General features: G+C 33.2%; 4 protein-coding genes, 2 long non-coding RNA genes and 1 pseudogene across 8 annotated transcripts; 3 read left to right on the forward strand and 4 right to left on the reverse strand.

The window, feature by feature from the left end:
- Positions 1 to 2,425: 2,425 nt before the first annotated feature.
- Positions 2,426 to 3,181, forward strand: LOC133031767 (uncharacterized). The gene has a single exon (XM_061105432.1). It carries the CDS (start codon positions 2,426 to 2,428, stop codon positions 3,179 to 3,181), a length of 756 nt encoding a protein of 251 aa, XP_060961415.1.
- A 12,922-nt stretch (positions 3,182 to 16,103) lies between these two features.
- On the reverse strand, positions 16,104 to 17,122 carry LOC133032025 (uncharacterized). Its single transcript, XR_009684981.1, has 2 exons — positions 16,904 to 17,122; positions 16,104 to 16,620 (listed from the first exon to the last, which is right to left on the reverse strand). It is a non-coding gene; the product is annotated as an uncharacterized LOC133032025 (long non-coding RNA).
- Positions 17,123 to 19,380: 2,258 nt separating this feature from the next.
- Positions 19,381 to 21,496, reverse strand: LOC133029128 (uncharacterized). The gene is made up of 2 exons (XR_009683333.1): positions 20,543 to 21,496; positions 19,381 to 19,792 (listed from the first exon to the last, which is right to left on the reverse strand). It is a non-coding gene; the product is annotated as an uncharacterized LOC133029128 (long non-coding RNA).
- A 2,136-nt stretch (positions 21,497 to 23,632) lies between these two features.
- LOC115707516 (kinesin-like protein KIN-7B) lies at positions 23,633 to 29,215 on the forward strand. Of its 2 annotated transcripts, none has more exons than XM_061105863.1 (16): positions 23,633 to 23,918; positions 24,058 to 24,136; positions 24,306 to 24,558; positions 24,708 to 24,797; positions 24,876 to 24,976; positions 25,176 to 25,289; positions 25,380 to 25,461; positions 25,804 to 25,871; positions 26,014 to 26,073; positions 26,157 to 26,281; positions 26,479 to 26,677; positions 26,756 to 26,893; positions 27,144 to 27,233; positions 27,318 to 28,217; positions 28,330 to 28,637; positions 28,734 to 29,215. In XM_061105863.1, the coding sequence occupies exons 3-16, from the start codon at positions 24,327 to 24,329 to the stop codon at positions 29,059 to 29,061; spliced, it is 2,835 nt and encodes a 944-aa protein (XP_060961846.1). In that variant the 5' UTR covers positions 23,633 to 23,918; positions 24,058 to 24,136; positions 24,306 to 24,326; the 3' UTR covers positions 29,062 to 29,215. The 2 variants fall into 2 exon arrangements, with proteins under 2 accessions (XP_060961846.1, XP_030491374.2); XM_030635514.2 differs by having other exon boundaries at positions 24,058 to 24,091.
- A 4,285-nt stretch (positions 29,216 to 33,500) lies between these two features.
- On the forward strand, positions 33,501 to 35,757 carry LOC115707065 (eukaryotic translation initiation factor 3 subunit K). Its single transcript, XM_030634894.2, has 8 exons — positions 33,501 to 33,829; positions 33,907 to 33,963; positions 34,046 to 34,096; positions 34,195 to 34,257; positions 34,380 to 34,430; positions 34,504 to 34,570; positions 35,121 to 35,203; positions 35,348 to 35,757. The coding sequence occupies exons 1-8, from the start codon at positions 33,689 to 33,691 to the stop codon at positions 35,549 to 35,551; spliced, it is 717 nt and encodes a 238-aa protein (XP_030490754.2). The 5' UTR covers positions 33,501 to 33,688; the 3' UTR covers positions 35,552 to 35,757.
- A 1,650-nt stretch (positions 35,758 to 37,407) lies between these two features.
- Positions 37,408 to 46,259, reverse strand: LOC115708316 (phosphoinositide phosphatase SAC3). 2 transcript variants are annotated; one of them, XM_030636550.2, is made up of 16 exons: positions 45,163 to 46,259; positions 44,515 to 44,719; positions 44,268 to 44,433; positions 43,576 to 43,798; positions 43,060 to 43,136; positions 42,397 to 42,584; positions 42,226 to 42,323; positions 41,938 to 42,071; positions 41,710 to 41,838; positions 40,561 to 40,927; positions 40,254 to 40,375; positions 39,737 to 39,835; positions 39,370 to 39,561; positions 39,097 to 39,270; positions 38,741 to 38,852; positions 37,408 to 38,202 (listed from the first exon to the last, which is right to left on the reverse strand). In XM_030636550.2, the coding sequence occupies exons 1-16, from the start codon at positions 45,262 to 45,264 to the stop codon at positions 38,083 to 38,085; spliced, it is 2,508 nt and encodes an 835-aa protein (XP_030492410.2). In that variant the 5' UTR covers positions 45,265 to 46,259; the 3' UTR covers positions 37,408 to 38,082. The 2 variants fall into 2 exon arrangements, with proteins under 2 accessions (XP_030492410.2, XP_030492409.2); XM_030636549.2 differs by having other exon boundaries at positions 38,741 to 38,939; positions 45,163 to 46,147.
- Positions 46,260 to 62,880: 16,621 nt separating this feature from the next.
- Positions 62,881 to 66,386, reverse strand: LOC115704280 (GDSL esterase/lipase 5-like; annotated as a pseudogene).
- Positions 66,387 to 72,089: the final 5,703 nt, after the last annotated feature.

Below are 72,089 nucleotides of genomic sequence, written 5' to 3' on the forward strand. Positions count from 1 at the left end.
TAACCCCAAAATGCCCTCTCCTCAAACCCAAAAAAATCAGCCCCTCCTTTCTCTCTCTTTCCCTCTCGTTTGATCTCTCTCTCTTTCTTCTCTCACTCTCTCTCTTCTCGCACTCTCTCTCTTTCACTTTGTCTCTCTTTCTCATTGCTCTCTCCGTTGCCGCCGACTGCCGCCGCCTGCCACCTCCACGTCTTGGCCGACTGCCACCTTGAAGATTTTCACCCTCAAAGTCCACCACACTCAACAAAGCAATGGGTAAGTATTTTTCTTAGTAAATAGTGTTGTTTTTTGTTGTATTGTATGGATCTGAACGTTGTTAGTTGTAATATGTGACTTTTGTGTCCTTGAAATGGAGGTAGAGTTTGTGGCTAACCGTGTTTTTTACGGGTTTTTTTTGGTTTTGGCGATTTTATGCGACATAATGCGATGTGTTGTGCGATGTCATGAGAAATCTGAGGTTAGGGATGACATGATCAATTTTGGCGACTTTGTACGATTATTGTACGATTGTATATGCGATATTAATGTTTGGCGATTTGTGTGCGATTTATATTGCGTCGTTATGCGATTTTGTTGATTTCCAGATATTGTGCGACTTTATGCGATTTCTTTCCTTTGTTGTGCGATTATTGTGCGACATCATAACTGGTTTATTTTATGCTAGCTTAAGGCGATGTTGTGCGATATTGTGCGATAGTGTGTGCGATATAGTATGGTATTTTTAAATGTAAGTTTGTTTGTTTTTCTTTGGGACAGATTCATCTGTATTTGTGCGTACATCTTGTATGATGGCGTTTGGACTTTGGAGGGTTTCAACTGGGTATTTGATTCCTCAAAAAGTAAGACATTGATATTGGACATTGACTGTACACTGAAAAAGTTGCATGAAGTTTTGCATGAGGAGTTGGAGGTGGACCCCTTGGTGTTTGAATTGAAGTTAGAAGTTCTTTACATGTACATGAAAGGCACTAAGTTTCCACCTGAGGTTTTAGTGAAAGATAGTCAACTACGAGTGTTCTTGAGCATGAAGGCAAAAATGAGTGTGGACAACTTGTTGCCACTATTTGTGACTAAGGTGAAGAAGAATGTGAATTTGGAGCAGACTCCGAAATGTAACCCCTAGAAGTGTTGTTGGGACCTTTGTCCCGACCGATCTGGGGGTTGGTTTGGACGAGCAAGTTGGCACTAATGTAGATGATGAGAGAGTGGGTATCGAGTTTCATCATTCAGATGAGTTCGATGCTCCCTTTTACAACAATGATCCTGTGGTTGATTTGGGTGTGGATGATGATGTGGCGGCTGATGTACCTCCCCTGAGGATGGAACTAACTCCAAGCAACCAAGTAGAGCGACAAAGAAGACCCCCCGTAGTGAGAATCGCCAAACACCAAGAACTAGTAGCCGGCGAGTCCTTCTAATAGTGCTCCCGTATACGAATTTGAAGTTTCTACTAAATTCAAACCTCTTGTGTGGACAAGGGAAGACATAGGAAAATAATGTGTATACAACATCTCTTAGTGGTACGCCTTCGGGGAGATATATCTTGGCAAGTTGTACAAAAACAAGGAAGAATTGAAGAATGTAGTTGGTAGGTATGCAACGAAAAATAATTTTGAGTGGATGGTAAGTAAGTACGTACCGATGTGTTTTACGTTACTTGTAAGGATGAAAATTGTAAATGGAGATTAAGGGGGAAGAAGAAGGCACTTTGTGACATGTTTGAGGTTCTTGTGTTTCACAACGAACACACATGTAACTTGGATTCTAGACATTCCGATCATGCACAGCAAGACCGTGGGTCATTGGTCACATTATTAAGAACAAGTACACATCCGATGGATCTAACTACAAGGCAAAAGACATTCGAGAGGATATGTTTGATGAATATGGCATCAAGATGAGTTACGAGAAAGCTTGGAGATGTAGAGAGAATGCGCTTATGTACAAGAGGGGTACTCACTGGCGGAATCTTATACGAAATTATATGGTTACATTCTACATGCTTTGGAACGGAATAATCCAGCACTATTACGACATTGTCGGCGAGGATAACCGGTTCAAGTACACTTTCGGTCACTCGATGCTTGTAGGAAGGGATTTAAGTATTGTCGTCTCGTGATTAGTATCGACGGAACATTCTTGAAGACGAAGTATGGAGGAACACGTTGTTAGTTGCTGTTGCGTACGATGCAAACAACCAATTGTTTCCGTAGCCTTTGCAATTGTTGACGATGAGAATCATGACTCTTGGAAGTATTTCTTGCGAAAGTTGAAGGAAGCCATTGGTCGGTTGAAAATCTTATGTTCATATCGGATAGGCATCAAAGCATTGAACATGCCGTTGATGTTGTTTTCCCGAAGCATGCCACTTTGTGCATGCTTCAAGCATATTACTTATGAATGTCAATCACAAGTTTAAGGCCCGATGTATGCAACAAGCAAATATGGCTTAGCCTACGCATGGAACAAGACGGAATGTGATAGGCATTTTGAGGTCTTGAAACGGATGGACCACGCCATTGCTACATACGTCGAGCAAATAGGGTTTGAAAAGTGGGCTCGTCCTTATTGTCCGTGCGATCGGTACAACATAATGACAAGCAACGCCCGAAAGCTTCAACAAGGTGACGAAGAATTCGAGAAAATATCCGCAACTATTTTGGTTGACTTCATCAGGTTCACACTTCAAAATTGGTTTGCTTCTCGTCTCGAAAAGGCTAGTAAGTGCGCTACTCCTTTGGCTACTACTTTTGAAAATGATTTAAAGGATCAACACAAAGATGGTATGTTCAGGAGTGTCCTTCGTAATGGTGCCCAATTGTTCAACGTTGGTACGAGTCCTCAAGGTGAGAGAGGTGGTGATGTGAACTTAGTGGAGAGAACATGCACTTGCGGACTTTTCCAAATGCTGAAAATCCCTTGTCCACATGCATGTGCCGCAGCAGTTAGTCAGAATGTGAGCGTGTACACACTTTGCTCTCCATATTACACTAAAGAAACGTGGAAGAAAACCTACGATGCCACAATTAATATTGTTGGCGAGGAGGATGAGTGGGTACTACCGGAACATATCAAGAACATAAGAATCGGGGTACCAGTGGAGAAAAAACCGATGGTCGGCCTAGGAAAAGCAATGCGGTGTAGAAGGCCGACGAAGCGTCGACCTTGGGTCGGGTGGTAGTGGAACCTCGTCATTGTTCGCTATGTCACGGTTCGAGGCACAACGAGCTACATGCAAAGCTCAAGTTTGAACCATTTCTCCAATTTTTAAATGAATATGTGTTGTATTGCTGGTTGTTGGATATTGTGCTTTTTTCTCCTAGATTAATAATTTTTTGGTTTGTTTACCCATTTTAGGCGACATTATGCGATTACTGTGCGATTTGTAACTGACAGGAGCTAGTTTGTAGTTTGTTTTGTTTTTTGGCGATATCCTGCGATTATTGTGCGATTTTTGTGCGATGTTAACTGACAGGATCTTGATAGGATCTTGTTTTTTGGTTGCTCGTTTCTGTAGTGTCTAGCGATATTTTTGCGATTATGGTGCGATTTTTGTGCGATGTTAACTGACAGGGATCCCGTTTTTTGAGTTTGCTTTGGTTACGTATTTTTGGCGACATTGTGCGATTATGTGCGATTTTTCTGCGATGTGAACTAATCTAGATTTGTTAGTTTGTGTATTTTGGCGATTATATGCGCGATGAATGTGCGATTTTAATGCGATTCCTAGTGAAATAATTTATCAAGAAGTCATCTTCTCACAGGATTTATGAAAAATTTAAAAAAGAAATAAATTGATATAAGCAACAATTTAAATAGCTTTAAATTTACTTGTTATATATAAATTTGGTGAGATTATAATACAATTACAAAAGGGGAGTTTATGTGTACAAGATTAACATTGCAAAAACCTACAAAAAACTACCACGTTAAGTTTTGGTAAAATAGGTCCACACACCACCTATGTCTAAAGGTGAGCATGTTATCATCATGCACATGCTCCAACGACCGATCCAGCATCAAGTGCTCAATGTGCTCCATGGCATACATTCCACAATTGCCACTAAAAAAAAAAACTAAATATTAGCAACAATTAAGTTAAGTAATTCATAATGGAGTGCAAAATTAAATAAATTACTCAAAATATACAAAAGAAAAAGAGATTCACCGTCGTTCGTTTGTGGTACAACCTCCGAGGTAGCTCGTCTATAATGGAGGGGTAGGAGCCGACCGAGATCGCCCCAACTCCACCGGATGTACATAATTATTGTATTGGAAATAACCGCTATCTCGAATTAGATTTGCAAAGAGCTCGCTGTAAGGCTTCAAATATGACTCCATGGCTGCCTCAACGGTGGCACCGATATCAGAATCATATACAATGATCTCCCAGTTCTCGATATCCACCTCCGCCACCCGGTGGCGCTCTTTGGGAAGGTGCAACACAGTATATGTACTCCGCTTTCTCCCAACATGGCAAGTATCCGTGCGGTATCCCCCGCACGTAACTCATGACGCTCTCATCCCATTTGATCTTGCCCCCGTCACCTCACACATATTCCAAAACATGGAAAAGAACCGTGGAGCAGATGTGTCCAAAACTACACCTTTTCGGGTGTAGACTTCGGCACAGGGTCCGTCTTCTTCTCAATAAGTGCGCCATGGCATCAATTTGCTGTGTTCCAAATGAAAACAGTTAGAAAGAAGTCGCATAAAAGTCGCACAACGAATCGCAGGAAATCGCACAGTAAATTACCAAAATTGTTTCAAATAATCGCACAACAATCGCACAAAAATCGCACAGTAATCGCGAACCAACATAAATCAGTTTATAATCGCAAGCACATCGCACTTAAATCGCATAAAGTCGCATAAACCAGATTACATATACAATAAGTATAAATCGCATATAAATCGCATGTAAGTCGCATATAAGTCGCACAAACAATAAAAAACACAATAAATTAATTACGTTAAGAAATAACTTAAAGATCTTCGAGCCATTCGTTCAAGACCATCAACTTCACGAACCACGATCTAGCTGGCTTCGCCGATGTGAACATCCCTAGGACGGCCATTGTCCCTAGCATAAGTGATCCACTTCGGAAGAATTTTACCAACATAGGCGTCCGCCGGTTTGGTGTCTACTACCACGGGCCCATGTCGTTGTTTCTTCTTCCCGTGAAGTCATTCAGAAAAGCCCACAGTGCTTTCGCCAAGCCTACGTAACTCCACTCCATCCGAGTGGCCCTGCAACTCTTCCACATCCCGAGATTCGGTATCACCCAAATGACAATGGCATTTGCGGGAGTAGAAGGAACGTCACATGCCGTCAGTTGCCAATCTTTCCGAAGGTAGACATCATCATCATCATCATATGTCGGCGGTGATGGATGTACCGTCCGTAATGGCTCGGCCGTGTCCGATGGTGTGGGGTCCGATTCTTGTGCCGGCCACGATGGTTGTGTCCTGCTCCGAAGGTCTTCGTAAACAAACTTATCACGGTCGCAATTTGATCCATGATAAGATTCTTCATCTCTTTCGACTTCTCTTGAAGTCACTCTTCATCTCGGTCTAAGTACTCGAATCGCAACTTGCTGCGCTTACCTTCTCCAACCTCTTAGCCAACAAGAGGTAGTTGGAGTCATTGGCGTGGAGCGAGCTTGGGGGCACGATGGCGGGCGTTGGGGGCACGGTGGCGGATGTGGAGGCGTACGGTGCTTCTTTGGGTGGGGATGGTGGAATAATTTTCGACTTTTTCACATAATCCGCCACCCGGGCTCGGCTGGTCCGGAATGCGGTCGAATCTTGCGCCCCGACTTGCGTTTCTTCGACCTCATCCAACCCCATTTCCACCGTGGGGACCTCACCCTCACAATTGCTCTTCCAATAGTCCACCTCCCAATTCTGTGGATACAGAATTTGAAGAACAACCATCCGGAAAAAATATATATTAATTATCGCACAAAAATCGCACACACGTCGCATAAAATCGCGGAAAAGATCGTGTTTGTTTAAAACACAAAAAGCATATTAAACTCGCCCAAAAATCGCAACAAAGTCGCATAACATCGCAGAAAATAGCAGAATACTAGCAGAATCCTATTCAGCATAGTGAAATCGCACAATAATCGCACGAAAATCGCAGAAACTCGCAAAATAAACACGTTGCAAATGAAATAGGTCTAACTCGCACAAAAATCGCATTGATATCGCATAAACTCGCTAAATGAAACAGGCAAATGAAAAACATGTTTAAATCGCACAAAAATCGCATTAAAATCGCATAAAATCGTTGTAAAGCACAATTTAGCAAAAGAAATACCAAAACAACAAAGAAAGTCAGATTGGCATACCCTTTTCTCGAATAGGGTAGCGACATCAGGTTGCTTGACATCATGTTTCAGAACTCTGTGTTGGGGTGCTCCAATTCAACATTCGAGGGAATCTAGTCTCCGCACCGCCCGTACTTCTTCCCCAGAATCCCGCATCACCTCGAAAGGCCCCGATGTTATGTAGCGCAAGTGCATATCCGTAGACATTGTACTTCGCCTGGTTGAGTAATTTTCTTCTCCTTCTTCCTTTCTTCTTATCCTTAGTAGATTTATCAAGGTAGTTCTTCCTCGAGTCGATCATACTTTTACATGGATGACAACAACTTCGATATGAAAGAAGGCCCCACGGATATTCGAAGAACTTCTCCTCGTTTTCTACCAACTTCAGCATATCCGACCATATGTAAACACCCTCGGCCACAGATAGAAGCACTCCTTCAACAAATGCACACGGCCCCACTTGTACACGTCGTCGGCCACATCGCACGCCTCAAAAGCTAGCCAAAGGGTTTTGAAAGTGACCCGTTTGGCATTATCGAGGTAGTCCCGCAATATCCGATCGACTCACATAGTGTATTCAATTCTTCGCCGAGGGCCACCGCTCATCTTCAGTCCCGTAATCAATCCAAACTCAGATCTTCCAAATCTGGCCTCGGTTTTACCCACGTAAAACCACACTTCATCATTCTTTACCTCACTCACTTTCATTTTCCTCAACAGTAGTTGATGCACAATCACCCCGGAGAATTTCAGTTCATTCGCATTCCAAAAAACTCCAAAAGGAGTTTCCTTCACCCTCTCGGTCAGGTTAAAGGCTTCAAACTTTGCTTTAATAGAAGCAAAGTACCCATTTCCTCGAAGTGATACGCCTGTGAAAATGCTCGTGAGGAGAATGAGTTCTGGAGCTATCCGCAAATACAAACAGGGAAGATTATTAATCGCATAGAAATCGCATAGAAATCGCATAACGACCGATGAATGACATACAACATCGCACAAACTCGCACATAAATCGCACATTAATCGCACACCAGAAATAATCCTGGTTGGCAACATATTTGAATATAAATCGCACACCATCGCACAAGGAATCGCTAAAAATCGCACAAATATAAAAATTGCAAACACAATAGCTATAAAATCGCACAAAGTCGCAGAAGAAATCGACAAAAATCGCACAAATATAAAAATTGCAAACACAATAGCTATAAAATCGCACAAAGTCGCACAAGAAATCGACAATAATCGCATAAAAAGACGTTTCCACATTAAATGGTAATTAATGTGACATTTATTATCCCGCCTAACCAACTACTTGATTATGTCGCTAACATGTCGCACATAAATCGCGACATGTCGCGAAAATTGCCAGATTGCTTTTTGCATGACAAACATGTGTACAATTGTGTAATTCAATTTTTACATTTATTATCCCACCTTCCCAACCACTAGTTTTCTCTATAAAAGCCAATTGTCTATCTCATAAGTTACACATATTTTCTTAATTTTTTTCCTCTTAAGATAATTCTCTTAGCAATGTCTACTAGAAGGAACAAGGGCAAATATCCGATTCTTACTCCCGAAGAGATCAGAGCCCGATTGTGGGGAAATTACGCCTCAAATGCAAAAAGTGCTTGACGACATGAAACGTTTTGAAAATGAACGGCTTATGAACGAGTGGAGGTTTCTAAAACTTGAAAAAAAATTTAACAAAACAGGTGTATGGCCGGCTCCACCACCAGGGTTCCCCGAAGGCTGCCGTCGCTGCAAGTTAGGTTATCTAAATGGTAAACAGGTGAAGCCTGGATCTCTATGCAAATATTGCAAGGCTACACTTCGCTTTGAGTCGCAAATGTAATCGTTAAACGTCGCTAAATATCGACTTTTCACTGAATAAATAAAAGTTACATTAATGTCGCTATATGTCGCTAACTTAATCGTGAAACGTCGCTATTTTTCAATTTTTTCCGAACTGATAAAAGTTCTTCCTACATGTCGCTTTGAAATCGCACATAATCGCACGAAATCGCACAAAATAAAAAAAACCCCAAAATCTATCTCCCTAAACTCAGTTTCTTCCCCAAACTCTAAAATTGATAAATTTAAACAAATACATTTCAGTTATATCACAGATGCACAATGTATATGATAAATTGCAAAAAAAAAAGTTAAGTTTAGCCCATACCTGGTTCGTGGATTGTGCTTGGGACGATTTCTCCTCGGAGTGGGTCTCGTGTGGGTCGTGTGGGTAACACTTGGAAATTTCTGATGTCAGTAAAATCGCACAATAAGTCGCAAATAAATCGCATAATGTCGCTAAAAATTCAAGACCTTGACCACATTCTATAAATCGCTCAAAATCGCACAACATCGCATAATATCGCTTAACATACCCAACACAGAAAGTCTACAACTTAATCGCACAAGATCGCACATAAATCGCACAAAAGTCGCAAAAACACAAAACACATGTACAGACTCCAGATACGTCGCACAAAAGCGCACATAGAATCGCATAAAATCGCACAATAACCTAAAAACCCAGAAAAATCTATTGTTCGAAACCCACATTCATCCCACAGTTTTATTGCACAAATTATCCCCAAAAAACATACAAAATAACAACTTTCAATTCAATACCAGATTCAACCACAAATGTATGCATTTTAAAGAAGAAAATTCAAAGAAAAATTCCACGAAAACTAACCTGGATTGCTATGTTCGTGGGATTCGACTGGGTCTCCTTGTTCGCTCGGGCGTCCGTCGATGGGGTCGATTGGAGTGGGTTCGAGGGTTCGTCTGGGTTCAAGGGTTCGGTTCGTGCCCGTGGGTTCGTCGTCGTCGTCGTGGGTTCGTGGGTTTGTGGGTTTGTGGGTTCTGGTCGTACGAGTGGTTGTTTGGTGGTCGGCTTGCGATTTTGGTTGTTTGGTCGTCCGGTGTGGTTGTTGTTTGCGTCATTGTCTGCGGGGAGAGGGAATGAAGAGAGAGAATGTAGAAGAGAGAGAATAGAGTTAGAGGGAATGTGAGAAGTTTGAAAAGACAGGGGTATTTTTGGAAGATAATTAAAAGATAGGTATAGTTTTTTTATGTGTAATAATTGGGTATAATTAAACACCCTATCTAATTTTTTAGCATAAATTATCAAATTTCCCTATTTAAATTAGGACTTGCACCCTATAATTTGGCTACAATTATTATTATTATTATTATTATTATTATTATTATTATTATTATTGAGAAAACTATAAATTTTATGAATTTTTATGTGAAATTGTGTAAAAATATGGTTTTTTCAAAAAAATTATTTTATAGAAAAGAATTAAGAAAAAATTACAAAAAAAAAAAATATGGGAAAAATAGATAAAGGTAACTAATTACTTTAGGGTAACCAGTTACCAGGTATGTTATCCTATAATGTTTCTCCATATATTTTTAACTTTTGTTTAAAAAAAAAAAAGTTCCATAAAATAATTTTTTTTTTTTTGGAAAAAAAACTATATATTTTTACAAATTTATACCTTAAAAACTATTAAAAAAATTATATGGCAAAAAAAAAAATGGTAGTTCAAAAGAGAATTATCGGTTTTTTTCTTAGCATTTTTAGATAGCTATAATTTTAATATTTTATATATAATTATAGCAAGTAAATTTAATTAATTTTTTTTAAGTGTGATTAAGTTATGATTGCAAAATTAAAGTATAAACATTTTATTGCGCGCATGGTTTTTTTTTTTTTTCTTACTTATGTAAAACATATTTTTTTTAATATTTGAAACTCATGTAAACCATATTGTGTTTGTTTGAAGTGACCTGATCTAATATTGTAGAAGCTTAACTATGGAAAAAGCAAAGGCACATTTTCAAAGAAAAAGTCTAACAGAGAAGTTGCCAAAAAAAAAGGTCCCTCCCTCAAACAAAATGGTGTAAAAAAAAACCATTTTCAGTTTAGACATGAGATAGTTGAACCAATCTATGGATAGAGGTTTTGTTAGAGCATCAACTTGATCGAAAGAAGTCTGACAAAATAAAGAATTTGAAGATCAATTTTAATGTGTTTACACCTAGAATGAAACACAAGATTAAGCTAACACTTTGTTATCAACCCATATAACTTGACACTCAGGAAGGAGAAACTTAAAACTCAGTTAAGAGAGATACAAGCCATTTGATTTTTGCAAATGTTTTGATTCAGAATTATTATGGATTTGGTTGCACATTTTGATTCAGAGTTGCATCAAATAGCTGTTAAAACTGTTGTTCTGAATGGAGAATTGAGTGAGCAAGTCTATATGTCTCAACCTAAAGGCTTCGAGGAAAATAGAAATAACAATTTGGTTTGCAAATTGAAATGATCAATTTATGGTCTCAAACAGGCATCTCACCAGTGGTACTTGAAGTTTGATAAGGTTGTGACACTGTTGGGTTTCATCGAGAATAAGTTTGACTATGTATTTATATGAAGATCAGTGGGAGTCATCATATTTTTTCTTGTTCTTTATATAGACGTTATTTTACTTGCCAGCAGTGATTTGTCATTACTAAATGAGACCAAAAGTTTTCTGTCTACCAATTTTGATATGAAAGATCTTGGATAGGCATCTTATGTTTAGGGGATTGAGATCCATCGTGACAGGAATCGAAAAGTTTTTAGCTTACCTCACGAAGTTTACATTAATCGTGTGCTCAAAAGGTTCAACATGGATTCGTGTAAAGCTGGTTTTGTTCCTATTCTGAATTTACTAAGCAACATTGTCCCAAAAACGACTTAAAAAGAGAAGCAATGAAGAATATCTCATATCCAAGTGCAATAGGGAGTTTGATATAGGCTTAGGTTTGCACTAGACCTGACATTGCTTCATGGTCGATGTTCTTAGGAGATATTTATCTGATCCTAGCCATGATCATTGGGTTGCAGCCAAGAAAGTTTTGAGATATTTGCATAGAACGAAGAGTTTTATGCTTGTGTATTAGCATGTCGACAATTTTCAAGCTATTAGTATTCACATTCAGATTTGGTGGTTGTGTAGATGATTTAAAGTCAACTTCTGGCTATATTTTCACTTTTGTTGGTGCTGCTATTTCTTGAAAAAGTGTTAAATAGACTTTAATCACATCATCTACTATATATGTTGAATTTGTCGTATGTTATGGGGCATCTTTGCAAGCTCTATGGTTAAAAAATTTAATTTTAGAGATACGACTAGTTGATTCTATTTACTCTCCTATACTAATCTATTGTGATAATAATATTGTTATTTTCTTTTCAAAGAATAATGAGATTAGTAGTGCTTCCAAACATATGGAAATAAAGTATCTCACTGTTAGAGACTTAGTCAAGAGAGGAGACATTGTGATAGAATATTGAAAGACCAAAGGATTAAGTGTCATATTGTTTGATAAACATGTTTTGATATGAGCATTTTATAATCTTTTATTCCTTTGGGTTAATGGGAGTTTCTTGATTTATCTTTTGAGATTACATTTATATGTAATTTACTTGTTAATGTTATGAACTACTTTGTGGGCCAATAATTTTTATTATTGGATGTTTATGCTTTCAATTATGTTTTGTTATATTCTTGAGAATAATTGAATTGAAAACATGTAGTTCATATCTTGTTGTGATCATTGTATTTTAGGTATATTTGCTTAATGACAATGATATTTTGTTGACTTAATTTTTAAGCATGTTTAGTGACACTGACTTATTTATTAAGTAGTGTATGGTTAATTTCACTGGCTTATTTATTAAGCATCACGGTATCAGTGAAATTGAGGACTGATAAGGATTTTATGTTATTTTAAATTGATCACATGTTGAACATAATTCCTTACCACACTACTAGACTTATTGACCATGTCGATTTAATACTTTGGTATTTGTGATTATGAATGTCTTTTGTTGAGTTAAAAACAATATGATTGTCATAGTTCATTATCAAAGGTTAAATTTGACCGGTATGCTGAGATGCTATCAGAGAACTATTATTTTTAAAGTTGCCACAAATGTTTTTCCTATTGTTCAACCCATGAGTCGTTTTTTAAACAAAATTATTTTGATATATAATATATAGGTATTAAAATTAATGTAGCCCAAGTGGGAGAATGTTAGACTTTTTATTTGGGTTACATTAACTTTTATTAGTTTTATTAAAACTTGGGTTGATTGGATAGGTCTTTGCAGTGTTAGCCCATATTGTTGGTGATCAATAGTTAATGGGCTTAGCATCTGTGTGTAAAGTCTAGGTGAAGCAGAAGTGTGAGCTTTTCTAGTTAACTGAAGCCTTTGATGAGCAGGCCCAGTCCAACTAGGGTTATGTAGCTAAGTCCCCTCCCTAACTCTATAAATACATATTGTCTCATCACAATTGTATACCTTTTGATAATCAGATAAATAAACTGCTTCTGATTTAGAGATCTAGGAAGGAAGACTTAGTTGATAGTATTGCACTACCGAATTGAAGTAATTGCTATGGATCGGATTGAGGTAATTGCTATGGATCGGATTGAGGTAATTGCTATGGATCAATCAGGTACGCATACTTAATTATTATATATTATTATTGTGTTCTATGTTATATACAAATTGATCTTGGGTTTATTATTAATTTTTCTAACATTTGCAAGAGCCCCAACTCACTTTTGTGCTTGATATAGTAGTGAATTTGTCCCCTGATTTTTGTCATTAATATTATTTTACCCTTGACTTTCGACATAGTATTATTTTACCCTTTATTTGATAAATTGAGTATTATTCTACCTTTACTTATAATATTATTAAAAGGGTTAATTGCGGTAAAATTCTCAATAATTTCACTTTACTTGTAATTAACCCTTAAAATCTAAATTTTAGCGCCAAAACTTCTAAAATTACGGTACCGTTAGCAAGTTACAATTTTCATCCAAATTTGAGTGTTAACTACTAGGTTAGATTATCCATGTGGGTACAATGTACATGTGGCATAATTTTATTGGTCTGCCTAAATAATTATATTAAAATAAATTAAAATAAAAAAAATCATTAAAAAAACTTTTTTCTTTTTTTTTTTCTTTTTCATTTTCTCAAATACTCTCTTCTATTTCTCTCTCTCTCTCTCTCGATTATGCAAGTATACCCAAGACCACCACCCAACTGTCGTCGTCGAGGACCACCGAGCCAAGCTTCGTCGTTGCCGAGGACCACCGACCCAGGTAAGTCTCGATCCTCTCTCTCTCTCAGCCCTCTTCTCTTTCTCTCTCGATGATCCAGGTACCATATTTTTCACGACTCAAGTGCCATCGCCGTTTTCGAGGACCACCGAGTCAAGCGCCATTATCAAGGACCACCGGGCCAAGTAAATCTCGATCACCTGTCTATCTCTCTCTCTCTCTCTGTCCTGATCTCCTCTCTCTCTTTCTCTCTCTTTAGATTTAGGGTTATTCATTTTTTTTTTTTTGCAATCTTCTTGGTATATCTGTGTGTAGATATACCTATTTGGGTATTATTGTGTTCTTTGTTTTCAGATATGAGAAAAGATAATAGTTGTGGGAGAAATAAATTTAAGATTTTCAAATTTGAGTTTTAGGACTGAGATTTTCTGTAGATATTCGTGTGTGTTTATTTGTTTGTTGGATTTGGATTTGTTTAAATTTAGTTTAAGTTTGGTTTGAGTTTTGTTTAATTTTTTTTTTGTGATATGGATTTGAAAAATAGGTTGTGGTGATAGTTTTGATAGTGGGGGGTTTATGGTGGCTATGGATGACAGTGGTTTCGGTAGTGGTGGGTGGTGGTGTTTACGGTGACTATAGATGGTGGTGGTGGTGACAGTATATAACTAAAGAAAAAGAATAAAAGAAAAATATTAGAGAAAAAAAATATTTTTTTTTTAGGAAAATATGATATGGTTGAAAAAAAAATATATATCTTTTATATTTTTTATTTTAATTTTTTTTAATATAATTATTTACGTGGACTAATAAAATTGTGCCACGTATATACTGTGTCCACAATTACAATCCAACATGACAGTTAAAGCTAAATTTGGATGGAAATTGTAACTTGCTAACAGTATTGTAGTTTTAGGAGTTTTGCCGCCAAAATTTAAGTTTTGATTATTAATTGCAAACAAATAAAACTATTAAAAGTTTTGCCCCAATTAAACTTTATTAGAATTAAACCTCAAACTAATATTTTTTATCGACTTAATTGTGTTTTCTTAATTATTTTTTAAGGGAGATAATACCCCTATAATTAAGTAAGGCACTCTACCTTTATTAAAAATTAATGTAAAATATGTTTTTAAGACTTATACTTTACTTTTAGTAATTTTTTCCGCTGAACTTTTTTTGACGTTAAAAATTCCCTCTGAACTATTAAGATTGTTAGATTTAAGGACTTTTGTCTAATTTCATTCAATTTTACTATTTCAGTGATTGTTTATGTACTAGACCATGCTCCCCAAACTTTGATATCTACTAAATTATGCCTCTCAAACTTTGATATGTACTAAATCATGCCCCCTGAACTTTCATCCATGTTAGAATTTTTTTACTAAAATTAGACAAAAGTCCTTAAATCTAACAATCTTAATAGTTCATGGGGAATTTTTAACAGCCAAAAAAATTTAGGGGCATAATTTAGTACATGTCAAAATTCGAAAGGAAAAACTAGTAATTAGCCAAAAAATAAATGTGCATGTTAAGAAAAAAATAATTAAAAAGCTTTATTATTTTTTAAAAAATTATAAAAGCAAAATAAATTAAAATACTTAAAATTAATACAAAAAATTGAATTAATAATGTAAAAAAATTGAGACAAAGATTAAGAATAATTTTTTTTAAAAAAATAGTTTAATATTGTTAATGAATGCATCAAAAAAAAGAAATATTTTTAATGAATGGGGTGTTCTTATAATATTTGTGGGGTGCAATTGAAATAAAATCACCCTTTTATAAACCAAAATCAACAAGAGCATTATTCCTATTTTTTTTTTTTTGACAATGAACTTTCATTAAAAATACTCAAAAGTTTATACATAGAGAAAAGATGAAAAATCATCTATCCTAACTAGTTTATCATCCACCCTGAGTGCACGAACTGCTAATTCATGTGTACAATAAACATGAATCAGAGATGCCTCAGGAAAACTGGATAGCAAACTAGCAAAAAAATCTAGGAAAGATCCTACTTTAAAACAAAGAAGAAGGATCTCCTAGAATATACAGTAACTGAAAATAATCAACTAGACTCAAAAGATTTATTAAGTAGCCCAATGCAAGAGACCAATCCAGTGCAACCACTAAAGCTACATAAGTTTAGCTTCTGCTAATCTGCTGTGAACCTCCCTACAAAACCAAAGAAAAATAAATAATAATTAGAACATATTATACCAATGAAAATAATAATAATAATAATAATAATGTAATAGATAAAATAATAAAGATAGAAACTTATCTCCAACTCGAATACTTGAAGAGAGATCTTGTTCAAACTCGTGAAATTTTTGCCAACTCCAAAACATAAAATCTTACGTAATAAACTAACATAACATAATAATATCACCGTACAAAATAACACAACAATAGATAAAAAATACTAACAATATTAAAACAAATAAAAAAACTTATTAAAAGAAAAATTGGATAAAACTTAATGACATAAATGAAAAATTGTAAAAGTGTCATAAGAAAACGAAAAACTAAAATAAAATTTTCAAGACTAAAAATTAAAGCAAAGAATATTTTTCGCAGCATTTGAGTTTATATTTTATCCTCTATCCAACCACTAAATTAAAACTATATTTGAAAATATTAAATATAAATCACCAATTGAAAAATAAATGATAATTATAAATAATTGATAAATAAAATAATTAATGCAAAATTACACCAATTTATAATAATTAATTCATAATAAAAAAACAAAAAAAAACATAATACTATTATAATATAACTGCTAAAAAAATAAAAAATAAATAAAATAAGAATAATTGATATTTATAATTTCCTTAAAAAATTATAGAGGGTAGTTAAAAACAAGAATTTAAAAATAAATAAATAAATAATAATTAAAAATAAAATAACTGCAAAGGTCAATGTTACCATGTTACCATATGATAACCGCAACCACCACATCACCATATAGCTTCCGTCAACCACCATCACCACACCAACTACACTACATTAGACAGTAACCACTAGTAACTGTTCCTTGAGTAACTACCCTGCCCACTGGTGCCATGCAAACAACCACCAAGAGTTTCACATCCCATAGCGATTTGGTGATCACACCTTAACAACAATAGCACTATAATAACAAAATATGAAGATGTTTTTCTAATAAATATAGATAATACAAGGTAAGATCAATAAAAACAAATTTTATGAAAATTCTTATAATTGTGCTGAAAATTCTTCTATACGTGTGGCAAATATCAAGATGAGTAATACATATAATTACTAAATTTTCATATGTAATGTGTAGATAATGACAAAATAGATTTATAATAGTCAAAGAATTTATTAGAGTTTATGAATATAGGAGTTGGAATGAAAAACCTGAACAGAGCTTTGAACCCGATGGTAAGTACCCTTTGATTGATGGCTACATAATTCTTCCCGGCCGACACAGAAGACTAAGCCGCACACAATCAATACTCCGACTTTGCTTTCACCGTCAACCGTGGAAAACATACTACCTATCCATGACGCGCGTTAACCGCCTCTTTCTCTTCTATCTTCACAAATCTCAAACTTCTTCTCTCTCTTTCTCTCAATCGCAAGGGGCACGAGAACTGGGACGGGATGAATTCGGGATAGAATTGATCCAAAAGAATATGCTGAGACTCAGACTTTTTTCTTTTTATTTTCTTTTATTAAATAATTTAGTAGGTTTTGGAGTTTGAAGTCAACAAAAAAAAATTAATGGAAGAAGATAAAGATATCAAGAGTAACTGCCCACAACCACCTCGGGTTTCACGTAAGAATGGGAATAGGAGCCGGAATCACTCCAGAAAGACGGAAGGGAAAACGGATCAGGTAGATGGCGGAGATCGGATCAAGTGCTCCGGCAACTCATGCCGATCGTGTGCGGCGGCGCTCATAGCCGATTGCGTGGCCCTTTGCTGCTGTCCCTTGGCGGTGATCAACTTTTTCACTTTCGCTTTTGTGAAGGTGCCTTGGGCAGTTGGGAAGAAATGTTTCCAGCATTATTCCTATTAAAAAGAAACAAGAGTGCATTGTTAAAAAACGTACAATATATTACATCAAACATATAAATAATATATTAGTTAGTGGCACTACTATTACTTTTAGTAATAATATTTTAGTCACAATATAAATTTTTTGTGATTAAATGTGACTTTTAGTTACAACAAAAAGTTACTTGTGACTAATACATAGTATTTAGTTACAAGTTGTCACTAATTTAGTTTTAGTCACAACAAATATATTGTGACTAAAAATACATTTAGTCACAACAAATTGTAATTTTTATGACTAATATTTTTATTTACGAACCTTTTACTCACAACACAATGATGATAATTTATAATTAGCAACAATTTTTTTTTATCTTTAATTACAAATTTTATTGTGACTAAAAGTAAATTTGTTTGTAGTGTGGAAATATTAACTTAACACATTTATTTATTAAAATATAAAATATTTTACATAAATATATAAAATTATTATTATTATATTATTTTACACGTTTTGAGGTTTATGAAATATTATTATTATTATATAATTTATGAAATATTATTTTTGTCTTAATAAATATTATGTATTTATATTAAAAAAAATAAAGAATTAATCAATACTTTTAATATGTTTTACTAATATTTTGTATTTAATTATATTTCATCAAAAATAATTTAATTTAATTTTCTTTTTTAAATTACTATCATATTTTTTATATTTTATAACCCTTTATATTAAATATTTATCTATTTAATTAAATTATATATAATATTATTTATTGTAATATTTGAAAGATAATATATATAACTTAATATAAAACTAAACATTCACATTTTGTAATAAGAATAAATATATAACGTAATATTAATTTAGTAGATGAAGAAATATTGATATGTAAAGGAAGAGCAAAAAAAAAAATTATTTATCAATCAAGTTTACTTAATTTGGTTAATCCCAAAAACTAATTTTATGACAACTGGTTTGTTTGTGGAGGCATATTGATTATTGATCTCAAATTATTGTTTTTGATTTGTTATTTGGGCAAAAATGTTTTTACTTTTCTTACAATCAAAGCTTAACCACTAGTCACTAATTATTGAACAACTTTTTCTTTACTTTAGTTAGGTACTTGTGACTACTATCTAGAGTCTAGCTAGACTATAAGTAAAATATTTAATTATGATAGAAAATTGTAATATTAGTTTCTTCATTCTTGATCACGTCACTAAAGTTATTAGAAATTAATAATGCAAAAAAGGAAAAGAAAAAATTGTGGCACTAATTAATCATGCAAATTAATAGTAATGGAGAATTCTTGAAATCCAATTGGACATGGTATAAATCTTATTAAGTGGTCATCCCATTTTGTAGTAACAAAGTGAGATGGGTAACTCTCAAATGTCATATCATTCTGCTCAGTCAGATTCAACTTATTTTTAATGCATGTGTTTTGTAATTTGTTTAATTTCACCACAAAATTATATTTTTGCATGTATTGTCTAGCATAACATAGCATGAAAATCATGTTTCTTAAAAATATTTAGTAATATATTTAATTTTTGATAAAACAAATTATTTCAGAAGATCTAAATTTCTTAATCATTAATTATGCAAGAAGTTGACAGTAGGATAAGATGAGATAAAATTATTGTCTCAATTTCTTTTAATTAGGATTAAGTTATCCTATAGTAAATATGTTAATATTAGATAATAGATATAATTTTTTTTTGAGAAAATTAATTAGATATTTTTAGATTAGTTTAGTATTTGAGATAGGGTGAATAGGGTTCCATCTCATGGCTAATTAATAATAAATTTACCCTTTTCTGTACAGTAGAGCACCAGTCAGCCCAAGCACAACAAGACAGTATAAATAATAATATGCATAATAATTAGAAATCACATAATTACTGATGTCACTGCACCTATCGTCTATTTGACATAGACCTATGTGTTACCTTCACACGTCTATTTACAATAAGGCCTTAGAATGGTTTATCTCGGTTTTAATTACTGAGTCTAACCTAATTATGTCTTACGCGCATAATTCTTTATCTCAACATATACAGTATAATATTGCATTCATAATCACTTAAATACTAGAGTAATAACCCTAGATCGCATAATTGTTTAATTTAGGATAATAACCCTAATTTTGATTTCTCACATATCATACACATAATAACATACATGGGCGCCACAACGCTAATCTCTATGTGTTAGTTTACTGTCTTACCTGATAATCCTAGTATGTGGAGATTCCAAATCCTCAAGTGTTCCTGAGCAAGCACTGGTAATCCTAGTCACACGTTCTTAGGATCTCACAAATAGAGATAATCTCAAATTCAATTTCACATATACACATAATTTGAATTCCATTTATAGATTAACATATAGAGCCCAAAACGACCTTTCCAACGATATCAAAAACATCCAAAATGGAGTCTCGAGTCAAAAGTTATGGCAAAAACGAAAAAAATAAAAATTCCCAAGAAAAATAGAGCCTCGTCGCGGCATGCCCAACCTGCTAGGCCATGCCGCAGCTAGGGGCCCTGGAACCCCAAAAATTACTAATTTTCATACTTCTGATTTTACCTTAAATTCATACCAAAACTTATACAAAACCAAAGCATAATCCAATATTAAATTAAAACTGAACCAAATCAAACTAAACTTTGTAATCAATTGAGCATTACACAAAGCTCAATATAACCAACTCACTAACACACAAAACATGCTATAAGGAATTTACATTAAACAATTCTTCAAACTTTGGTACCTAATTATTCAAACACAAACCCCAAAAATTCAAGTATGTTTCTAGATTTTGAACAACAAAATTCCACTCCAAAACCTCACAAAACCTTCAAGATGCATTAAGTATAACACTAAAGCATAAATAAAATAAAACACCCTTTATTCCCTTAATTTTCATAAACATGCATCCATACAACAAGAACATTCAAAAACACAACTCAAAGCTTTGAATACTAGAAATTAAATCAAGTGAAATGGACTAAAGTAATTACCCAAAGTCCTTAAGCTCCAAGCATAAGAATCTCCACACACCTATACCAAAATCAAGCCTTTTCTTCAAAATTGGTTGAAATCACGAATAGAGAGGGTGAAAGAGAGAGAGAGAGAGAGAGAGAGGGGTCGGCTAAGAGGTTCAAAACCCAGAAAAATAAATGAAAAATTAATTTTTTTTTGTTGAAATAGAATTATGTGGTCAAATGACCAAAATACCCCTAAGGCCATATATTACCATACACATATAAACAATGGTAATTTTGTCATTCTGCTCACACACACACATATCACAATAATCATATTTTTTCATTTATCAAATAAATACCATAAATAAATTCTAACAATGTATTTTAGGCCCTGAACCCAATTCAGCCCAAAATACTCGGTTGTGACTATACCGCGCCGACTTGTCAGAAAATACCTACAGATAGACAGAGAAAATATACTATATAATAATATAGTCCATAAGGACCGTATATCATAAAATTATGATTTTATCCTTCTCGAGTCAAAATTACGAAAATGCTCCTAGCACACCAAAGGAGTCTTAAAATATAATAAATCATAACAGTTTCACATATTAAATCATATAATAATATAATTTCTCATTAATACATAATTAACCTAGTTAGGGTTGATAATCTGGTTATTAAACCTTAGGGTATTACAATGATCACATGGTCTGACTCGTCTAGATTGTCTTTCTTCTCAGCACCACTGCCAGTAAACGTGTCTTGGGGATCATCTTCAGCATCATCAGAACTCATTTCTCCTACTTCATTGTCTTCATTTATAGGATCGTCAAGATTTTGGTCTTTACCACGTTGATCCTTGTGGCGACTGGTCACCTCATTTGGATATTCTAAATCTCCAGCCTTAGCGTTAGGATCAATATAATGAAGACCAAATTAGTTTCGGGTGAGTACCATGGTTACTGAATGTAATTTTGGGATGGTATCATTGTTTTTTTCAGCTCTCAATGAAAGTACCAAAATATTTATCGAAATTTTTGGAAAATCAATTATAAGAAATTAGAACTGGAGAAGTAAATAATTCAAAGAGAAAGAACGAGACAACACTTAGAGTTTTTTATGTGGTTGGGTGTTAAATAGTTTTAGTCCACGAGTCGATATTATTATGTATTTTAGCTAGAAAAGCCTTTGGGAATACAATGAGTACATGTTCTTTGTATTTGCTTAAGAAAATACTGCAAGAGTGTTCAACCCTTAATCTGAATTTTTTTTTTTGATTATTTATATAGTTTAAAGAAAATTACACTTAGTTTTTTTTTTCCTCTCATGGGGAGTTTACATGAAAAATATACAAGTTAGGGTTATATTCGTGAGGCCCAGCCTATTAGGAGATAAGTGTGCTCACTAGGCAAATTGAACACAGTCAAGTTGCCATTACCGTGTTCTATAATTGTGGGTAATTAATTGTGAATTAATTACTTGGTCTTTGTTTTAAGTAATTTCTCCTTTTAACTCGATATGATCTTTTGGTCGAGATTTAAGGAGATTTAATTCCTTATTCTATGTGATCTGATAAAAATGGAAACTATGTTAGGCTTTCGGGAACACGTTGTCTGGCCTTTCAAAAAATGTGGTACAAAGACTACTTCTGGGTACGGGCTATCATTGGCAGAAGCTCGTCTGAGCAATGAACGAAGATGCCTTTCCTGGAAGGTCTTGTTGGACTTGGGACTAGTGGGCTTTGGATGCTGACCTAGAGTTTACGTGTCCTTTGTCGAAAATACGGATAACATTAAGTGCAGAGCCGACCCTAAAATATAGTGGGCCATAGGAAAATAAATATTTTTGGGCCTTTATTTAGAAAAATGTAGTATTTTTCAAATCAATAAAAAATAATGTATAATTTTTAGAAACGAATTTTTTTAGGGCCCTTCGACTAGGTGGGCCCTAAGCACGAGCCTAGCCCGCCTATACCCAAGGTCGAGCCTGATTAAGTGTATATATTTTTAGTCCATGTTAGTCTAAAAATGACTCAAACCTATATATAGAAAAAGCGTGTCTACACACTTTGTACCACCATATGAGATAACACTTTATAAATGGTTAATAATTTTTTTTTTAATAGTTATTATTAAATTAAAATATGTGAGACTCGATATAAAATTTTATTAATAACAAACATATGGTAATGTTAGACACTACTTATGCTCTTTTGTAATGTATTTTATGCAAATTTTAAATCATATAAACTATAAAGGGGTATTTGTTATGGGGGAGAAGTGTTGGGATGTAGAGACATTTATAGGAATTCTTTGTTTAGTGTATTCTATTATGTAGGAATGTGGTGGGTTCCAGAGACTTTTAGTGGATAATGTAAAAACCTTTCTACACTAAGTTTCACATTTCTTCACATGTGATTCTCTTGGTCACATTTGCATGCAAACTAAAAAAACACATTTAAAGAATGCTAACCTATTTTGGTTGGGGGAATGAAAACATTAATAAATAATAAAAAAAAAGAATGAGAATGATAATAAGGATAAGGATAAGAATAAAATAAAATAAAATTTAAAATATATTAAAAAAAAATTAGTAAAAGAATCATTAAATTTTTTCTCATGTTACATTAAAATAGTATTTTCTTAAATAGAATAATTCCACCAAAATAGTGGAAATGATATTTCATTAAAATGATATTTCAATATTTAAAATACAATTAAATAAAGAAATGAAATGAAAATTATTTTTTTTTCATTCCATTTCATTACCTCCAACTAAATATCAACTAAGATTATTTGTATACCATTATCTCTACCAACTTTTAACTCTAACCGCAAGTCATTTATTCTCTAATTCCAATACAATCCACCCTATTATTTTTTCTGTCAATAATAACATAAGCAGATTACATGACCCTTTGTTTTATATTCATTACTTTTTCCAAAATAAAGACATCTTTTTTAATTCATAGGTAAACTTCTAAAAACAAATATTTTTCATGACTGCAGACCAACAAAAAAAAACATTCTTAAAGCTGTATTAAATAATAGAGAGAAAGAAAAGAAAAGAAAAAAGTACAATATATTGTATAATATAGACAAACTTACGCTCCCCAAAAAACAAAAAGAAATACCCAAATTCCCTTGTTGGGCTTTCGGCCCGTTTATGGGGACGAAGAGGGCCCATCTCCGGCCCGAATCAGACCCCAAAAATTTCAAATAGTACTTAGTCGTTCGCGAGCGTGGCATTCAATTTTAGCACGTTACGAACGGAAAAAGTAGCCGTTAGTTCTACAGATTTGAGTTCGAAAACCCCCTGAGAATTCACTCCTTCAATCACCACATTCTCCATTTCCCATCAGAGGGGGTCAAAGATTTTCTGCTATCTTTGGCTAAATTTCACCGTATGTCTCTCATTTCTTTCTTTATTTTCTTTTGGGTCTTTCTCTTTTTGTTTCCTTATATATGTTTTCATTTGTTTCTGTTGGGTTATTAATTATTTCTTTCCATTCCAACTTTCTTTGTTCGAAATTTATTTTTCAGGTGAATTTTGACGACTTCACATTAAATTTTCAAGGTGATTGGTGTGTTATAGTACCTAAAATATCTGATCTTGTAATGTGTAAAGACTTGTTCTTTAAGGAAATTTTGAGTTCATTTCCTTTGATTTCTATATTGAAAACATTTTTCCATATTTGGTTATGTCTAAATATGGTCAAATTAAACTTGCCCATTTTATGTTTCTCTTCCATTAAATTATGATTATGATTTTTGGTTTTGAAAATTTTCAGAGAGTTGACTAGTAAGTTAAGATGATGGTTGGGACACCAAGTACACCATTATCTAAGATACAAAGGGCCACCATTTCCACCCCAGGTGGTCCAAGAGTTCGTGAGGAGAAAATATTGGTCACTGTTCGGATTAGGCCACTGAGCCGGAGAGAACAAGCACTATATGATCTAATAGCTTGGGAATGCGTGGATGACCACTCCATTGTTTTCAACAGTCCAAACCATGATAGGGCTGTGAATTCATACACATTTGGTACATTTTTAGGGATTTATCCGGTGTGAGATATAACATTGTTAGAGGAACCCTAGATCTCTCTAGTTTATACAGTTGTTGTCTTACTTTGCTCAATTATACGTGAGGCTTGCAACATTTTCTTTACAATTTATTGTTTGAGTTAACAGATAAAGTTTTCGGGCCTAGTTCTGCAACTCGAAAGGTTTATGAAGAAGGTGCTAAGGATGTGGCTTTATCTGCTCTCACAGGAATGAATGGTGATTTGGATATTTTTTAGCTAGAATTCATATTTGTTTCTGAATCCAATGTTTTTGACTTAATTTTTCTCGTTGCAGCAACAATTTTCGCATATGGGCAGACTAGTAGTGGTAAGACGTATACCATGAGAGGAATCACAGAAAATGCTGTAAAGGACATTTATGAACACATAAAAAATGTAATTTCTATTTTCTATTGTACTTCTTTGTTATTACTTAACAAAATGCCATATCAATTGAGAATTTTAATGGACAGGAGACGGCTTAAGATATTACTAGGTGAATTTGATCTGTTTCTTGTTCTTGGTTGCATGAGAAATCTTTTCTATTGAGCTGGCATGAACTTCTCTTATGTGTATGTTAATTAAAATTTTACAGACCCCTGAGAGAGATTTTACCTTGAAATTCTCTGCCTTGGAGATCTACAACGAGACTGTTGTCGATCTTTTGAATCGTGATTCTGGATCTCTGCGGCTTTTGGATGATCCTGAGGTACTTAGAAGAAATTATTTTATTGAAGTCCGTCCAGAAGAATTATCCTGCAATTTTGTTTAAACTATTATCTTTGTCTTTAAAATGCAGAAAGGGACGATTGTGGTAAAACTAGTTGAAGAAGTTGTAAAGGATGGCCAACATCTGAGGCATTTAATCAACATTTGTGAAGGTAAATTAGGTCACTTGTAATTTTAAGCTAATGAGGTATTGACTTTCCTTGTTAATAACCAAAATTTCTTTTCCAAGCTACCATAACTAACTTCTTTGTTATGCTTTCAAACCATTAGGGGTGAATTTATTGTTATTGATACCCCTTATGAGGAAAATGAATTTTAATGCTTGTATAGTCCTGTTCTTGAAAAATTAAATGCTGTATGAGTATGCTATCACTTGTCGTATGCTGTGTGACTTAGGATAATCTTAGCTTAGCATGTTTGATTGAAGAAAACTAAAACCAGCCTTCCTTTTAATACAAAATCCCTGTTCATTTTCAATGCTTTTATATCTGCAGCTCAAAGACAGGTGGGAGAAACTGCTTTAAACGATAAAAGTTCAAGATCTCATCAAATAATAAGACTGGTATGATGAATCATGTTTTCTCATCGAACAAATTATTTGTGGCCGTAACATTCTTTTCTAATATTCTACCTAGCATGTTCAGAAATTTTATTGCATGCCTACTAGATATGTCCATTCATAATGTTCCCGTTATTTTCATCAGACTATAGAGAGTAGCCTTCGTGAAACTTCAGGCTGTGTGAAGTCCTTCATAGCTAGCTTGGTAAGTTTGCAACATTTCTCCCATTTTTTATAAAAATAACAGCATTTTTCTTTTCTTTTAACTAGAGGGCTGAAACTTTGCAGAATCTTGTAGACCTGGCTGGAAGTGAACGTGCTTCGCAAACAAATGCAGATGGTACAAGATTAAAAGAAGGCAGCCATATTAACCGTAGTTTGTTAACACTTACAACAGTGATCAGGAAGCTAAGGTGAGCATTCAAATGCTGACACTACAAGTAGAACTTCAGTTTGTTAACTTGAATTATTAGCTTATACAAAAATGATTGTAAGAATTAGCTGATATCACGTCCTGGTGTATTCTGACACTTGATGATCATTGATCAATTTGAATGGCTGAACATAGTACTCTTGATTACTTTCCTTATGAGCAGCTTACATTTTGCAGCGGTGGAAAAAAATCTGGACACATACCATATAGAGATTCAAAACTTACTCGAATATTGCAATCTTCACTTGGGGGAAATGCTCGTACTGCAATTATATGTACCATGAGCCCAGCTTTAAGTCATGTGGAGCAAACAAGAAACACACTATCATTTGCAACTAGTGCAAAAGAAGTTACTAATAACGCCCAAATAAATATGGTATAATTGTCAATAGATTTAGAAGCTTGTGTGATAAAGACAAGGCTACCTTACTAACTTAAGTAAAATTTCGTTCAGGTTGTTGCGGACAAGAGGTTGGTCAAGCATTTGCAGAAGGAAGTGGCCAGACTGGAAGCAGAGTTACGAAGTCCAGAGCCTTCTTCATTTTCATGCTTAAGGTCTGTCATAGCAGAGAAGGACATGAAAATTGAGCAGGTATGAATGCTTCTGAATAATTTGTGAAAGGTCATGAATTGATCTAATCATAAGTGTCTGAAATTGCTAATTATTAGTTGAGAATGAAAGCTTTGGTAGTCATGTGGCAACTGCGTGATACCGAAAATGTTTGTATGGAGTGGTTTCGTCATCAGCTTATTCTTATAATTATTGTGTGAAAAGAAATGCTGTAAAAGGAAATGTAATTTCTATCATTGAAATAATAATAATTAGAATGTCAATTTTGCAGATGAAGAAAGAAATGGAAGAGCTAAAGCGAGAGAGGGACCTTGTACAATCACAGCTTGAATCAGAAAGAAAGGCGCACAAAGTCCCAAAGGTGCTGCAGCGATTTTATAGTAGTGTCTTAATGATTGCATGTCTTATATTTATGAAAAATAAATACATCTTCTATGATCTATAGGGAATGAACCAACGTGGGCCTTCTGAAGTGGCCCGGTGTCTTTCTTTTCATGGTGATGATAGTTCAACCTCCACTCCAGAAACTCGGCCAAGAAATGCTGTTCGTAGGCAGGCAATGGTTAGGCAATCAGTTACCTCCACAGATCCATCTATGCTTGTCCATGAAATCAGAAAAATCGAGCAGCGACAGCAGCAGCTTGGTGAGGAAGCAAACCGTGCACTTGAAGTACTGCACAAGGAAGTTGCTTCCCACAGACTTGGAAATCAAGAAACTGCTGAAAACATAGCAAAGTTACTCTCTGAGATCCAGAACATGCAAGTGCCGAACTCAATCTCCGAAGAAATTATGGAAGGAGATCAGGCCAATTTAATAGAAGAGATCAGTAGATTCAAATCCCAAGGAAGCACCATTGAATCTTTAGAAAGGAAGCTTGAAAATGTCCAGAAAACCATAGACCAGCTAGTCACATCTTTTACTACTCATGAGGAGAGTTCAGAGTGCAAGACCCCCTCAAAGAAGAAGAAAATCCTTCCTTTCAACTTAAGCAATAGTGCGAACATGCAAAGTATAATCCGGCCGCCATGCTCACCTCTGTCCTCGTCCTGTCAAGTTAGGGAGCATGATAGAGAAAACAAGGCACCTGAGAATTATGATAGTGTACGCAGTGGTAATTTGTCATGTAAAGTCACCCCGTTAAAGAATGATGAAAGTGGTAATTTCCTTTCATCAAAAGATGGTACTCCGGTTACAAGGAAATCAAATTCAGTTAATGTGAAGAAAATGCAGAAGATGTTCAAGAATGCTGCTGAGGAGAACATTCGCAGCATTAGATCTTATGTAACTGAGTTAAAAGAACGTGTCGCAAAGTTACAATACCAGAAGCAGCTTCTGGTTTGCCAGGTAAAAACTCGCGATTGATGTTTGAAGAAGAAATGAAGCGAAAAAAAATGTAGAAGAATCCCTTTATTTTGCTATGATCTAACTATTTTCATTCCATTTATGATTTTTTAAGGTATTGCAACTAGAGGAAGCAAATGACTCTGGAGCTGAAGCATCAGAGTATAGTGATCCATCTCCTGAGCCATGGCACCTCATGTTTGAGGAGCAGAGGAAGGAAATCATCATGCTATGGCACTTATGCCATGTGTCGTTGATACACCGGACACAATTTTATATGCTGTTCAAGGGAGACCCCAATGATAAGATCTATATGGAAGTCGAACTCAGACGACTAACATGGTTGGAACGACACTTGTCTGATCTTGGCAATGCTAGCCCTGCACTCTTAGGTGATGAGCCTGCAGGTTCCGTTTCAGCAAGGTATTTTTTTAACTGTTTCCATTAGAGCCCCTTTTAAACAAACTTTTCCTTTTGTTATGTTCTGTTAACAAAGTAGTTACGATATGGCTTTCGCAGTATCAGAGCACTCAAACAAGAAAGAGAATACTTAGCCAAGAGGGTAAGCTCTAAACTGACGATAGAAGAGCGAGAAATGCTTTACTCGAAGTGGGAAATACCACCAGGAGGAAAACAAAGGAGGTTACAACTGGTAAACAAGTTGTGGACAGACCCTTATAACATGCAACATATAAAAGAAAGTGCTGAGATTGTTGCCAAACTGGTTGGCTTCTGTGAGTCTGGTGAACATGCTAGTAAAGAGATGTTTGAGCTCACATTTGTATGCCCTTCTGATAAGAAGACATGGATGGGTTGGAATCTAATATCCAATCTTTTGAATCTGTAAACTTGTTGTCTACAACTACACTCTTTTTCCTCATATGTTGCTGTGTAAAGCAATTCTTTTGTTGCAAGCAACATTCTCTGCCCTTATATGAGGTTGTAATTAATTTGCATTTTAATGAAAATGAATAACTTTGTGTCATCTTGGTTTGAATTTAGTTCTGTTTCAGAAGAATTTTTTTAATTTAAGTTACTGCCGATTGACTGAGTTGGGTTCACGAGTGTCCATGGAGAATTATTCAGTTGCGATTGTTTTGTGAGAATGTTCACCCTATTTTTACTCTTAAATATAAAGCAGCAAAATTTTATTATAGGTTGTGAAACACTGCTTTGTATTAGTTTCTTAATAAGGATAGGATAATTATTTTTTTTCCTTCAATCATTATTCACATTTGTTTGAACAGCCTCAACACTACATTGAACCAATACGAAGTAAGAAAATCACTTCTAAAAAAGTGGGAGCGAGGATTTGATAGCATTTGCTATCGGATACAACTAGAATTACTTGGCCACCAAATCACACTACTACTTGCTCATAAAGCAAGTTTGGCCAAAGAATAAACAACACCATTACAAGATACAATGGACAAAATTAACAACTTTAAATCTATTACAATAATCGACAATGTCATCCAACACAAGCCCCAAAGAAATAATAATACACATTATTTATAATTTTAAGAGCAACACTCAAAACAATCAAATTCATTGTCATACCCAAAAAAAGGCATTGAGTCAACACATTGCGAATAGTCAAAGCTTCCGTCATCGCAAGTTCAAAGCAACCCTCCAACCTCCAGCTTGTAGAGGCCCGAGCAATACCCAACTCATCTTGGATCACCATGTCCAATCCAGGCCAATCAATTATGATGCCTCTCTTGCACAATTGTCAACTTCTCCAATTTTAAAATTCAAATTCAGGGTATAAACCATTTTTTGTAGGTTTGTCCATAACGTGAGCTTTTAAATAGCTATCAGTGAAAATGGTTTGTGATCACAGCTGAAAGTTGTTTGTGTTTGTGTGTGTATATACAAAGAGAGAGTGAGTTGAGAGATAGGGAGGGATGTGAAGGTTTTCTGTTAGGACAAAACAAAAGAATATTACTCTGAAGAAACATAACATCTATAAATCTATAAAGAAATATGTCTAAGAATCATATGCCACATTTCCATATTTATTTTATATTGTGTTTATGTATGAATGAAGTTCAACATATTATAGCAACGAAAAGGTCACAGATAATCAATAAAACAAGGGGTTTTTTCATTAGTGTACAACAAAAATAATTATATTACAAAAAATGTGCAAAAAAACACAATTTTAAAAATGTACACATTTGAAAATATATTTACAAAAATTCATACATATTTTTAATTAAATTATAATAGATATATTAATGATTCAACTTTCTATATTTAGATTTGTATAACTACTTTTTATGACTAATTGATATGGTATTAATGAGTAAGCATACTAATTAACAAAATTTATATATTAATAATTAAAAAACATAATAAGATTCTAATTATAAACAATAATATTTAAAATATACAGATGTAATATTTTAAATATAGGATAAAAAAAATAATTAACGATTAAAAATAATAAACAGTTTTAAATTAATAATAAAAAGTGAAAAAAATACATTAAAAAAATAAAGAAAAACAACCCATCAAGTTTAACAAAAACATATATAAATTAAAAAAAAATACTAAAAATAAATAAACAATATTAAAAAAATATTACAACACGATACACAACAAAACATAATAAAAAAACCACAAAACAACAAAAGAAAAAAAAAACTAACAAAGATAAAAATACCAAAGAAAGGACATTTATAGATGGAGCATGAATAATTCTTCCACCAAAAAAATACATTAAAAAAATAAACAAAAACAACCCATCAAGATTAACAAAAACATATATAATTTTTTTTTTTAAAAAAAAAACACTAAAAACAAATAAACAATAAAAAAATATTACAATGCGATACACAACAAAACATAATAAGAAACACCACAAAAAAAAAAAAAAACAAAGAAAAAAAAAACAACTAACAAAGATTAAAATACCAAAAAAAAAAAAACCTTTATAGATGGAGCATAAATAATTCTTCCACCAAAAAAATACATTAAAAAAACAAACAAAAACAACCCATCAAGTTTAACAAAAACATATATAAATTAAAAAAAAAAACAATAAAAACATATAAGCAATATTAAAAAATATTACAATACTATACACAACAAAACATAATAAGAAACTTATACAAATAGTTATACAAATCTAAATATAGAAAGTTGAATCATTAATATATCTATTATAATTTAATTAAGAATTTGTATGAAATTTTGTAAATATGTTTTCAAATATGTGCATTTTTAAAATTGTGTTTTTTTGCACATTTTTTGTAATTATAAAAAATACTTTTAAAATTTATTTAAACAAATTTTTCAATCTCTGTTTTGTATTTTTTTTACACCAATATTCACTTTACTTTCTCTCTCTCTCCACTCAAATAAATAAAAGTTACCAAGGGTATTTATTTATTTTAATTAAAAAAACATTTTAGAAAAAAAAAATAGTTATCAAACCCATTTTTTATTTTTTAAAAACAAAAATATAACTTTTACACACCCTAAAATTTTGTAAGTATAATAAATTAGTAGTGATGAAAATACTCAATAAATAAATACAAAAAAAGTGTGTTATTATTATTTTAAATTAAAAAGTGTTTTAGGCTTCAATTAAAAAGTGTTTTAATATCAAAAAAAAAAAAAAGGGTTTTTTTTTTTTTTATATTTTTACGAAATTTTACATAGAAAATCCCTGTTGCAACTAGCGCTGCAACCACTTTAGAAACCCAAACCGTAAATTTGAAAAAAAAAAAAAAAGGTTAAAAAAATAGTATATGAGGTAATTTTCTTAAATTAAAATAAATTTATTACCTAATCTATAATTTTTAACAAAAATATTTATTAATTATAATATATTTTAAGATGAGCATTATTATTAGATACCAGTGGTGTCCAACAATTTTTATAGGTAGCATCTCATAATTAGTTAGCGATATTTCTTAATATGAGATCTGATATTTAATTACACTAATAGCAATATGATACCGAGGAGTGTGCTAGGTACCACTAATATTTTTTAGCAATTCTCTTTTAAGACTGCACAAAGAGCGGGCCAATTCACTAGTTAATTCATAATCATGTCATTATTTGAATCAAACTTGTATTTTTATTTTCTAAAAAAGTAATTTTAAAAGGGTAAATTGCGGCATAAATACCTAATGTTTCCGATTTTATACACTTAAATACCTAATGTTTATTTTTGGTGGCAAAAATACTCAATGTTACAATTCTCTTACACCGTTACTACCAATATTTAGTTATGGGAGCATTGCAGGGCTTAATTGTTGTTATTAGATTACATATCAAAATCTTTTTTAGGTCTTAGGGTCTTAGTAAGGGGCTTAATTGTTGTTGCTACTAGCCAAAGGGTATTCCCTTTGGCTAGTTCTAGTAATTTTATAGGTGGATCTAGTTGTTTAGTTTCGGTGTGTTGATTGATTTTGATCAGCTTGATAATTTTCTAAGTATAAATTTTTTCTGGTTTTCTGATATTTTTTCAGTTTATCCAGATTTGTTAGCTTTGATAACGGCCATCAACAACAGTGTATTTCAACGAGTTAGAAGTGTTGTTTGAAGATGTTATAGCTTTATTGTCTAAATTTCCGGGGGCAGTTTTGTCCCATGTGGTTCGCTCTGACAATTTAGCGGCCCATGGCTTGGCAAAGCATGCTCTGCGGTTAGACGATGAGCTATCCTGGTTCGAGGAGGATCCAGCGCTGGTGGCAGACGTATGCGTCGTAAATTCATCAGTGATTCTAATCACTTTGTCAAAAAAAAAAAAAATGCTTTACCAATATTTTCCTTTATATAAAAATGATTAGACAACATCATATGCTAACAATGAAAAAAAAAAACTTGTAACAATTCTTAATGTTTTTTTTTTCCATATTATTATTAAGGGTAAATATTATTTTGGATCCTTTGTTTTGCAAAAGTTACAGATTGGACCCTGTGTTTTGTTAAATGACAAAATAGACCCTATATTTTCTAAAATGGTAAAAATAGGACCCTGAACTTAATTTTAGACAACTTTTTTTTTAATACAACCAACTTGAAGATAATTCCTAATACGAACAGATACAAAAAATGTAAATAGTTTTGTCATAATACTTTTAGATTGAATTATAATTAAACTTTAAAAATCAATTCAAGATCCTATTTATACTATTTTAGAAAATACATGGTCTATTTTGTCATTTAACAAAATACAGAGTCTAATTAATAACTTTTGTAAAGCACATGGTCCAAAATGGTATTTACCCTATTATTAATGACATTTTTCGTTATCTTACACATCGTTGAAAGTGGAGGGCATATTAGTCATTTAGACGAGTCTGACTCATTCATTCATAAGGTAGATTTACAAATACCTAAAACCCTTTCGTCCTCCATTCCAATTGCTAGGGCTTCCAATTTAGATTGTGCAGAGGATTAGAGTCAGCTCGAATCGAATCCCAGAAACGAAATTTGAATATATATCAAAAATTAATATGGGGAGAGAAAGAGATGTTGCTCCAGTTCCAAAGCAAGCACCACAGCAACAAGTGGCTCAAATGGTGGAGCAGCTTCTCGCTGTCAATCCCTACAATCCTGAAATCCTTTCTGAGCTTGAAAACTACGTCAATGAGCAGGTTTTCTCAATACATATTTATCTTTATCTCTTGCCAAAAAGAGTAACGGGCTAATTTTTGTTTTGCATTATCATCAGGTTTCATCGCAGACCTACAGTCTTGATGCAAATCTTTGCCTCCTTCGCCTCTATCAGGTATGTATGTTCCACATTTTCGTGCCTCTTAAAGACTCCAACTTTAGAATCTGCTGAGTATTATGTATTCATTTTGGTGCAGTTTGAGCCAGAGAGAATGAGTAGTCAGATTGTTGCCCGCATATTGGTTAAGGTCTGTTTTTTTATTATTATTATTTTATTTTTCTGAAAAATTTTATGATTGACATACCCAAGTAATGTTATTTTGCTTTCTCTATCTTTTTTATGTAGGCCCTTATGGCAATGCCCGCTCCGGATTTCGGTCTTTGTCTATTCTTGATTCCAGAAAGAGTGGTATTATTTCGTTTCCTATCTTATTCCATTTCTTAGTGTATTTGATTTTGCGATATTACATGTGGAATTTGAGTATTGTCAAACTTAGTTTTAATCCCTTGTTGCTTTTTCTTGTTGATCAGCAAATGGAAGAGCAATTCAAGACACTAATTGTTCTGTCACACTATTTGGAGGTATGTTTGTACTACTCTGTTCATTGGTTAGTATGCTTGGATCGGAATAGAAATTTACTTCTTTCCTTTACAGACTGGTAGATTCCGTCAGTTCTGGGATGAAGCAGCTAAAAGTCGTCATATTGTTGAAGTTGTGCCAGGTATGTTGAATTGTAATGGCGCACTTTTCTCGTTTATTGTGGATATTGAGCTTGAGCCTATGTGCAGTGTGCTCCATGTGTGGTAGGTGTATCTGAAACTGTTATTTTAGTTATTAGAATTTTGTTGTAAGTGATAATGTGTTATTGTCTAATAACCTTTAGGATTTTTTTTTTCATTTGCTAGACATGGGAGTCTGTTCATTTTTTTGGGTAAAATAATATTTCAAGAGTAACACTAATACTTCCGGAACACTGGACTGGACTACAACTGTACTGTTATAACATCTGTAATTCAAAGTTTATTTGCAGTTATAGTGGTCATGGCACATAATTTGGAAACTTATACTTATTGATATATACCTCTCTAAGTGTGTGTGTGTGTGTGTCCATCTTATGCTCTAGTTCTCGTAGCTTGTGAGTTTCCCTTCTATAGAAATGTATCTGCTTCTCATTTTCTGTTATGATTCTCTTGTCATCCCTGAGTTTTCTAGATTTTGGATGTAGTTATTTCCTTCTGCAGTAAGGCTCACATGTCCAATTAATAATGCAGGTTTTGAGCAAGCAATTCAAGACTACGCAATTCATGTCCTTTCCTTGACTTATCAGAAGGTTCCTAGATCTGTGCTTGCTGAGGTAGCTTTTACTCATACTTTAGATTATTTGTATATGAAGTACACTTTTTGAGTCTATGCGTAAAGATTCTTTGATTTGCATATGAAGTCCCGTTTTTGAGTCTTTGGCAAAAGTTTTAATGGGGTATTGATGTGTTTGTTGCAGGCTCTCAACATTGAAGGTCTGAGCCTTGACAAATTTCTTGAGCAGCACGTAGCCAATAATGGTTGGATACTAGAGAAGGGTCATGCTAAGGGCCAGCTAATTGTCCTTCCTCGTAATGAATTCAACCATCCTGAACTTAAGAAAAACAGTGCCGATGCCATTCCTTTGGACCATGTTACCCGCATCTTACCTATTCTTGGTTGAGCTATTTTCACCTGGGATCCATCTTTTCTTTTATCTCTCATTTTCTTGTGATTTCAGCTGTCTTTTTTGGATTCTATAGATCAATCATGGTGCTATCTTAACAATTATTTTTCGTAATGCATCAATTTTCCCGGTTCTGTTATAGTCTTTAGAAGCCCGAAACTTTAGGCACTACATTATATCTCCAATGGATTAACGGTTCTTCATTTTTGAGTGTGATTGGTACCTATCAGAATCAGAATAGAGTAATGATTCTAATGAATGATATCTGCACCTAACCAGTCTCACTTTTTCTAATCAAATACATATACGTCTCTTGTTTTATAATGTATTGTTCATATAGAATCTCCAATGGTGTACTATCTTGGTGTATCTTTTTACCAATTTGGTATAGAATCTTATTTTTAGTGTAATACCTCTAATAATTCAACAATAAATATCACATCAAACAAGAGGGAAAAGATATCACATTTTGTATAATTTATATTAATAACTAATATTAACTAATATATGATATAATACACAAGGAAATTCTATAATGCACAATGCACTGCTTAAAAAGAGATACACTAATACATCTTTATTTATTTTAGTATCTAAAATAATTTTAGTCAATTTTTTTTTCATGGTCATGTAAATTATACTTATTTAAGATATCCTGTAAAATTTTAAAAAATTCGAAAAAGTTTAACACGCTAAAAATTGCGTTCAAGCAGTGTGTTGCACGCGTGATTATTTTATTTTATACGCGTGTAAAATAGACTGTTTGAACATTGTTTCTATATTGTAAATTATTTTGAATTTCTCAAAATTTTGTAAGATATCCTAAATAGCTATAACGTACATGAATATGAAAAAGAAAATAGACAATTTTTGTTTTTCATCTAAACAAGTAGAGAGTGAAAAACATCACCCTGTATATGAGATTGAATATGAAAAATTATATCACCCTGTTACATGTTATCAATAAAGAAACTATGATTACACTTCAATATATATTAGAAGAATTGTTTAAATGAAAAGAAAAAGTTATGCACTAATTTAGTATAAATTTAACATCATTTGATGCACTGCACACCAATTTGATGCAGGTATAATAATGTGAAGATTTCATTGGTGGAATGTGTACCATTGAAGATGCTTAAAAAAAAGTACATGTAAGTTGTAATGTTTAAGTGCACTCTTCATAATATATTATAGTAAAAGCTAAAACTAAAAAGATGCGATACATGTTAGGCCAATTCTAATTTTATTTTAAGTGAGAAAAATTTGAAGAGAAAAAAAGTGTTATAAAATATATTAATCAATAAAAATCAGCCTTGCAATAGCACCAAAGGTAGTAATCAACATTTTTTTTCACTTTTACAGTTACTAATTCATCTCCAAATTGGAAAAAAAAAATTACTCTATTTTTAAACATCAGATATAAAGTAATTTTTTTTTTTGGGAAGAAAAATATAAAAATTAATAATCATTTTACATTGAACAATTGAACAATGAATGTTTTTTTTTTTTTGAGATATTTTCTAATCAATTCTTCTATAATATTATATACCAATTCATTATGATAACTTTTTCTTTTCTTTTTTTTTTTTTTTTGTTATCAATGTTATCTTTGTTTCTAAACTCTTTTTCACAAGTCATGGAAATCACCAGTGCCTCTTTCCTGATTAATGGAAGCCGAAAATGACAACCATCTAAAGATGTGAAACACTTGAAAAAGTTAGATATTGCATATCATGTTCACGTGTAAGCACTTGAAAATCAAAAAGTTAGATAGTGAGACAGCAAAAAGGGGGGTTGGGGAAGGGGATCAACACGTTAATCAATATAGGCATAGTTAATCAACAGCAAACTAACAAAGCAAAAATACTCGTCAAGTTTTTGAATGGTTGAATGACGCTTAACAAGTCAAAGAGCAGACTAAAAACTTGAGGCCCCCTAGGTCTTTACTTTAGATAGCTCAAAAGCTCAATTCTACACTATGCCTTATAGACGCTAGGCCCTCATTGTTAGCAGCACCCCACCCCCTCACCATGAATTAGGATTAAGCAATATAAAGAATCATAGACCTGAAATACTAAAAGTTGAGCTCTGGCGAATACGTTGAAAAATATTTACAGTGATTAAGAAAACCTAGTCACCACCAACTGAGGGAAGGAAAAGCTCCTAAAAAGGGGAAGAAAGAAAGGGGAAAAAAATTAACTGTAAACTATTTACTCTTCTGTACTTTTTGTATCGGTTCCGACTGATGTTTTTCACGGTGAAATCAATCATGTTAACTCATCATACATGTGAGCTAGGATTATTGCTTCTACGAAATCATTCTCTCAAAAGAATGTCAGCCTCTTGAGATGTCATTCTCGCTCTGTTTCTGTGCCATGAGGCATTCTATAGTTCCTTATCCGGTGACGCAAGGGAAGATTTTAGCTTATGAATCGTCTATCGGTATTTCCCGAGCATATTGAATCAAATGAAAGAGAATGGTAGCACGAAAATGGTGCGTCGTTTGGGAAAAAAATTATCTTGGGTTAATGGCACAGTGTCTCTCCATAGTCCACCCAATGAACAAAGCTATCAGAATACTCCTCGAGAACATTGGATCTGCGTCCATAAACCACATCTGCTTCTGCTTCAGTTCGTTCTCTCTCCTACATATAAAATGGAGATAGTAAGTAAAACTATTTTGCGTGCGCATTCCAGCACAGTTCCAATTATAAAGATGTAAACAAATGTAAGAGATGAGCTCTGTACGTTATAACAAATCTAATCTCGTAGAACTACCGAAACCTTCCGACGATGTACTAGTTGTCATAACCATACATCATTGGCCAAAGTAATAAATACCACTCTACTAAAGGAAAACTGGAAGTCCTAAGAAATAATAAGCAATAATTCCCATATCATGGCTCCTAAAACAATTTCAAAAACAAAACAATCAGGAGTTTTTTATTTGAACTATACAAAACATGAATCTTAACTTACAGCCACCTTGAGCCATTAATTTCAAGAGTAGCCTCCAATCAATAACACTTTTGAAGAACAGGATTTCCTATGGTATAAATATCATTGGCTGATCATTGTAATTTATGAGCCAACTGGCCCCAATTTACCATTTAACCAGTTATCTCAATACAAAATCACAACATAATTACTCTTTTTGTTCAATACAGCAGATTAAGTACTGACCTTTGAGGTGGATCCACATTCACTTGTGGATGGGGTAGATTCTCCCATTATTCCATTGATGACATTCTCAGATGATAGTCCTTCTATTGGAGAGCTTGTGAGCATTGATGACCTATACATGTTACATATCCAATTATAGCACATTTCAGAATGACAAGAAACAACCCTCCCAAAATTAATCCATCCACGTGTATTTTTTCTGTCCTCCAAAGCAAAATTATAATCAGAGAAGAAAAAATCGACCTAATACTCGTGTTTGTAATTGAGCTCAAATCTTAACATTTAGGATTATTTGTTTCTCCTAAATCTACACACACCATCAATAAATGATTTCCAGAAACTGAATAGAAGATTACCTCTCATAAGGTTCTTCTTCACATGAATTCCCAGAAGAAGATAGCCAGTCCAGGTCAAGAAAGTTTGAGAAGTTTGACATATCATGTTCAACAAAGTACACTTGATCGTTTTCATGGCCGCGATCTCTTTGAATATCCCCAAAAAGTTGTCTGCGAGGCATTGAGGGAGTATACCTACATTGATATTATCATCAGTGTAAGTTTTCAACAAGTGAATAAATCAATTTAGGCCAATTTGACAGCAATCTGCAATAGGAGTACAGTGGTGGAAACCTTGAATAGTTAGTAATATCACTCTCACAGGTTGATATTTCAGGAGATGATTCACTTAGAACCTTCTTGTCTTGTGATTCCTCAGGTAAAACTGAGTCAGAAAATTTATCCTGCTTGCCATTTCTAGCTGATGTGGGTGAGATGCACTGATGAAGAATGTTTCCATCCGATAGAGATCTTTGGAAAATAGACCTAGGACAAAAATAAACAGGTTATAAGAATTTAATGTATAAATGTGACAATAAGACAAAACAATCAAGAAAATAATCTCTAGTGTCCTTGCATCATCTCTTCAAGAATCAATAATCATGTTAAAGCTTGTTTTATCTGAATTCTTTGCATCTCAATGTCAAGCATGTTAAGATACCTTCCATCATCTCTATCCCTCCCAGAATCGTAATGTTGGTCTGAATCTAATTCCCAGAGTGCAGGTTTACCCTGCTGTGGTTGGAAATGCCCAAGGAATCTGCTCAAGATATAAAAACCAAAGAATTACTTCTAATAGAGCAGAACATACATATATCAAATAATAAACCCATAAAAATGCATAACAACATCAATCAACGAACACTAGAAGAGAAAGCCTTTTGGATAAAAGAGTAAGTATTGTAAATGATAGAATAACAAACAGCATGCAGCACACTAATTTTTTCACAACCAACAAAGGCCTTTACCGATCATGAAAAGAAGAGTAAAACGAACTAATTGTTTCTAATGAGGCAGCAACAATGTTTGAACAAGACATGGCCCATAAAACTCAGCAGATAAAACAATTTCCCATTACAGATCTTATTACATTCAGATATCGGAATATTTATTCTAAAAAAAGGACTCCGCTTCCAAGGTGCTAGTTACAAGAATGATACTTAATGTGGTAAACTTACACATTAATAGCATCTTGCTTCTCTGCATCCATGTATGCATTACTGTAATAACGTTGAAGAGTTCTGAAGAATTCCTGAGACTGAGTTGCCGCTTTCCATTGCCCCCTTCTCTGAGAAAATATCTGTTCGACATCACAGTTCAGAAAAATGAAAGCAAATTGAGCACAAGGACTAATAAGGTACCACATCAGATACTACAGAAAACAAAACATACAAGTAAAAGCAAAATAAATGAAAACATTCCAGATAGTGATTTATGTTAAAAAATTGCTAACGCTTGAATAGGAAACATGAAGTTTAGAATTACCTTGTTGTGAGCTGCTGAGCCACCATATTGGTGTGCCAATGTGTCCCCCATTCTCTCATAAAAACTCATCAGGTCCTCAGCCAAAGGATCATTAAGGTCTATCTTTGGATTGTCTATCACTCCCAAAGCATGAAGCTGGTGTCCCAGTGCAGCCAATCCATATGCATACTGTGCAACGTTTGTACGATCCAAGCAATCTATGCAATTGGTTCTCAGCACCCCCCTTTGAAACATGGGTTGCTTGCCTGAATGATTTTCGTTTCCAGTATTGCCGTCTCCAATAGGTTTCACCTCAAACTTATTAGCATCCCCATTATTATTTACGTCATAATGATTTTTGGGGGACAACTCACCATTGTCTACTTCCCTGAATAATCATATTCAAGCTAATGTTAATCGAATAAAACATGAAAATAAAAAATTGCTCATTGACATCTTATGACATTCTAAAGCCTGTAACATAAATGACCCATTTTTTACCCTAAAGACAATAAGAACAACAGGATTTCCTATTCCAAAACACTTCGAAAAAGTTAAGAATAAAGCAACAACAATAACAACCTATATGCTTCACTCAAGGGGAGGAGAAAGAGGGAGAAAGATAAAGAAAGCCAACTAAGCACATGATCACTGGCAGTAGAAACCAAGAATCACAGAACTAAAGGCTATCCCAGACAATGTTGGAAAGTACTGCAACTACAAACAAGTTGTTTACTGACGCATTTTATTGTACACAAGTAAATACAAGCAAATGAGTGAGTGAGAGCAAACTAAAACATGCACTAAGTATGATTTTAAAATTATAAAAATGCTGAAGTTGTATGCTAACAACTGCACATGCAATACATTTTAATATAAAATGTTAAGTTGTTACTTGACATAATATGCAATAAATGTAACTACAACACTTGATGATAAAGGTTTAGAAAATAAATAAACGATGATCCTATTTTTTCAAACTATTATTGCTGCAACATCAAAACAGAGTTTGCCTTACAAATGCAGTTTCTTGAGAAACGAATCAAACTTTAATGAATACAAATATTCTAACACAACAAACGGAAATTTTAAATGTGATAAGACCCCCATTAATCAAATATCAAGAAAAAGAAAAGAAATCAACCATAATAATGAGCTAAACAAACTTACTCAGAGGAAGAGCTCTCAGTAGAGAAGTCAGTTTCCAAGGATGGCGATACTTGACAGTAGAAGAAACCTGTTAGTGTCAATGCATAAGCAGCTACCTTGCCAAGAAGTAGCAAGGCATCTGTAGCTTTGCTGGAAAAGAAAAGGCAAATCTTGTTAATGTGAAATCTCAAAGAGTTAAACATCATATCCTTTACGGGAAAACACCTTAAAACTCTTCGTCAGACGTACCTCCTAGAATGTTTATGCAAATCCCAGTGAAGGAATCTAAGACGGCTTTCTTCAGATAGATCCTTATTGATAAAGTCAATTGCATTTGCAAACTCTGTTCGAAGTATAGACTCTCGAGGCCTCTTTTCTTGTGTCTGTACCAATTAAAATTAAACGAAAAATAAAAGCAACATTAAATCTACATGTTAATAAAGATTATCAATATAACTTAAGTATTCAACTTTTATCATAAAAGCAAGACAATAGGAAAAAAACAACTAATAATATTAGTAATAATACAATGATTACCTTAATCAGATTCAAAATAATTATGGGGTTCCCATATCTCTTGACAAGATTCTCAAAATGAAGTCTAGTAGCCTCATAGTTCTGGTCCTTCTTTGACACTGAAAAGAGACATCTCCATTCATAAAGTCCACAAAAATGTACAATGGTTAAACTTATAAAATCAGTACTTACATATAATATCTGGTTTGATATTCAAACGTGAAGTTTCTTGTGACCAGAAAAGAGGGATTGAGCCGCGATTCTGAACGACAGAACTTATTTGCACAGGAAATCCATCAGGCAGATCCTCAAATACAATCTGCTCAGTCTCGACATCATTAGCTACTCTGCCCTTTTCATTCACACCTCGTTTGAGATACCTACAGACAAGGAAAATTTTATAAGTACACAGATCTGTTTATTGAAAACAACTTTTACCAAAATAAAATCCCTGGATCACATCAGACAGCTAGAATAGTCTCTATAGAATTCCGCAAGAAAAAATAGAAAGTGGGGACAAAATAATGAGTTTGAGGACATATACATCAAATTGTGAAGTGTGTGCAGTGATGGAGGTAGTCAATGAGTTAGCCACCCACCCAAAAGAAAAAAAAAATCATAATTTTGCCCCAATCTTACAAATTCTCCCTTCTACCAGCGTGTGTGTGTGAGTGTGTGAGAGAGAGGGAGAGAGAGAGAGAGAGAGAGAGAGAGAGTATAAAGCATTGTTTCCCTTCTTGAGCAGCTATCTATCATCAGAGTAGAGCCACTCAATGCATGCCACAAAAGCTACATTTTCTTTTCTCCTTTCCCTAATCTAATCAGGATATACTATGTTGTAATATTTAAACTAACCTGGTACCAGCATAATGACGAGAGCGTCTTGCAATGAGAGTCAGTTTAAAGTCACGTCCCGATGCAGAGAGGGAAGCCTATATTTAAATAGCATTGGAGCATTATTCAAAAATCAAATACTGAAAGTTTAAGAAAGGGTAATGGTAATATATGAGACCATAGAATACAAATATAAGAAATTTGAAACGTGTCCAAATATTAAGTCACATCCTATTGAACAAATATAAGCTAAAGTATAATTAGAGTTACACTCATTGTGACATTAAACGCAGGTATATGAAGCAAATATAATATGGATAATTAAGATATAAAATAAGGCAAGAACATGAATTCCAGCAATTTGGATGGATCTTTCCTCAAACGGTTGAAATAGTTCTTTATCTGTATGATATTACTGTATATCAATGGTGTATACGTAACCAAATACCCAAATGTGTATGTGATTGGGCAGGTGTGTGTTACATTAATTTTCACTAATGAACTATTCAACAATTTATTTTTCAAGGTAAAGCTCACCTGTTTGAAAAAGCCGTAGACTAACGCAACTGTCCAGACAGTGTTCTGGAGATGATTCCGTATTCCACGAGTTAAGAACTCATTCCAAACAAACATGGTTTCATAGAGTACATGTCCTGATGTACTAGTGCACATGTTCTTTTGAAGACTACGCATAACATGATATGAGTAGCTGAAGAAGAAGTCCTTCGTAAGGTCCACTGTGCATAGGAGCTTCTTGTATCTATGCCATCAGTAAAAAGAGCACAGAATTCACAGTTAAATTCAAGAGCAAAAGCTTCAGCATCCTTGAATTTTAATAGATAACAACAGTATGTTCAGCCGGCACCTTTACTAACTTCTCCACTAAAATGTTATGAAAAATATAATAAAATTTCTCTGATAAATTCAGAAAATGTCATCCCAGTTAAATGTACTTTCAGCGTGTAATATTGAATTTCACAATGAAGTGAAAAAAAAAAATCAAAAGGCATAACCAGCTAAAACTACATTATTTTCATATGCATTTTAAAATTCAAACAGCAAGGGCAGATGCCTAATTGTAGAAAGGTCTAGAAGATAAGAGAGAAATGGGCAAGTGAAACCAAATTAAAAGGAGAAATGGTGAATCTTTCTAAGCAAATATTCGTAGTTCCACTGATAAGGACCATGGATAAAATAAAATACAGTTGCATGATGAATGAAGTAGAGACCTGTTCTCATTTTTAGAATCTGTGATACTGGCACGAAATGCAGAATTTGAAAGAGGAATCATTTCACTCTTCGACACAGCATATACTGAGTGACCACATATTGCACCAATCTGTCTTCTTTCTGTGATCAGAAGCATGTAATAAGGCCCCAAAAACTTGACGAACCCTGAAAGAAAAAGTTCAAATAAAAAATTGATAAGTTGTTTCTAATGATTAAGTAAATCACAGAAGTAAGAAAACCACATACCAACAATCCCGTAACAAGTAGTAATAAATTTAAGTCCACCTATGGACTTGTTTCCTTCATGTATCCGCCTCAACAGGTCAGAACATTCTAATTCTGTATATGTGGTTGAATCTTCACGAATGTTTAGTTCGGAAGGATCTTGCCGGTCAATCTTTAACACTTTCCAATATGTTCTACTCTTGTCCCTTCCTATCATGTAAAAGTTCTGTAGCAGAAGAACATTAAAAGGAAAAATGTGTAAATCAGTGGAACAAACCAGCTAAAAAGACAAACCAAACAATTAAAATCGCTTAGCAGGTCATACACCCACAGCTTCAATAAACCCTTTTGACATATGTGGATGTGGCAGTGTGCCAGCAAAATACTACAGAATTGAAAATTGATCTAAAAAAAACTGTAAGAAAGAAGACAAGCAATCAGCAAACAAAGAGATGAACTTAAGCCATCTAAACACTATTTAGCTAATAGCAACTCTAAATGCTGATTTGACACATGTAAGATTCATACTTATGCAAAGGTATGGACCTAAACCATAATGAGTTACAAATAGCTACAAATGAAATAAATCAGAACGGACTACTTATGCAAGAAACCAAAATTTTCAAGTGAAAAAAAAATAAAAATAAAAAGTTATGAATAGGATTATACCGATCGAGTTTCATAGAGCCTGAATTTCTGCATATAGGCATGGTCAGGGGGAGGTAGACGCTCTTCTGAATGAATGGAGGGCTCATCATTGGAGGAAGCCATGGATGGTTCAGATCCCCCGAGCCTCCGGCTCAGGGAAAATATCAGCAGAGCATGCAATTATCTAAGCCAAATAGAATTATACAAAAACTATTCAAGTAAAAATTTATTCGCCTAATGAACCCAAACTCAATCCCCATACATATACAATGCAGTTGGGCTGCTTCAAATACAACATTTCCCAGAGCAAAACCCTTTTTTTCTCTTAATTTCTCAAAAATGAAAACAAAACAACCTCTCAACACCAAACTTTGACCTCTTTCCTAATCAAGCTCCTTCTTGGAGCAATCACAAACCAAAATCTGATCCCTCCTTCTTCCCACACACAACACCAGAAATGTTTACTGATCTTCAATAAAAAACTTGTCGCAGATCGAATATTTACAATATATAATTACAAAAAACGAATCTCAATTTGCATCAACAAACAATCCATATATATCTCACATATATATATATCTTCACAAAGAGACAGTGAGAGAGAAAAGAGAAAAAGGAAAAGGTATGAAAATGGAAGCTTTATCTAGAAGAGAAAAAAAAAAGAGATACGAGGAGAAGATCGAGCAGAAAAAATAGGTAATTTGAACTTAAAAAATAATAATAATAAATAAATAAAAAAGAAATAAATGGGAGCTTCGAGAAAGAGAAAAAGGGGAAGAGAGTGAGAAGAGTCGAAAACCAGAGAAGGATAGAGAAAGAGAAAGAGAGAGAAAGAAGAGTCTAATAATTGAGACGAAGGATGACGATGGTATAATTGTAATTATATGCTTGTTTTGGGGTTTTGATTGTTTGATACGATTACAGATTCAGAAGGAAGAAGACCAAAGCTTTTGTTCTCAGATCCAAAGGAGAAACAACTCATCAAAGCCAAGCCACAACTTCGGTCACCGCTACATCCACACATTATTATTTATTATTGAAATTATTTCTTATATTTAATTACAAATAAAATTTAAATTAAAAAAAAAATAGTAATAATTATTGATATGGTTGTTGTTGTTGTAATTAAAAATCAAATAAAATTATGTTATTATAATTTTATTCTCCCCCTGATATTTTCTGTGCTGACTTTTGGCTGCTAATTTATTCATTTCTAGCCGACACATATACCATTGATCACGTTGTTGTAGTACATAATTACCTTATTATTTGTGTAAATTTTTTAAATCTTGTTGTTTACAGTCCTAAAATAGATTCATAATATAAAAATAAGGACATTGTTTGTATAGATATATTATTGATTAAAAATTAGAGTGTAAAGCCAATTCTTAAGGATGAAGCTAAATGGAGTTTTGTGTACAAAAAACAACAACACTAACAAAAACATGTTCTCACGAATCTCACCCTTAAGTTATGTCTAATCTAGCCATTGTAAATGGTAAAGAAACACTAAAATTAATTATATGTATTTTGTGTTTAACCAATTAAAACTAACAACACTCACATGCCACACTACTTTATTTTAGTAATTATTTTAAGTCGAAACTTTCCATTTGTCTAAATTCAAATTCAGATGCAATGGATTTTGAATTTGAAGTGAATTAAACAAAAATTGGTTATGAGTTATGAGAAGCAGTTAAAATTGGCGGGTGAAGCAGGTAATTGAATAACAAAGAGAGGTGTGACTAGTGGCAGTGGAATATTGGGCGGTTAGTTGCATTAAAACTTATTAGGATGCTTTTAATGGGAGAAAATGGAGTACCACCACATACAAACACTATATAATAACATAAAGAATAAGAAAAATTGGAGTATGATGAGATGAGAAAGAATATATATAATTTAAAAGGTTTAATTTAGATTTGATTGACTATAGATACGGTGATGTAGTACTAAATTAAAATCAAAAGAGCTCACACTCTTACACACACACACACAAACAATTTTGGGTTCACACTTAGCACAGTTGCAGTTGCACCCACGACGACGACGACTACTATTGCTAGCTAGCTGTCGTTTTATAATACGTGACTGCCTATCCAATAATTGAATTTCTGTTCACATCCGGGTCGTTTGGGATTTTCATGTGCCCTCTCCTCTCTCTCTATTCTCACCCAACTCTAACTTATTATTATTATTTTACAAAAATAAATAAATAAAGGTTTTCAAATTTATTCAAAACTACTCTCACTTTCAAACTTATATATCACTTATTACCCAACAGAACATAAATGAAAATTTGTGTTTGGTAAATTTGGAAAAGACATAACTACTTATATGCATGCACGTTCAAGGATATAATATGATAGTGTGATAATAAATTGGGTATTTTGTAAATATTAAATTTTAATATTTTCTACTATGTAAATTGGTATTTTGTAAATATAAATTTTTAATGTTTTTTTAATAGAATTGTTTATTGGAATTTTTGAAAACTAGTTATAAAATTAATAAGCTTAAGAAATAAGTAAATTTAAAAAGAAGGTTTGATTGTAGAACTCTAGTCTACGAGTCGATATTATTAAGCTAGAAAAAGCTTTAAAGTATAATTTACAAGTGTTTTTGTCCTAGTTGAAGAACCCTGATTCTTAGTTCTTCTCCCAATAATTTGATTTCCCATCAAGAGAAGGCATACCCACTACCCAGACCAGGTAGGATTTTTAAGGGGTTAACTAGGCCCTCTGATGGGGTAAAATATAATATTTATTGATTTTGGGCCACTTAAATGAGACCCAATTCATGAGGTGAGGATTGTTTAGACAAGCAGGACCATTAAAAGATGACAGGTGTTGGGTGTCGTGCACAGTCCGTACCGAGAAAGTTAGAGAATATGACGTTGGACAAAAACCTGATCTTCTTTTGGTAGCAAGCGCACTCCGCCAGTCTCATGTAGGGGACAAGCTCTGACACTGTAGGGCCCAGTGTCTAGCTGGTTTCATATCAAGTGATATTCGAGAGCCATTTGAGCAACTCTTCGACTACCTGCTACTGGGTCACCTCCTAAAGATGTCTGGATTGCTTTTAGCAAACTCTTCGCGTCAAGGCTGAATGGCCTCTCTCAGACTAGGAGAATTTGGCCTTGTTAGGTTGGTGAATTAGACACACGCCCGGATCTGGAATCGTAACATGACTTTCCCAATGAATTGGATTGTTATCTTGATTGGGCCCAAGCCTGGGTCTACCTTAGCTATTGTTGGGCTTTGTAATTGTACACATCATCACTCTAGAAACATAAATAATAAGAATAAATAGGATTTTTCTCCCTGAACTATGATTCTTGTAGAGTTTTGCTCCTTAAACTTTTCTTAGTTGAAAAAATTTGCCCTTGAACTATGCAAATCATTACAAATATTCTCCTCTAGTTGCATTTTTCTCATCTTTTAAAATAATTTGTTTACGTGACTATAAGTTACAGGATGGCAGAGGGTTGGCCTTCAGGCTTTAGGTGGAGGGGATTATCTTAGAGAGAGAGAAAGGCTAAGTTAGGGTCGGCTCATAAGGTTGAGTTATTCAGGTTTTATATATTAGGTTTTAATGGTTTTCAAAATGGGCCCAAAATCAGTGATGTTTTTGTTTTTTAATATAAGTAAATTATCGTCGATGCACAACCGACGAAAAAAATCCTATATTCGGTGCTAAAAGGTAGGGGTGTTCAACAAAATTTACAAACCGCCCAACCTGAATAAACCGTCCAAACCAAAACGAATAAATCGACAAAAAATACAACCCGAAATTATACAATGAAAATTCAAACCGCCCAATGAATATATTGGGTGGTTTACAAATTATTCTAAACCACCCAATTAACCCGAATAAACCGAATTAAACCGATTTATATATTTTTATAGAAGTGTATATATTATATCACATAAATTACATTTATTAGTTAAACTATTTTGTATTTTAAGTTTAGACATTTTAGTGTTTAACTTAAAACTTAGACTTTATAGTTAATAATTTTTATTGTATTTGGATATTGAAGTTAAAGTTTAAAACTCTACCATGTTTTATTACTTTTTTTAATTATTTTATGTTTACTCAATTATATTTATCTTATATTAAGCTTCTTAAAATTAATTTAAACTATAGTATTTTTTAACTTGAAATATAAATAACATATTTTTATTTTTTAAAAAAATTAATTATTTGAATAGTAAAAACTAACAATAATAATTATAAAAGAAAAAAGTGAAGAACGGTTTGGACGGGTTAACCCCACCAAACTGACGAAATCATTGGGCAGGGTGAACTTTCTCTAATTTTTGATTAGGCGGGTTACGATTAAATATTTGCAACCCGATATTTATATTGAGTTGATAAAAATATGCTATAACCCGACTAAATCGACCGACGTACACCCCTAATAAAAGGTGCGTCTGAGCAAAATCAACGCAAAATTTGACCCCAATAATTTTTTTTTTAAAATAAAATATCATCTTTAGCATCAGTTTTTCGTTTTGGTGTCGAAGTAGCAACTGATGCAAAAAACTATTATTAGCGTCGATTAACAACAGAAGTAAAAAAGTGATGGTTGACTTTTGCGTCAGTCAACGAGTTTGACCAGACATGTTAATCGATACAAAAATCCCTTTTTGTAGTGTGAGACTTTATTCTCGGATTGATCATGCATTTAAGAATGAAGCCTGATTAGATACGTTTCCTGATTTTTGTGTGACTTTTCAATAAAAAAAAGTTTCAAATCATTGCTCTTATGTTATTACTTTCTACTGTCCTACAAAATATTGGAATAAAGCCTTTTTGATTTTACAACTTTTTGATAGAGCATGAGGATTTTAAGCAACTGGTTTATGATATTTGGTGTAAACCAATTTTTGGTAGGAATTTAAAAGTTGTCTATTTAAAAACTGTTTGATTAAAGCACCTCCTAAAAAAATTTAACAGATGATCCATATGAGATGTTGAAATCAATTATCATAAAACTAAATCAATCTTTCAAGAAGCTCTGTATCAAGCTCAAGCTGATTCAGGAGTGGTTTCTTTTATTGAGGTAGAAGCTGAAGTTACTGGAAACTTTAGAACTCAGGTAAGGATGTACCATAGTTTCCTAGTTCAACGCAGTAAGATCACATGACAGAAAAGAGGAGATGACCATACAATGTATTTTCATACATGCATTAAATAAATGAGGGAGGAAAATAGAATAGCCAATTTCATAAATGAGAATTGCTAAATTTTTTACAACTATTCCGAGGTACTAGATCATCCCATCTCATTTCAAGAGCTTCATGGGCAGCCAAAGTTCAACCTCTGTTAAACTTAACTTGAGTTGTTTGGAGGAAGGTAATAAACTTTTGGTGGATCAATAACTATATATGATGAAGCCTTTTACCTATAAAGAAATTAAATCAGCAATGTTCAGTATTTCTAACTCTAAAAGCCCATAACCTCATGGTTATAGTTATGAATTTTTTAAAGTTATGTGGCCAGAAATTGAAATGGTGGTTAGTAATTCTATTCTAAACTTCTTTTCACTGGTAAGATTCTTTATGAGTATAATGGAGTCACTATTTCTCTTGTTCCTAAGTTGATAGCCCTAAAAACGCTATTGATTATAGGTCGATGGCTTATTACACTACCATCTATAAGTGCATCTGTAAGTTACTTTGCTAGAGGCTTGTTGAGATCCTTCCTACTATTGTACATCAAAATCAGAGTACTTTTATTGAGCACAGGTGTATCACCCATCATATCTTAAATCTTCAGGACCTTATAAAAAATTATCGTATGAAAAGTGCTTTTCCTCAATGTGCTATTAAAATAGACCTAAGTAAGATCTATGATACGATGGATTGGTTGTTTCTTGAAAATCTTTTAAAAGGTTTAATTTACTGGTTGGATTATGACTATCCTGAAAGGAACAACATACTTTATAATGATGAATGACTGAGTTCAGGGAAGTTTTAAAGGGGAGAAGGAGCTAAGGCAAGAAGACCCAATCTTTCCTTTCCATTTTGTGATTATCATGGAATACTTAACTAAAAGACTGATGCTTGAAGGTAACAAAAAATCTTTCAAGTTTCATCTTATGTGTAAAAGTCTTTAGGTTATTACAAGCCCGCGTTGCAGATAACCTCATCCTCTTTTGCAAAGATACTAAACAGTTCATCATTTAAAAATAGCTCTTGATGATTTTAGTAGAGTTTTAGGCCTTATGGCTAACAAGAGCAAATTTCAAATCTTCTTTAGGGAATAGTGATGAAGTCAAGGCTGCTATTGTTCAGGATATCGAATTTAAGGAAGATAAGTTTCATCTTAAATACTTGGGGTGTCCCTATGCGTCCTACAAAATTGAGAGTGGAGGATTGTGGTTTAATTCTTAAAAAAATCAAGCTGAGATTGTTAACCTGGGAAACTTGGCATTTGTCCTTCGCTAGTCGAGCTCATCCACTCAGCTTTACTATAACTCAGAAACTACTAGATGAGTATCTTTGTTATACCACAAAGCATTACCAAGGAGATTGAGAGGCTTTGTCGTGATTTTTTATGAGATTTGAATGGTAATAGAAGTAAAAATTCATATAGCTTCTTGGGAGAAAGTCTTCTTAAAGCGTATGGGAAGCTTGGTTTTAAAGATGGTGCTAATTGGAATAGGGTTGTCCTGGCTAAGTATATGTGGACTATCATAGAGAAGCATGACTTTTGGGATTATAAGCTTCAACAAGACTCAAGCTGGTATTGGCACAAATTATGTAATCCGAGACAGATATTCAGTGAAACAAGCATGCAAGTTGTTGGTTGTCATGGCAAATTTAAAGTTGTTAGACTTTACAATAGTCTCATCAATCATCCCCACGTGTCTTATAAGCAAGCAGTCTGGTGTAGGATGAGATTACCAAAACACATATTTCTCTTACTCACTAGTGATCTTCGTATGCAGTTTTGCATTCCTATTCGCTTCCTTTGTCATGTGTGTGGGTTGAGTAACGAGAGCTATGCTCACCTATTTTTTTGAATGTCATTACTCTGCTTAAATAGTAAATTTAGTGTTTGATTGATTGGGGTATAGAGCTTGTAATTTGGATGTTAGTGGTTGGATTGCTTGAATCTGTAATGATAGATCAAGTCATGTGGCTTCACTTGTGAATCCTTTAATAGTAGCTATAGTACTATGTACTACATTTGGATGAATTAGACTGGGTTGTTCGTCAAAGCATTTTGGGGGTCTTGTGTAGAAGTTTAAAATTTGGTGTTTCAGAATCATGTACATTAAGATCACAATTTCATTATTAGTTTTTTTTTTTTTTTTTTTAAAGATTTGTTGCTAAACTTTTAATTGTAAATTTTTATTTATACGTATAATAGGAAAAAAAAAAAATAGGGCTTATCTTTTTTTTTAAAAAAAAAAAAAATGGACCCTGAAAAAATAAGAACTTTGTATGATGGCCTAAACTTTGGGGCGGCCTGGACTCAAAATAAGTATATATGAAAGCTTCTCCTATTTTGTTGTGTATACAGTTAATGGCGGACCCAAGATATAATTTTAGGGTAAGGTAACTAAAATTTGCACTAAAATTTAAAATAATATTTTTTTTTAAAAAAAAAATACATATTACATTTTTTATTTAAATTTTGATTATAGTTATTATATAAATTGGAACAAATTTTAGCATCTAAATAATAATATGAGATTTAAAAATTCTTTTTTTAGTTTTTTTTTTTTATGTTGGAACTTGTGTTAATTATAGATTAAATATAATTGAACATAATTTATTAAGATAACAAATTTTTTCTAACAGAAAAATTATTTGTAGTTTGAATACTCTATGTTAATGTTTTGTATTTTTTTTTCTTTCGAAAAGGTAGATTTATATATATAAATATATATATATATATATAAATAGAAGATAGAGTTCAGGGGAATCAGATTCAAAACCAGATCTTCTGAGTAACGAACAAATACCTATACAAATTATGTTGTCTAATAATTATGTATTATTTCTATCTCTAATTTTATATAATATGTTTTGAAATTTGAGGGTCGCTTAAGCCCTCCATGGGTTACAGGGACGGAGGGACTTAAGCCATTATGTAGGCTTAAGCCCTCACTCAATTTTATAATATATAAAAAAAATTATGTTACATATATGTATTTAAATTTTTGTTTATTATAAATGTGTATTAAATCCTCACTCAATTTGTTCTTGCCCAATTTTAAAGGTAATACCACTAAAATTTAACACCAAATTCAAAAAAAAAAAAAAAAAACAGCACTCTTTTTTTTCTAAGCACATATGTAACACTTTATTTAACATGCTTTTTTATTTCATTCATTTTTATTCAAGCCCTTGAAAAAGAAAATATTCGAACCCTCACTGTTGAAATGAAAGGTCTAGAAGCATCTGGATCAAAGAATAAAGAATATTCTGAAGAATAAAATCAGCAGATTTTGTTACCGTTAATATTGATTGTACCATTGTGTATATTCCTCTGACATCTGTCATGGTCCCATATTAAGGGAATATTATTCTGTTATTCATTAGCCAATAGGATTGCTATTTGTTACTCTTTATTTTGTATATAAAAGGCAGTTGTACACCTCCGTAATACTCAAGTTGGAAAATCAATACTAATCATATCTTCTCCTAATATTGATTCTTGCCCTTTTTATCTTGGTATCAGAGCTAGAAAAGCTCCGTGATTCTCGCCAATGGAGACTCCAACTTCAGCCGAAAAATCCTCCACAAATGAGCCAGCTGTGACCATGACAGCTCTTCCTTCTGAACCTGTCATTCCTGTACCAAACACTATTTCTTCACCTTTTCAAAGCCTTGCACCCCTCACTATTAAACTTGACAGAACTAACTATCCCTATTGGAAATCGCAAGTGCTCCCTGCTCTTAGAGCATATGATCTTGAAGGATATATACTAGGCACTAAACTCTGCCCTCCACAGTTTGTCGACAACACCATTGGAGGCTCCATTCCCGGTGAATCACGGCAAATCAACCTTGGGTACGCTATGTGGCGACGCACAGACCAATCGATCCTAAGCTGGTTACTAAACTCCATCTCTGAATCTATGTTTGGACATGTTGTTGGCTGCCAATCGTCTCATGAACTCTGGGTCATCCTTGACCGACTTTACACCACCAGCTCCAAAGCAAGAATCCTACAACTTCGTTTCCAACTTCAGTCTCTAAAAAATGGAAGTCTCACTATACATGACTATATTCTCAAAATGAAAAATATTTCTGACGGTCTCTCTGCTGCAGGACAACTTCTTTCAGATGATGACTTGATTCTGTACATCTTGGGAGGACTAGGTCATGAATATGAATCTGTGGTGGTCAATTTAACCTCTAGACATGACTCCATCACATTGCAGGAAGTACAATATATGCTACAAAGCCATGAAATTCGTCTGGAACAACACAACAGCACCAATGGTGACTTTAATCCCACTGCCAATCTTGCCGCTCAAATGCGAAGGAATCTCACACTTGGAGGTCAACCCGCTGCTCCCAATCAGTTCTCAAACCGCTCTTTCTCCAACCGTGGAAGAGGACGTGGGAGAGGAAGAACCAACAACAATCGACCTACCTGTCAACTGTGCAACAAAATAGGTCATACAGTTGCTAAATGTTACCATCGGTTTGATCCCAACTTTCAATCACAAACAACCAATCAGCAGCAGCAATCATACCAGCAGGGAAATAACAATCAAAACAACTCTTCCAACGATCAACAAGCTTACTTCACAGCAACTGAGAACAACAGTGACAATGCGTGGTACATCGACAGTGGTGCCACCAACCATGTCACAGCTGAGCCTTCAAATCTGCAACAAAAATCAGATCGGAAAGGTATCACACACTTACTCATTGGCAATGGTTTTCCTCTTCCTGTTACTCACGTTGAATCTAGTTTCATACACAATTCCAATAAACACTTGAACTTGAAAAATATTCTTTGTGTTCCAGCTATCACTAAAAATTTGTTATCTATCTCTCAATTAACCAAAGACAATGCTGTATCTGTTGAATTTTATGTTGATCGCTGTGTTGTGAAGGATCTAACCACGAAGGCGGAGCTGCTGCAGGGAATGCTTAGTAATGGTTTGTATCGGCTAAGACTTGGTGTGCCACTGTCATCATTTAAGTCCAAACCTCCTTTCAATTCATGTTGTTTATTTTCCTCCAAGAGCAGCAAATCTGCCAAGCTTCCTCAGTCTAGTTCAGACAAAGTTAAATCGAGTCCTGTGTCCAGTCCAAAACTTGTTCAGTCACTGTTTGCCGAGTCTTCTTTTAATTATGATATCAATGTATGGCACATGAGGTTGGGCCACCCAAATATCAATGTAATGAAACACATGTTAACAAATGAAAAAGTCTCTCTTCAATCTAATCCAAAATTTTGCAATGCTTGTCACATAGGAAAATCCAAATACAAACACTACAGTGCATCCAACTCAGTCAGTCACTCACCGCTTGAACTCATTCATTCCGATGTTTGGGGTCCATCTCCAATCGAATCAAGAGAGGGTTATAGGTACTATGTTCACTTCATAGATGACCATAGCAACTTTACATGGATTTTTCCTTTAAAATTAAAGTCTGATGTCAAACAAACCTTCATCAACTTTCAAAAATTCGTTGAAAGGAAGTTTGATGCCAAAATTAAAACCCTTCAGTCCGATTGGGGAGGAGAGTATAGGAGTTTAGCTCCTTTTCTTCAGTCTATAGGAGTTCACTTTCGTCATCCTTGTCCACACACACACCCCCAAAATGGTAAATCTGAACGGAAGCACCGTCACATCATTGAAATGGGACTCACACTACTAGCACAAGCCTCCATGCCTCTTAGATTTTGGTGTGATGCCTTCACCACAGCCACTTTTCTAATTAATCACCTCTCCACACCAACTTTAGCTCACCAATCTCCTCTAGAAAAATTGATTAAAGTGACTCCGAATCTGAAATTTTTGAAAGTGTTTGGTTGTGCTTGCTTTCCTCATCTCCGTGACTACAACAATCACAAATTTGCTTTTCGGTCAGCCAAGTGTGTCTTCCTAGGCTACAGCCCCAATCACAAAGGCTATCGTTGCCTTCATCCAAGTGGTCGAATTTACATCGCCCACAGTGTGTCATTCAATGAAATGGAATTTCCATTCGCCACTGGTTTTGGCCTAAACCAGTCCACAACATCACAGTTCACATATTCTCACTCTAACTTTAATTATAATCATTGGTTACCTTTTGTTACAGCTAGCTCTTATGATGACAGCACACCAAGGCTCACCACCGATACTCCTCATTGCTCAACAAGTCCTGCACCAAATCCTTCATCACCATCTTCGGGTTCAGCATCCTCCTCCGATCAGCCTACAAGTCCACAAGCAGTAAGTTCTTTCTCCACTATCCCATCAGAAATCCACCTACCACCTCTGCCTCTTTCCCCTCCCTCACCTCACCTACCCTCCCCTGCTGCCCCTGCCCCGAGTCACCCCATGATCACACGATCCAAGGCGGGAATATACAAACCCAAAACTTACCTTGCCTCATGTTAGGCTATTTTTAGCCTAAGTTTCGGGTCACATTTTATAGTTGTTTTTCTTCCTTATTATTGTTTTTGGAATAGAATTACGCTTGTTTTCTTTGATTTCAGGTTTCAACACTTGGAATGTATAAATTGGACAAATTTCGGAAAACAGTGATCTATAAAATAGAGAAAATTTTAAAAGAGAATAAAGCTGAAACTTCAAGCCTAAATTCGACTATGTTCTGATCATATTTTGGAAAAAGTCAAAACATAAAAGTTTTAGATCTCTTTCTTATCTTTCCAACGCATCTTGAATCAGCCCATTTGGAGTTCGTATGAGAAAGTTATGCCCATTTTACTAAAAGATGTCGAAGCTGAAAATTCCATCTCGCCGCGGCGAGATTTCCATGGCCGCGGCTAGAAAGTACGGCAGAAACGTAGTTTTTTGATGCACTTTTGGCCGCGGCGAGACCACTTTTGGCCGCGGCGAGCGTCCGTACGGTCAGGGGTATTTTTGTCCAACGAACCCTAAAAATTAGATATAAATAGAAAACTGCGATTGGAAGTCAAGGAGAGCGATTTGGAACCCTAAAACACAGCTGAGAGCGGCAGGAAGAGCATAGAGATTCAAGTGAAGATCCAGAATTCATCCTCCAACAGTTCTTTTCTTTATTCCTCTTTAATTTATTTATGTTGAATATTGTTATAGGAATGGTTATGGATTTATTTCTGAACTAAATTTCCCATTTAGGGAGGATGATGATTGTTGTTTAATGTTTTCCTAGTTAATGTTTAATTACCATTCCTCAATTCTTGTGTGTGTGAAATTATCTTAATTTGTGTTTAATTTCATGTTTAAGATTGATCACCTTGTGCATGCTCTATGATCTCAATTCAAAATCTGAAAAGTGAGAATTGAGAATGCTAAAATTAAGATAATCGATGTTCTATGTGAAACGAAAGTATTTACATGACTTATGTGACGAGTAGATTATTGCTTAATGCTGATTTCATGTTAGTTTAATTAAGGAATTAATTAGATAACATGTGATTTAGAATCTAGAAGATCTGAAAGGAGCTAGGTTATTTTATAATCTGTCATTCACCCCAAGAATAGGATAGTATTAATCATTAACAATTTGGGTAAACAACAACAGGATTCTCCTCCCTATTGTCTCATCTTGCTCAACTTTAAACTGTGTTATTAAGTTTTCTGAATTTCTTTCAAATTTTACTGTTTTTAAACCATAATTACTTTTGATTTACCGAATAGAATCATAAGTATAATTTAGTGGTACTTAATCCAATTCCCTGTGGGATCGACCTCACCTGTGTGAGATTTTACTACTTGATTGCGTATACTTGTGTAGCGTTTAAAAATATAGCAACACCTCACTTCTCAAAGAACCTCAACTTCCTGCTCTCACCCTCACCATACCCAACTCTGTGGCTGCTGCCCTTGCCATTCCAGTTTGAAAAAATGCTATGGACATTGAGCACCTTGCATTAATCAAAAACAAAACATACACTCTTGTCCCCCGCCTGCCTCACATGCACATTGTTGACAACAAATGGATTTTTCAAATTAAATTCCACTCCGATGGCTCGGTTGAACGACGCAAAGCGCGTCTCGTAGCAAAAGGTTTCCAACAGCTTCCTGGTGTTGATTTTTTCGAAACATTTAGTCCCGTAGTGAAGCCATCCACCATCCGAGTCATTCTATCTCTTGCTGTCTCTTTTGATTGGGACATTCAACAAATCGACATCAATAATGCCTTTCTCAATGGCACCTTGAATGAAGAGGTTTACATGTCACAGCCCGAAGGCTACATTGATCCCAAATTTCCTCACCACGTCTGCAAGCTTCATCGAGCTATCTACGGCCTTAAACAAGCTCCGCAAGCCTGGTTTGACACTCTCCGCATCTCCCTCATTACTCTTGGATTCAAGAACTCGGTCTCCGATAACTCTCTCGTTTATTACTGTCATGGGGATGCTCGCCTCTATGTTCTCGTCTATGTTGATGACATACTTCTTACCGGCAACAATTCTTCTCAAGTCAAGCACATCATCCGGCAATTGAACTCTCAATTTGCTCTCAAGTCCCTTGGTTCGGTAAATTACTTCCTTAGTTTTGAGACAACTAGGGGGCAAGATGGTCTACACTTGTCACAAACCAAATACTCTCTTGATCTTCTCAAAAAGACTCACATGCTTGGGGCCAAACCTTACCCAACTCCCATGATTCAAAGTAACAAACTTCATCTTCTTGACAGTGAACCGTTTGAAGATATTACTCAATATAGGAGCGTTATTGGTGCACTGCAATATCTTACACTCAGCAGACCCGACATTGCCTATTCGGTCAACAAACTCAGTCAATTCCTTCAAGCTCCCACCAAGAAACATTGGTTAGCTTGCAAAAGAATATTGAGGTATATAGCAGGGACAATTGGTGAAGGCATCCAATTTGTAAAATCAACCAGTTCTGCCATTGAAAGTTACTGTGATTCAGATTGGGCCAGCTCACTTGATGACCGAAAATCCACTTCAGGATACTGTGTCTACTTCGGCTCGAATCTAATTAGTTGGAGTTCAAGAAAACAAAAATCAGTCGCTCGATCTAGTACTGTAGTCGAATATAGAGCCTTAGCTCAAACCTACACTGAGATAATTTGGCTTCAGTCATTGCTCACTGAAATCGGCATAAACCACACCAAACGAGCAATCATATGGTGCGACAATTCAGGTGCTAGACAATTAGCTTCCAACCCTGTTTTTCATGCAAGGACAAAGCACATAGAAATAGATGTGCACTTCATCAGAGATAAAGTTTTAAACAAAGACATAGAAGTGAGATATGTCCCAACCGAAGAGCAAACTGCTGATATTTTAACTAAGTCACTGCCGTATTCAACCTTTCAATACTTGAAGAACAAGCTGACTGTCTCGCCCTCTCCACAGCTCAGCTTGAGGGGGCATGTTGAAATGAAAGGTCTAGAAGCATCTGGATCAAAGAATAAAGAATATTCTGAAGAATAAAATCAGCAGATTTTGTTACCGTTAATATTGATTGTACCATTGTGTATATTCCTCTGACATCTGTCATGGTCCCATATTAAGGGAATATTATTCTGTTATTCATTAGCCAATAGAATTGCTCTTTGTTACTCTTTATTTTGTATATAAAAGGCAGCTGTACACCTCTGTAATACTCAAGTTGGAAAATCAATACTAATCATATCTTCTCCTAATATTGATTCTTGCCCTTTTTATCTCTCACTGAATTGAATTTTTGGCTCCGTCACTGCTGGGTTCTATGTAGGTCTGCCTTTGTATACAGTGAAATATATTAAACAAGTTATTAAGAAGATGTTATAAAGTGTTAAATATATAAAAAAAAAAAAAAAAAAAAAAAAAAAAAAATTGAATTTTTGTGAGCAAATTACTTACACACCTACTGAATGTTGTATAATGTTAAACAACCTATCGATAAAAATATATATTTTTATTTATATATTTGTAATATTTTAGCAAAGGCATAGTATAATGGGAAACAACACATTCAAACTCGTTGTTAGTTGTTACCCTCTCGGGGTGTTTTGGGATAAGGAAATTGCAAATGATTTGGAGTGTGCAGTGTTACGTGGCATAAAAATTAACATTCTTCTACAAACAAAAAAACAACTATGTTATATAATAAGAACAACAACATGCGGTTGATTTTTGTTTCTTAAGCTCGTAGAAATTTACATCCTCGTTTAACACGTGGGATATGATTGTTGGTCACAAACAACAAGAAAAAATCGACCCATATGATGTGGTGCTTAATTGTAAGTGTAATTGTAATATATATATAATTATTTAATTGATGTCAAGCTCAGTGTTAACATATTTAGTTGAATATATATATATATGAGAAGCCAACTAGTTTCTGCCACCTATTAAAAGAGGACTCTTTCTTTTTCGTGTGGGATAGTGATAACTTGGCTGCTCTCACCAACTAATCACACCTTCTTAGACGGCCAAAAATGATAAATATTAGCTTATTGGCTAATTTACTGCGATTTCTTTTTCTTATATATTTTAATATTAATTGATTTTTGATTTTGTTTTTAGTGACACTATTTTTTAATTTTATTTTTGTTTATAAATTTCAAACAGTAATTAAATTTTAATTGAATTATTAATATGTATATATGTATAGAATAGATAACATATTTTGGAGATTTTAATAACACATGTAAACTAAAGATAATTTGTGATAAAATTCTTTTTTGATTTAATTTTTATAGACTTAACTCGTGATTTTTAATTTTGTTTTTGTTTTTAAATTTAAGGCACTTGTTAAATCCTCCTTCAAATATCAATTGTAATTGGTTAAATATCAATTGGAAATCTCTATTCTCTAGTTCCCATATTTTGTTACTTGAAAATTTAGATGACAAAAAAATTAAATATTTTAAAATTATTTGCATCTCTATTTAAATTTGGATTCTAATTTCTCTAGAAAAGCAAAAGAAAAAGACAAATTTTTCTTTGAAGGGTCAAGATATTCTGATTGAATATCAATTTATAAGCTAATATATATAGCAAAGAATCGAAAAATTGAAAATCCCAAAAGGTTTCCATAATATTTAAATATAAATTGACTTGGTTTTTTGATTACCTAATATTTTAGTCTTATATGTCTTAATTTTGATGATCAAATTGCATTTTCTAAAACTACAGATAGAATTGGCCTTTCTTTTTATTCTCTTTGAAGAGAAATCGAAAATGACATTTGGTGTCAGGTTTTTATGACAAGTAATTAAAATAATACAGAAAAATTGTATGACTTGCATTATTTGAATATCTTTTGTTTTTGAAGAAAAAATCATTGATTTATTTTGTTCATATTATCAAAACCTTAACGTCTTACTCTTATTACATCCAGATATAATTAGAAAAACTACAAGGGGCTTAACGATAACGTTAACGCTTTTATTTTATATATTGTAAATAAATAGTACAACATAAGTTGTCAATTTTTAATCTAAAAAATTATTGCATACAAACCCTAATAGGTTGACATATTCGTGATTAAAACAAACACCTCATATACAGCTTGTACACAGCTACAAACCCCTAATTGTGTATTGTTTATTCGACTCAAGAACATAACTTGTGCCTTTCAACAAACGAAGCACATGTCCAAGCCCACATGTCGTTTGATCATGGAAACTAAGCAAAACCATCCAAAATGCCTAAGGTAAAACTAAATGGGATGGCCAAGTGGAAATACCATTTTGTAATAATTAATAGTGATTCGGAGATAGCTATTAAAGACTTATGGCATGATTACTTAGAAGGGAATGTGAATGAATGGTATGGTATTGATTCCAGTTTACTAAATTTTAAAAAGGGAAAAACTAGTGGGACCCACACAAATTAGGGAGAAAACAAAAGAAAATGTTCTCCCCAATTTTATAGAGAATGTCATTCCCTTTCCTTACTTAATTTATTTTAATTTTAATTTTATTAATTAAAAATGAAAAAGACAAATGTATCCTTAAAAATTTATAAACAGAAAATAATTACATGTTCTAATAATGACAATTTTGTCAAATTAAAGCATGCCGATTACCTTTCTTAGTTATGTAAACAAAATAATATGATTTGTTTCTTCATTTAGTAAACATCATAATAAAATATTGTTTCTGATTATTTTCTATTTTAAACCGATACATTTCTCCCATTGATTATTCTGATTCCAATTACAGTTTAGTAAAAGCGCCATTAAAGTTTTGTAAGGGATTGGTTTTGCCTGGAGCATTAATAGAGGGTGGTTATTTATTTATTTATTTTGTAAAACAAGGATAAAAGTAAACTTTTAAATAAAAAAAATATTTTTGGTAAGATTTTAACTCTTACCTTTATCTTATATGTAATATACTTTTAACTATTATCCCGAAACTAATAATATATCTATAAAATAAATATTATTTTTTTATTACAAATATATGTCATAACTAACTCAATTGCAATAAATACTCTACTTTGCTTTTATGTGGATCTGCCCTTGATTGTAATAGTCTCTTTAAGTATTTTTTGAGTTGTAATTTTGTTTTAATTTTTAAACTTTATAATTTTACTGTTCATAATATAGCTAACTGGGTATAACATAACTCATATGGTTAAAGTGCTAACTATACAAACTAATATCATTTGTAATGATTGTGATTGAGGCCTAACTATTTTTTATTAATGAACGTTATTTCGAAAAAGAAAAGAAAAAAAAAAAACCCAAAAGATGACCAAATCCAAAGTCCTATTATTATTATTATTATCATTTAACATTGGAGGAAGGGTATTTGAACTTGAGACGTTCTCATTGTGAGGAGAAGCACATAGGTATATGTATTATTATTTATTCTTCTTATTATATGCACTAGTAATAATGGTTTTTTTTTTTTATAGTTAAGTTTGAGGGTAATTATGGTTATTGGTCAAGTATATCTGCTATTGTGAGTTGGGCCTGGTGGAAGAAGAGGTGTTTGAGATTATATGGGCCGACAGAGGAAGTGGGCCCATAGCCAATTGTTGGTGGATTCTCTGGGTTGCATGGACAGAATCCCACCACACGTAATCATCCACGTCGGGGCATAACTGGTATTCTGTGATGTTCTTTCTGCCTCCGCAGCTATAGATGCCTCCGTACGGTCCAGTTCCACAACAAGCCTTTACTCCGTCCTTAAAACCTTCATAGTCAAACATTTAATCATCATTACCACAATTTCATATTTTCATCATTTCATTTATCATATATATCATATCATATATACACCCCTAAAATGGAAACGGTTTCACCCACCATATCATGTTTTAATATTAATAATATTTTGTTGGCCAAGTAATTTTTTTTATATAAGTTTGGCGATTTACCATTTGAAATTTATTTTAAGTACTAAAAATTATTAATAATTTTTTTAAAATAGAATGTTTAATTTCCAGTCAGTCAACCCAATTTATAGCAAGACTTTGAATACTAAATCTCGATAACAAAAATGTTACTTAAAATAATACTAAAACAAATTTCACTTATAATTCCCACGTATTAAAAGGTGCAGTTATATAATATATAATACACTAAATAATACCGTGTTTGGTGGGATGGTTGATTCTATCATATAACCAATCATAGAAATTGGAGTTGCTATACTTAAACCCTTTAAGCAAGAATTCAAGACTTGTGAGCACAGATCTAAGGGCATTGTTATGAGCTGAAGCAAGAGCAGAAGCCTCTTCCAAACAAACTCCTTGTCCTTCACTTGCTTTTGGGCTTAGAGCTCTAAATATTGGTAAGCACCCAAGAGGACAAAGGCTCAGAAACCCAAATTTCCTACCTCCTTTCTCGTACAACACCTAAACCAAATCCAAACAGAGAAAACATAAAACGACATCGAAATTCATGTCGTTGGTTGTTGGACTATGGAAACGACAATATATTATACCTGCACTGCCTGAGTCAAGTTCCCAATGACCATACCCACGTATTGCTCAGGGTTATATAGTTCTCGTGTCTTTGGATTACCTAAATAACCTGCCATGTAGTCATTACTTCCAATACTAATGAAATAAACTGCTTCTGTTATCACTTTTTGTGCTGACTCTTCTCCCAATTTCTCAACCAACCACTTTTCCACCTTTTCAAAACTTTTCAGCTGGGTTGGAAGATCAATAACCTTTACACAAATACAAAATTATTATTAACAAATATATACTACACCTCAAATTTTTCTATCTCTACAGGGAACATTAAAAATATTGAAATTTACCAATCCTTGATTGGTTTCTGGGAGTACACCAGCTCCACCAGAGGCGAAATTAACACCGTTGATGTAGTCAGCAGAGGGCTGTAAAAATGGAGGAATAATGGGTAGATTTGCATATTCAGCTGCATAAAAATATATAAAATTACATCAAATTTTTTTGGCTATAAAATCAAAATAATATGTATCATATATATTTGGATGTATATGAAATTGTTTACACTGCACAAACCGTCCATACTATTAGTGACTGATTTAGAATATTTACTTTGTGAGAGCTTATTTATCATTAAAAGAAATATTTATGCTTATATTATAAACACTTTTATTAGATTTATCTAGTTTTGTTGGAAATTTTCTTATGATTTTGATCTATAATTATTAAATTAAAAAAATTACATTTAATTTTTAAAAGACAATATTTTTGTTAGTGAGAACTATAGCCCCACATGAATACAAGTAAGTCTATCTCTACGTACCATACTAAACTGCATATAAAATGCGGTTTAAAATTCTTTGCAGTGTGATTGTAATTTAAATTTTTATACCAAGCAGTGTGTTGCGGTTTACAGTTTTAGATTTAATAATTAATTACGGTTTAAAATACGTAAACAACACTATATATTATAAAATTATTACTAATTTTTTACAATAATATCGTATTTTTTTTTCATGTAAGAATAATTATATATAATATATAGGAATAATTATATAAGGCACCATTTTTTTGTAATATTTACATTTTTACGTTCAAAAAATGTTTTTTTTACATTTTTACGGTTTTCCAAAAATTAACACGAAAACAACATAAAATCAACAAGAAAACAACATAAAAGTAACATCAAAATAACAACAAAAAAACAACAGAAAATAACATACACATAACAAAAAATTAACAACAAATGAACAAAATTTCAACATAAAAGACCGTATTTTAAGTAAATAAAATCAAAAAAATCGTAAAAATATTTAAAATTCAGTAAAACCGTATTTTTGTTGTTTTTGTGCATTTGTAAAATTAACCCTAATATATATGTATATTGTATTATTTTTTAAAGATAACTTAATATATTGATTTAATGATTAGTATATGTTAAAATCTTATTAAATTGATTTTTAAATTTTTATTATAATATTTTATAATAATAATAATATAAATCATTCAAACTGCACTGCTGTGTGATATTTGTAATTTGAAGATCTCGCAGTGTATTTGCGTTTTAAAAAATTACAAAAACCAAATATGTACCGGTTTGGTTTTGAAAAAAATTACCGTAAACACTTCTAATATATATGCGTACCTATAAAATCAACAATGATGCGGCCATCGCAGAATCGTCCGGTTGGGGATTTGAAAAATCCGTTTTGACCGTATGGCTCGTAATTTGCTTGGTTCTCAGCGATGGTTTTGATATAATTATTGTTGCCGGGATCGACTGTGGAGTCTCCGAAAATGAACATTGGACTACAAAACACACCGTTTCCTGACACAGAAAGTAAAAGAAGAACACTGATGATTAATTTATCTAAGCTAAACCAATAACTAAGTATAAACTTTGCCATTTCGGATGAATGCTACTAGATAGATAATACTAACCAAATTATTATTATATATACATATAAATAGAGATAATTTCAAATAAAAAAAAACACATACAACAAATCTGAACTTTGAACCAACGGTTTATACAATGTGACGGCACTCTATTTTACTATATTATATTGAGAACTACTATTAATAGAACATGGAAGAATCTATATTATATTGATGAGAAAAAGGTCATTTCGGATCAAAACCGCTCTCTAATATTGATGGGAAGAATCTATATTGATATGAAAAATGCCATTTCTAGTAAAGTTATATAATAAGAGAGTCTTTGACAAGAGTTGTTCAAAATAATTTGATTATAAATAATATTATGAAAGAGAATATGATTGTAGGAAAATATGTAAACTGTGTTTGACTGTGTAGAGTAAGTTAATATGTAATCATATTCTTCTTAATTAAATTACACCGTTTGGTTAAGTACATGAATCTTATATATTATTTTTAAAAATTAAAATAATATTTCTTTATTATATCTATTTAATGTTAATTATACATAAAAATAAAATAATTATTTATTAAAAAAATATATTTATTAATTAGTAAATATTAAATTTTATTATATTTTTATTAATTAAAATAAATATTTCTATATATTTTATCATTATGTTATTTATTTTTGTTTGCTATATCATTTATGTACACTATTCGCATAAAAAATTATATAGAATGAATATATATATTATTGTTAATGATATAAAATTAATTCAGTAAAAGAAAAACTGATTTCACAAACTATATATATATCATAATATTTTGTTTATAAAAAATATAATATTACTAGTAATTAAATTTATTTATTAATTCAAAAATTCTATTCAAATTAATATAACAAAAGGTAATAATTCAATGCTATCTTTTTTTAATGTGTCAACATTACCATAGTTATATTACTAATAAGAGAATAACATTTCAAGGCTAAACTCTCAAGACAAACAAGATAATGTTTCACATTACCATTCACTTACTAGTATTAACTCATTCCAAACAGCCTCTATGTATAAAGTGTTCGATAAATAATTTAAAATTAGTTTATTGTATAATTTATGAGATAATTCAAATATATATATAGAGAGAGATATAGCTAAAAATTAAATTTGGTACAACCAAACTTTTAAAATACATATTATAATTAAAAAAAAAATTACGACATAAATATTGAAATTTATGAATTTGTTACTAATTAATAAGTACCTAAATTTAAAAAATAACAGCAAGAATACTTAAATCTTTAAAATAAAGAATTTCATTAGTGCATAGGGCTCTATGAAATGGGGTTAACATTTCAAACCAATTTCATTAAAATCATTATCCAAAATGAACAATGACTATATAACATTATTTATTTATTTATTTTGGAAAAATGTACTTTATATTATAAAATAATATAGAATAATATAAAATAAGTAAGAAGAAAAAAAGAAGAAGAAGATTAAGAGAGAAAGAGAAAGTGAATGAGAATTTCTGAGTTGTTTATTCCAATGGGGTGAACCCCTATTTATTCAAATATAAGAGTGAAATATTAAGAAACTAAGAAAAAGATGAATGTTAATTACAATTAATGGTAATAAAAAAAAGATTTAGACATCCACATAATTATTAATATTTATAACACTTCCCCTTGGATGTCCATAATAATTGCTTTATTAAAAATCTTGATGAAAACTTGATCAAAGGAAAAAGAGTATAGTATAAACTAACTCCCCCTCATTTAGGCATTTGTGGAGATCTTTTAATCGACGAATTTTGATCTTGTCTGTCGTCTTCTCAAATGTTGATGTTGGTAATAACTTTGTGAATAAGTTTGCAAGATTGACACTTGATTGAATTTGTTGAACACCAATATGCATTTTCTTGAAACGTATAAAGAAGAATTTGGTGAAATGTGTTCTAATTCTATCTCCTTCAATGCACTCTCCTTTTAGTTGAACGATACAAGCAGTATTATCTGTTGGAAATTATTTTACCAGGATCTTAGATCTACTCACAAGTATGTTTATTAACATCCTAAATATGAACTTTCTAAAACGATGAAATAAACACATATAAAGTTTAAGAAACCTTACATTGGGTGCAGCGGAATAATATGACTCCTTCCGTTCAGATATCTAGCCCTTGATTCCTTTCTGTAGCAGAGCATTATCAATATCTGAACCTGGATCTCTTTCTCTGAATCTTTGATGCTGAATCTCCTTTGTTGATGATCTTTCTTCACGATCTTCCTCACTATGATTGAGGTATCACTTGATGTGTGTGGGCACTACTCTAATCACTAAGAGAGGTTCGAAATATTGAGGAAGAAAAGAGAGAGAGAGTGGCGGCTAGAGAAGAGAGTGGAGGCTCAGGTTTTTCTGATTCAGAAAGTGTGTTATTTTCCTGAAGCCTTCACTATCTATTTATAGCATTCCTCTAGGGTTTGATTTGAATTATATGGCATTAAAATAATGAAAAAATCATTTAAAAAAGCTACAAAGGTGGCCGGCCATACACTTAATGGATTGGGCCTTGGGCTTTGCAATTTTGCAATTTTAACACCTTTTGTATCTGATTTTCTCAAAAATACCAATTTCCTAATTCAATCATTTAAATGTCAATTCTAACTATTTAATAACTATAAATAATTATTAAATAATATTGTCATTTATCATATTTATTAATTGAACCATACAAAGTATCATAATTAACAAATATGCCCCTATAAACTCTTTCTTTACAATTTCGCCCTTACTTAGTGAAAAATTCACAAATAGACATAGTCTAATTTGAGAATTATAATTGATTAATCAAAACCAATTACATGAGTCTTACAAGCAATATTATCTCAACTAGTGGGGGGACCATGGGTCTATATAACCGAGCTTCCAATAAGTAGATCAAGAATTTAGCACTAAAATTCACTAACTTATTAATTCTTCGTTGAATCCACGCATAGAACTCGAATTGCACTCTCAGTTATATAGAATGCTCTATATGTTCCACCATATAGACACATCATTAGTTATCCATTGTTATAATCCTAATGTGATCAATGATCCTCTATATGAATGATCTACCCTGTAAAGGGATTAAATTACCGTTACACCCTACAATGTATTTATTCCTTAAAACACTTGACCCCGTATAAATGATATTTCAGCTAATGTGAAATGAGTACTCCACCATTTATGTTCGTTTGGTCAAGCTCGAAGGAGATCATCCTTTGCTTACTATTCGCCAGATAGAAGCTATAGATTCCATGTTTATGCTAGCGCTCCCACTCAATTGCACTACCGTGTTCCCAAAATGTACGTATCACACGACCTAAAAGTAGGCTTAACTAACAAATCAAAGAACACGAATAGCCTTTCAAGATTGAGCCTAATCATATCAGGATTAAGATCATTTGATCTAGGATCAACTAGGCGATATTGACTTGAATAGATATTACGGTAAGTTTAATAAATCTAAGTCAAAGTTCAATATCGGTCCCTTCCGATGCATACTCCATGCATCCAACCTGAGCTTTACTTTAACCAATGTTGGAAAGAACATAGTATTTCTCCAAATACAAGTAAACTCTTGTTGTAGATTATCATATCGGTAAAACCACTGTGTACGATAAATCTAGGAAACTTTATTCACATAGTCATGTTTACTTTCCAATGTGTTGACGGCACAATAAACGGGATCAAGTATGTGAAAAGGGTTTCGAGATGAATTTATACATTATGTACATATAATCATGAAATAAATCATGTGAACCATGCAACATTAAATGTTATTTACGATCTATATTAATAAACAAATACGATTATATTGAAATGAGTTTTATTTAGGGCATAAAACCCAACAAACTCCCACTTGCACTAATATAAAACAAAAAGTGCGTTTCAAATAATCTCAACACCTTGATATACAAATCAATTGTAGTAGTAGTAAACTCCTCGTAATAGGATGCGAAAGGTTGAATTAACCACAACCTTTTCTCCACCATTACTCTTCCTTTAATCACAAAATCATTGATAATGTGAAATTCCTCTCTATATGTCTACTCTCTTGGGATACTGGATTCTATACCTTTGGCAACTACTTTTGGTTAATTAGGAAATTAACACTAGTAGTTTAAGGCAATTTGGAATGGTGCCAAAGATGTATAGAACTTTCCTTAGACTGAATAAGTAACTTTCCTGCAGCTTTAACATTCAGTCTCTCTCTGGTAGACCTAGAGACTTCAGATAGGTTTTTACACTTCTCCAAAATCACTATTCCACCCCCAGAGTAATCACCATCTTATCAGAAATATTTACTAGCACATAGGCAAATTTTGAAATCTGATATGGTGTAGTCTAAGAGTTTTAAACACACCCTTATAGACTAACATATAGTTCCTCTTCTTTATCTTAGGATTTACTTGATTGTCTTCCAATGTTCTTCTCCTGGATCAATCTGATACCTACTCATTACTCCCACTCAACGGCGGGTGTACGGTCTAAGGCATACAAAAGCATATCTAAGACCTCTCACTTGTTGATGTAAGAAATTCTTTCATGGCTTTATCTTTTACGGAATAGTTAAGACTTTTCCTTAGATAAATAAAATCTATACCTTAGAAGTTGTGAAGCTTCTATAGATTGCCATTAGAAAGAAAATGCTTGAAAGCATCTTACTAAAGTAAGTTGCTTGCATTAGAGTAAATAATTACCGGGTATACCACGAAGCCATAGGTTTAGATAAACTCAAACCTATAATAGTAGGAACAGGAAGTTTGTTAAGTCCATTGAATAGACTTATAAACAAAATTTCCTTTTATGTCCTTGTAATAGAAAACTTTAGGTTATTCCATGTGAATGGATTAAACCATAGTTCTATTGGCTTTCTTCTTATTTTCTTATCTTGACAATCCATTACTTGTTTAAACTCACAATGGATTTTAATCACTAGTGTCTCCCAAGTCATAAGAAGGTGAGTTCCTAGAAACTCTCCCACTACGACAAGGTACCGTGAATTATGTCGAAGAAAACTAAATGGTATTAACCTCTTTGGTTGTGACAAGACAACAGAGGCAGTGGGATCATCATATATTATATAAGATGATAGAACACTTTTGGAATCAAGAATTAAATATCTCCTTTATTTTCTACTTGTTTTCAGACTTAGTCATTTTCTTAGAAAAGTAGTATTTGTTTGAACAAACACTTTCTTATCTATTGACAATGGGATGGTCCACCCCTAATCATTTAGAATAGCTAACAAACCATGGTTAACAGTTCTAGCTTTTCTTAAGATTTTGATTAGGTCATCCATGAATCTAGTAATGATTTACGTTAAGTATACAACCATTACATCATTCTGAAATTGTATTACCATAGAAGGAATTAGGCAACGACTAGTAACTAATCATCAATATGCAACTCAAAAATTTACGGGGAGGTAAGTTTGGATATAATTCAAAAATCAATTTAATGATCTTTGAGCTTGCATATCTACTAACTATTTCTCCACCCCTATCAGTTCGCAAGATCTTTAACCACATACCTTAATGGTGTTTAACCATTGCTAGAAATTAATGAAATTTTTCAAATATTTCAAATTTCTTTGCATAAGGTATAATCTAGAGTTATCGTTTTAAGAATACAACGAAAAACTCATATCCACCCCTGAATGTACATCCATGTGCGAATGAGATGAACTACTTTTAGTGGACATAGGCATATTAACTCTTTGCAGAGATTGATCTTGTCAAATCCATTATCAACAAGATACAAATGCCATAGATTAAAAAAAATGTGGTAGTGTCTATTGATGACATAGGTTTAGTTACATCAAAGAGTTCTTAGAATACTGCAAGTGGATCCTGGTCACAGAATACCTAACTCATATTCCATACAGTTTTAATCCATTAATAGAAGATGGACATTAAACACTTGAGAAAGTGTAACTGTATTGTGATTACGGAATTAGAAATATAAGAAAATTTCTATTTGGAATCTAAA

The sequence above is a fragment of the Cannabis sativa genome, chromosome 1, assembly GCF_029168945.1.
Source record: "Cannabis sativa cultivar Pink pepper isolate KNU-18-1 chromosome 1, ASM2916894v1, whole genome shotgun sequence".
Classification (NCBI taxonomy): domain Eukaryota; kingdom Viridiplantae; phylum Streptophyta; class Magnoliopsida; order Rosales; family Cannabaceae; genus Cannabis; species Cannabis sativa.

Bases quoted from the DNA above. Each gene is read 5' to 3' on its own strand.
- LOC115707065 (XM_030634894.2), top strand. From the start codon at position 33,689: ATGGGGAGAGAAAGAGATGTTGCTCCAGTTCCAAAGCAAGCACCACAG. The intron at 34,258-34,379 runs GTATTATTTCGT...CTTGTTGATCAG, and splicing joins TCTTGATTCCAGAAAGAGTG to CAAATGGAAGAGCAATTCAA. The intron at 35,204-35,347 runs GTAGCTTTTACT...TGTTTGTTGCAG, and splicing joins CTAGATCTGTGCTTGCTGAG to GCTCTCAACATTGAAGGTCT.
- LOC133031767 (XM_061105432.1), top strand. From the start codon at position 2,426: ATGTATGCAACAAGCAAATATGGCTTAGCCTACGCATGGAACAAGACG.
- LOC115708316 (XM_030636549.2), bottom strand. From the start codon at position 45,264: ATGGCTTCCTCCAATGATGAGCCCTCCATTCATTCAGAAGAGCGTCTA. The intron at 44,720-45,162 runs GTATAATCCTAT...CTTCTGCTACAG, and splicing joins GGCTCTATGAAACTCGATCG to AACTTTTACATGATAGGAAG. The intron at 39,562-39,736 runs GTATCTTAACAT...TTTTTGTCCTAG, and splicing joins AGGGATAGAGATGATGGAAG to GTCTATTTTCCAAAGATCTC.
- LOC115707516 (XM_061105863.1), top strand. From the start codon at position 24,327: ATGATGGTTGGGACACCAAGTACACCATTATCTAAGATACAAAGGGCC. The intron at 24,559-24,707 runs GTACATTTTTAG...TTGAGTTAACAG, and splicing joins TGTGAATTCATACACATTTG to ATAAAGTTTTCGGGCCTAGT. The intron at 24,798-24,875 runs GTGATTTGGATA...TTCTCGTTGCAG, and splicing joins TGCTCTCACAGGAATGAATG to CAACAATTTTCGCATATGGG.